Genomic DNA, 63285 nt, shown 5'->3' with positions numbered 1-63285 from the left:
TGACTTGAGCTGAAGTCAGAGGCTTCACTGACTGAGCCACCCAGGTGCCCCTCAGTGCCCCCTTTATGTTATCAAGATTTCCCTCCGTTACCTGAGAGACTTTGAGTAGGTTTCTGTGTTTGCGAATAAGTCATCTTTGACAAAAAGATTAGTTTCCTCTTCTGTGTAAAAAGAAGTGGTTTTCAAACTGTGGGCCTGCAGCCCGAGTTGTCACAGGGGCTTGGGAACAGGATGGAAGAAGTAACAAGGCACTTCTGGTTCTACAAGCCCACTCCAACACTGACCTCTCTTACACGCTGGGCTTTTGTTAGGGATTTTGCTTAAAAAGGTTGTATTAACAAAATGAAATAGAACCTACTCTTCCAACTCTTACACTATATAATTCCACGGTGTAAGTCCGTTTATATTTATCTTTTGTGGTAATAGCTTCAAGTTACAAGACAGGGGAGGTCTGAAATCATTTCCCAGGTCATGGGCCAAGGCATCAGTAATCCCTGAGCTTAGCTTCCTGTTTCTCTGACTCTCAGATCTTGTCCAACCAGCCACTCCCTGATCTGGCTGATGTGCAGGGGAGTATGGGTTCTGGAAGATCAGCAGCTTCCTCACATTACAATACCAGCACTTGTGTTTTCTTTTCCTTTTTCTCTCTCTTTAGTATTGTCCAGAAATACAAACATTTTGCTGAGGGAGCCTCATTTCAGTGAGGTCATGCCTCCGGGCAAGGGATTAGCAGCTCAGGTGATCTCATTGGTCTCTTCCAGGTCAATAACTTTACAGCTGCATGAACTGGCAACTTGTTCTTGGCACAGTTAAAGTGGGCATCCATTAATAGTTCTGGGAATGTCACATACTCACTAACAATAAACGTGAGGACCCCCTGACCAGCTGAAGAAGTAGAATTAGCTGAGAAGGGACTGAACTTTAGCCTCAGGTCATGTGTAATGGTCACAAATCAGTGATTCATTAATTTACTCAAGCACAGGATTATTTTCCACAAATGGATCAAATAATTTATTACCTCTTCAAAGGGCATCTTGAAAACACCTGGAAAAATTGGCATGAAGAAAGAGGACTTCTAATTAACCGAGTAAAATTTAACATTAAGTCCAAACTGGAAAATTTCTAACACTTGTGCTTTGAAGACCAGTTTTAGAAAAAGGAGCTACTAAAACGTGTTCATTTTCTTGGAAGACAATTCCAGAGTTAATGTTACCAATGAAAACCACATATTTTTGTTACTAATTTATATGTTTAATTTTACAGATCCTGTGCTTAATAGGCCATAATTCTTTACAGGCTTCCTCAGACATGTGGTCTATGGTCTGAAAATCAGATCGGAATCATAAATTGCTTTTGTATTATCTTAAAACAGCATTAAATGAATTTATTATTAAAATAATAAAAATACATCATTTTAACAGTTTTTTTTTTTTTTTTAATGAAAGACTGTAAAATTCCTAAAGAAAAAATGCTCACAGAAAATAAACCCTAGGTAGACTTCATTTTAAGTAGAAAGGAGAGCTGTGAGGAGAAAGACTTTGGGCTCCTGGCCTGCAGCTTTTCTAGGTACTGTTCTTTGTGCTTTGGCGAGACCCTGTATAACTATGCTCCACAACCATATTAATTGTATCAGAAGTTGCAAAAAAGAAAATCAGCTTATCAAAGGAACAGGGAAATACCTTCGTTTCCCCCCTCCCCCATTGTCCAAAACGGTATGCCTTTCATAGTTACATGTGTATATGCTGAAACTGAAACACCACACCGCATGCCTTGGCAACTGAGATGATTGTAAACAGCATACAACATACGGAACACACTCACAGTTTTTGTTTTGTTTAAAAAATCTTCTCTTGTAGAATTCCCTGTTCTGTTTCATGGCATCATCCATCCATCCATTCATTCATTTATATTTATTTTTAAAATTCTAGTATAACATACAGTGTTATGTTAGTTTCAGGTGTACAATATAGTGATTCAACAATTCTATACATTACTCAGGGCTCATCACGCTAAGTGTACACTTAATTCCCTTCACCTATTTCACCCAACTCCCCTTTGGCAACCACGTTTGTTCTCCATATTTAAGAGTCTGTTTTTATGTATGACTCTTTTTCTTTGTTCATTTGCTTTCTTAATTTCCACACGTGAGTGAAATTATATGGTATTTCTCTTTGACTTATTTCACTTAGCAGTATACCCTCCAGATTGCATCCACTGCAAATTGTTTTAAGTGGCAAGATTTCATTCTTTTTTATGGCTGAGTAATATGTCCTTGTATATATGTATGCCACATCTTTATTTATCATCTGTGGATGGACACTTGGGTTGCTTCTACACCTTGGCTATTGTAAATAATACCATGGCATCATTCTTTTTTTTTTTTTTTTTTTTAATGTTTTATTTATTTTTGAGACAGAGAGAGACAGAGCATGAACGGGGGAGGGTCAGAGAGAGGGAGACACAGAATCTGAAACAGGCTCCAGGCTCTGAGCTGTCAGCACAGAGCCTGACGCGGGGCTCGAACTCACGGACCACGAGATCATGACCCGAGCTGAAGTCGGCCGCTTAACCGACTGAGCCACCCAGGCGCCCCGCATGGCATCATTCTTTAAGTCATCCATGCTAACCAAATCCTAGAATTCCCATTCTAAATACCTTCTCCTCCCTCGCTCCTCATATTCTATTGGTAATGAATTCCTGCAAATTCTGTCTTCCTATCATATGTCATTAACTCTCCTATCTATCCTCTCATAACAATCTTCATTTAAAAAAATTACTATCTTTGTAATATTGTGGATTGTTTCCTAAGCTGCAGCCGCCATGATGTCTTGTTGCCAGAAGGCTGGAGCTCAAGTTCTTCCTCTCAGTCCTGGAGATGCTGCCACTATGCCATCACGAAATGCAGATGAGAGGGCAAGCACTTGATTGCTGCATCCCAGGGCTGCTTGGTAAGGGTATGACATGTATCACATGCTTAGTTAAGTGGACCATTGTTATATCCCCCTGAAGGATCTGCTTTGCAATTCTAGAGCCCTAAATTCCTTCTTCTCTAATGGTGAATTATTTCTCAAGGGCACTACTTTCTGCTGTTTCCAATTGTGCCACTCTGAAGTCTTCTTCACTATCTGCAGACATAGATCTGTTTCTGTAAGTCTGAATCTCAATAGTGCATAGAACTCAAATTTATATTCCAGAAGCCTCCTTGGTCCCCATGTAATAATACAGAATAGTCCTTTGTAACAGAATAAAATTTTTTTTAAAATGAACACTCAGTGAATGTACTATTTTTCCTAATTTGTATCTTTAGCATTAGTTCTATTGTTTTTAATCATAACAAATCGTTTGCCTACATAAAAGATATGGTTGGTGGTTAGTTTTGCTAATTTTAAAAAACCTGTGAAGTACAGTCAATTGGGTTGCAGAGTCCTGACAGCAGATGTCTACGTTGCTCTCTGAGGAACAGGTTCAAGGTTTTACCAGTGTATTATGTTCAACTGAGTTATACATAACTCATATAGAGAAGAGTGAATTTACTTTTTCTCCTGGAAAGCCTGAGCTTTATTTTGCCTGGACATATATCTGATATTATTCTGTTTCTTTACTTGTATAGACAGAATCTGTGTTTTTTTGTGTTTGTTGTTTCATGAATAACACCCAGTTACAGGAAAAGAAACTTCTTTTTGAATTTTTTTTTACTTTTGAGAGAAAGAGGAGAGAGAAAGCATGCACATGAGTGGGGTGGGAAAGGGGGGAGAGAGAGAGAGAGAGAGAGAGAGAGAGAGAGAGAGAGAGAGAGAGAGAGAGAATCTCAAGCAGGTTCCATGTTCAGTGCAGAGCCCCACATGGGACTTGATTCCATGACCCTGGGATCATGACCTGAGCTGCATTCAAGAGTCACATACTTAACTGATGAGCCACTCAGACACTACAGGAAAATGAAACTTCTTTAACAACAGTCATAAATACTAGATATACTTGCATGGTAGATTCAGATAATACATTTTTTAATGGCTCATGATATCTTTTAGTGAGTAGTAAGGACTTGTACTTCATGGCCTTTTGTTATTTATAAATATGCTATACATTCTGACAAATCAGATGCGATTGTTTTATTATGGTTAGTTCTACTGAACATAGAGAATGTGCTGAAGATTATTTTATTTATTGCTTTGAATCAAACTACAAAGAACTACACATATTTCAAACTCATGACTCATAACCAAAGAGATACATGAAGACCCTCAAGTGGTCATTTTATTAAACAAATACAAATTTGAAATGTTTATGGTAAAATACATCAGTATCGAACAAAAATGTTTGTAAACAGTAGTTCTACAACTGGGAAGACATCTTGGTTTTATTAATTTTGGTGACATCTTCCCAACCATGTCTAATCTTTAGTATCTTCTTCCTCAAGCATGGCAGGAATAGTATGGCTTTACAAATCAGGACAACGATTGGAAGGAAAACAGCGATCATAAAAGTTGGAGGTGTATACCATATAAATTGTTTTATATCTACCCATTTATTCCAGGCGAAAATCAATGCATGTATAGTGCCCAGCAGAAGGCAAACAATTCCTAGCTTGCTCTGCAAAAGAAAAAAAAAGATTATGTTGGTGGGATTGGTTCAGTAAGAGTTTATTTTTTCTGACCTTTTCTGGATATATTCTGCTGCTTGGCAATTCTTTCATTCACCTGTGTTTATTTCCCTATCATATTTCTCAATAATGTCCACTCACATCTTTCCATTCTTTTCACATATCCCCGCCTTACTTTGGGTAATGTCTTTGTCCCCAGGTTATTTAAGAGAATCCACAATCACTCTCCTCTCAGTCTCAGCCTATCAATAACACTGTCTTCCTTTTCTCCACATTTTGTTCATTTGTCTTATGACATTTATTTGATGGCGCTTTGTCTCTTGAGCATTTGCCTTCATTCTATCAAGAGACATCTACGATCAGGGACTCTTACTCATCACAGGGTCCCTGCAGAATCAACACAATGATTTGTGCGTTTTGGGTGCTCAGTAAATACTAATGGGTTGACTGAAGATTAGTGCAAAAATCAATTTGGTATTAGTGATCTTTACCAATTATGAAAGCAACTAAAGTAAGTGACTCTGATTTTGGTACATGGATACTAAAGTGAATAAACTTGGCCCATGTTAAAAATCAAACATCCTGATAAAGTAGAAAAACACCAACAATTATTTCCACTGTTTGAACAACACATAGAGACATGAAGATGTGAAGAAAATTTTCAACTTGCACTGGGATACCCGGCACTATCCAGAAAAAGTTGCTTAAAAACAGTTGTTCACCTACGTAATTTTATGGCATTCTGACAATAGCTTTTCCAGATAAGTTTTGACTTTGATTCATTTTACTGGAAATGGTCATTAGCCTGCCAGAATGAATCCAACTCACAATTATTCAGCAGTAAGCACTCTTAAGCCCCAACGAATACAATCAAATAGCTAAGTTTATATTTTCAAATATAAATCTCCAAGGTAAATCATGCAGTAACTAGTTCTTGAATTGTAAGTGAAAAGTTTCTAGGTTATTAATTGAAAAATACATGTGATTGGCTGAAGATCAAGTTAACCAAGTGTGTACTGTATTCTTATTATGGGTTAGGTATTGTGTACATAGTGGGAATGGGCTGGAATGTCAAGATGCAGTGTGTGAATTCCTAATTAAATCTGAGACGCGATGCTCAGCATATGTGTGACAGGCAGAGCAAATGTAAGAAGAAAGTTATTTAATGAGGAATGGAGAACTCTAATGCCTATCATGCTGAGCCTACAAAATCAGCAAATACTGTGCTTGGAAAATGTGGTGCCATTTCTAAGCTCCACTGGAAAAATTCAGATGGAGACATATTTTCCAACCTCATCAGATGTCCTGATAAAGTGTCTGTAGAAGTATATGTATAGACCTGTAGAAGAGATAGTGGGGAATGTCTGACTTTGTGGGAATTTCCAAAAATGCCCACCCATAAAAGCTAAAGCAATATACTTTAAAAAATCTTGGCAATGCCTGTGACTAAATTAAATGTAGTCCCTTGACTCTGGTCAGACATGAATCCCCCATGTGAATTCTGGCACATTGCTCTTCTTAGGGTGTAATCTACCACTAGCAGATTAACCTCAGTAAATCTGAGACAGTTTTGAATTCCAAGAATACAGCAACTTCCAGTGAGAGAGCTACATGAAATGGAAGTTGGAAAAAGCAGCCTTTAAAATTAGATATTAGAATATCTGCGGTAGATAAAACTCCGTATTTCAAGGAGAGATGCTTTTTTATGGATAGTACCAAGCTGTGTAACTTTAAAGGCATAAATAAAATCAGGGGACAGGCAAAAGAATATTTTCATTTTGGGGGAACTTAAAAACTGTGGATATTAAATTCCTAAAATATCACCTTTGTAGTTAGTAGGTGAGTAGAAAATTGTCTAACAAGTTTCAAGTGTTAGAATATTTTTCTTCGAGTAATGCCTTTTTATTTATGTCTAGAAAACACTTCTATTTAGAAGCAACAGGGAAAAATGATTGGAGAGCACGTTATTGATTGGAACAAGTGTGGGATTTTTGCTATTGGAAAACCATCTGTCATTTTTTTATGGTGTAAAGTCAATATACTTGATGATATTATAAGTACAAAAAGATTTGCCTCTCTGAGGGGCCAGAGTTCTTTTGTATATAATTTACCTGGATATAGTGAAATTCTCTCCATGTCAGAGAGTCGCTCACAGATGGAATAGATGTCACAGCTAACAGAGCCAGTATTGCGAGTGCCACAATTCCCAGAGACACATAAATTTCCATTCTCCAAACATCATGCTCAATCCAGGCATCTTCTTTATTTTGTTGGACCTACCAGAGGGTAAAAAGAGGAAAGGCATGCAAACAACATTGGTTTCTGGCAGATGAGCCTCCTTCTTTCTACATTCCGTCTATGACGGGAGGGCCTACTAACTTGGAGCTTCCACAAATCTGTGACTTTTTTTTGCATTCCTCTAAGCCAAGTGACATAGGAGACATCAGTCTCTTTCCTTGAATGCAACATTTACATATCTGTTTTATTAATTTATGTAATAGTTATTTGATGCTTAGAATTGTAATGTGCATGCTTATGTGGTGAAGAACAATTAGAGTTACAAAGTAATCTCATGAGGGTGGCAGAAGGTTGCTGTGTGGCTCTGTCCATGAACAAAACACGTATTTATGTTGTTCAAATTGTAGTTTACTATTTTCAACTGAAAAAAAAAATCCTCAGCGTAAAACTATTTATAACAAGCCCCAATGAAGAGTTACACTAAAACATTTAAAAATGCAGATTACATTCCCAGCACAGCATTTCAAGACAGGTTTGGGGTATTGATATTAAAATAAGATAGAGTTAATCTGTAGATGACTTAGACTTTTTAGTTTAGTGATATTATCAATATTGTCACCTACCTGTTGATATGCCCAGTTTAGCAACTTGTATCTGTAGGATCGCCTCATTGGATAGGATAAACTATAGATTGCATGCAGTACAGCAAAAAAGAAACTGAGAAGCCCAAATTGTTTTCTTGTTAACATCCATCTATCCAACCAATGTGGAAATTTCTTATATTTGGTTCCATTATGAAGCTGTACAATTGCCGCTATCACACCTGGCAAATAAACCAGTGCCAAGAGGGTGATGGAAACCATTGGCAAGACTTTGTTGATGACCAGGATTGGAATTTTATAAAAATAATGTTGATGGGAAGTTACAAAAGGGTGAATTATTTCCCTCAGAAGAGTGTAAAGAAAAGTCAGAGATGATACGATAGCAGCAATTTTAATTGGCAAGCGCCACTTTGGAAAGAGTTCCTGTTTGTGTTGAAGCTCCGCGGGGCAATCAAATTCATCAAAATGGGTTGTTTGGTGCGTGTGCAAAGGCACAGGTCTTTTTAGCATGCTGGTCTCGCCTGAGTCCTTATTCTACAATGGAAAGAAAATAAACATTTAAAAATTAAACAAAATAATGGGATTTCTCTTCAACTAATTACCTATTTTGCTCATTGTGCTTATTAGTAAAAAAGGACATTCAGAACCTTGCTTTTGGATACTGGTTAGCTGAAGATGTCATAGTCCTATGTAGCACTGATCAAAGGTAGACTTAGCTATGTTAGGATTCTCCGTTATAAATTTTTAAAAAATTTTTATTTATTTATTTTTTGAAAGAAAGAGAGAGAGAGAGAGAGAGAGATAGTGAGCATAAGTGGGGAAGGGCAGAGAGGGGGAGAGAGAATCCCAAGCAGGCTCTGCACTGCCAGCATAGAACCCAACAAGGGGCTCGATCTCACTAACTGTGAGGTCATGACCCAAGGCGAAACCAAGAGTTGGATTCTTAACCTACTGAGCCACCCACATGCCTCTAGGATTCTCCATTAGTTTCTGTTACTCATTTTTCTGTAAGACAGAAGGATACATGCTTTGTTAAGACCGAAGATATCTCCATTAAAGCTCACACCATTGTGTTTCTATGTTGAAGGCACCAAAGAATAGAATAATGTAAGTGGGAAACTAAAATTGAAAAACTTAAAAAAAAATTCAGGAATCCTCGGTAAAAATAATACTTGTAGGTTACATAGATAGTTGTATTTGTTTTATAATATTTTTATTGGTTACTGGGCAACTCTCCACAAAGAATTAAAGAGTGAATTCTTCATTAAGTCAAGTACAAAGGATCAAGAAGAATATAGTCATTACAATTATGAAAATATCTAATTTCCATCATGATATACTTTGATTTTATATTTCTAAAATATCTCATTTGTGTAATTAGTGATTGACAACTACTCTATCAGAAGGTGCAAAGTTTATATAAGTAGTTAAATCCCATAGGGATGATCTATTTCCTAAGAAAGTTATACTTCTTTACCCAGTTGCATTTCTAAGCAGTCAACAACTCAAAAGAAGAATGCTTTGAATATTTGGTCATTTCCCCAACTGACTGATATACCAGCAAGGTAAAACAAAACAAAACAAAACAAAACAAAACAAAACAAAACAAAACAAAACAAAACAACACTTCTAAATAAGAACTTAGAATGTTTCATATTGTATTGCTTTAATTAATAAATTTGCTTTTTCACCCAGTATGTTATTTCTCATTTCTTAGAGCTCTATATGTAGAACCATAAAATTTTAGTGCTCAAAATATTAGTCATGATCTTGTTCATTTCCTCATTTTATGCAGAATAACCTTAATTCACATAGTTCTCTATCATTTTTAGTGTTTAAAAGTAGCCTCTTGCCATTTGACTTTTACTTTCAGTGATAAATCACTGTTACATCCAATGCTTTTTCCAGGTGCTTCATTTAGAAGGGAGTTGAGCATGATACAGCTTCTGTCATCTCTGCATGTTAAAACAATCTAAGTACAATCGACTGAGATCAATTTTCTGGTTAATGATGAAGATTTATAGAACAGCAGGTAAGATGGTTAACTTGAAAAATGAAGATGATTTTATTTTATGCACACTTATTTTATAGAATGTGTGCTAGTACTATCTTATTATTCCCATTAAAATAATTAACAAAAATAATATAAATAAGTAACACTAATATAATTATTATATATACTATTTTTCCTATTAAAATAATTAAGGTAAAATAATTTCTGTAACAACTGCAGGCAATACCATTTAGAAAGGTGAAAAGGGTTTGGAACAAAAAATTTCCAACACTTTTTCAGTCGAGTAATGTAAGGTGGCACAAAAGTGGGACAAATGATTCTTATTCCAAAATGGAATTTATTTGTTTAAATGGTGAATCATCAATTAACTTGATGATCTCTTGGTAAGCTGCCTTAATACCTATGGAAAAAAAAATGCATGCTCACAAAATTACTGTTATATGGGCACTGGTGACTCTTTCTACAAATTTAGACCCACAGTATGTTAGAAGGAATTGGAAGGGCCTTGGAGATGAACTAGTCCAACTCTCTCATTTTATTGAAAAACCAAGACCCAGGATTTTCAGTGACTTATTTGAGGTTATTCAATTAAGTCCATGACAAGTCAATCAAGGTAGACTTTCTCTTACATACCACACTATACCTTCACCCATCACAATATCAGTGACAGGAATCAGAGTCAAGATATCAGGCAGCTAGGGTGAAAATCACTTTTACAACCCTAGGAGATGGAGGACAGCATTAAAATCATGTTTCTAGATTTTAATTAATTATTATTATTATATTACCAAATAATCATCTTCTTCTAGATTTCTCCTAGGTTTCATTGTCCAAGGTTCTTGGTTTGTAATGTCTTGTCTGTTCTCCATTAATTCTGTAAAATAGAATTGCTTCAGCCACCTATGAAAACACAATTATCTTCTTTGAGTCTAATGTTGGATAGATAGGGCAATATGAAAAATTTACTCACATTAGGACGTGAGTGGCCTAGAAAGTATAATTAAAATACAGATAGTGACTGATTTACTATTTAACCTCACATAATCTGTAAGAATCTCAAACTAGTGCCCTTGTGTCAACAGTAACTGCTTTTCTTTGTTGACTATTGGTGCAATGAGTGACAAACATGTCTATAGGGAATTCAAAGAGTCAGATGTCACCTTTTATTTTAGAAGAAGTTGACTCCTGGTGCTCATTTAGAGGAAAGCCAACTCTGCTCAAAGGTAAATAGAATTAGGAATGGTTTTTTTTTTTTTTTTTTTTGAGGCACAATGCTATCAGTAGAGGTTGGAATTGGCTGATGTAAGATTATCCTTTAGGAAGTTGTGTTGAATAGACTTTTGGGGTTGATACTGGAATCTGAAATAATTAAATGACTTTATGGGGACAATGTATTTTGAGGTTCAGACAGTAAACAGAACAGACACTTTTGGAAAGGTGGACCCTGATAGTGGCATAAAGGACCAAAAGCTGTATGTTCAGAGTGTCATTTTCTCATTGGAGTAACAGGTTGGTTTTTGTAGGTAAGACATGAACTGTTAGTATATTTCCACAGGGGTTGTTGAATCGTGTTCAATCACTGACATGCCAATTCTCCAAACTTCCTGCCTGACAAAAGAATCTCTTTCTTAACACCCTTCACAGGTCCTCCTCAGGCTTGGGGTGGCATTATTATTATTATTTTTTTTTAAGGAAGAGAAACATTACAATATTATTCACTGTTTTTTATTAGTTCTAAATTTATTTCTGAGGATTACCTCACCAATTTGCACTTCAATGAGAAAAACAGATTAGATATACAACAACTTGACTGACAGAAACATTCCAAGTGTTCCTGAATTTTAGACCACCTATAATACTTTATTAAGTGCAAAGTTGTTTCCAGGAGTACCTTAAAATACTTTAAACATTCTCCAACTTTTATTTATTAAAAAAAATTTCTTTTAATGTTTTTATTTATTTTTGAAGGAGAGAGAGACAGAGCATGAGCGGGGGAGGAGCAGGAAGAGAGGGAGACATAGAATTTGAAGCAGGCTCCAGGCTCTAAGCTGTCAGCACAGAGCCTGAAGTGGGGCTCAAACTCACGAACTGTGAGATCATGACCTGAGCTGAAGTCAGATGCTTAACCGACTGAGCCACCCAGGCGCCCACATTCTCCAACTTTTAAAGGTTTGCTTTTCTCAAAAAATAAAGAGGAGCCATCTTTATATAATGCCAACCATTTGCCTTTGTTGAAGTGCTCTGAGAACATTTTCCATATATTATCTATCTTGAAAATTTGCAGTGTTCATGCTGAGGATATTTGTTTTGTTCTGCCCACATTTTCTCCATTTGGAGAAATGGCCCTCCTTTGGCATATGACTCAGTCTTGGCTAATCACAGTTCTCTGTTTTCTTGATGGCACTGATTGGCTTACAGATGGCATACAACCGTAGTTGAATTATTAGAGTCCCTCTCTGATATTTATAAATGGAAGTGGAAGATAAAGAGATGTCTTTAACATGTTTTTAAGTTGGGATGATTGGAGCCTTCTATGCTTTCTTCTACATGCCATAAGGAGGAAGATATCTTCAACAGAACAGGAGAAAGCCAACACACGAAAGTACAAGCAAGAAATGGGGAAAGACACAGAAGAGTCCTGGTGATATATTTTAAGTATTTAGAGTTCCGGAGACCAGATAATGAATTTTTCAGTCACACAAGCCAATACATTTCCTTTTTTGCTTTAGTTTCAATAGGGTATCTATCACTGGCATTTTAAAGACTCCTGAGTAAAGCATATGCCAATCATCAGATATTTATGGAACTCAACTTTATAATAGACACTGAGGAAAAAGAAATGAGACTTTATGTCTGTTCTGGAGGAGCTCACAGTTTATTTCCTTAATAAATATTATTCCAAATCATTTAGTGATTTAACCAACATTATAGAGTACTCTGGGAGGTGGGTGTGTGTCTACGAATAAGAATAGAAGTTTTATCTACTGTAATCGAACAAAATATAATGCACTACGTTTAGATGTTTTAACTCTGAGTTGTAGGATGGCAAAGATGTTAACACACAAATCTACACTCATTCAATATAAACTCATTAATTCTATTGTGAACAATAATATTAGGCAGTGGGAATGTGAAGTTAAATGAGATGGAGCCTCTGCTCTCAAAACCTCAAAGTCTAGGGGAGAGGGCAGAAATTTCAACAACTAACCGCATGGTAATACAATGAATTCTAAAGGAAGGCAGTTTTATAGACAGATTGTGGCACGGAAAGGGTGAGGGCTCTCTTGCAGACCTGGTCCTGGGGCGTCAAGCAAGTTGGCAGCATTTGCTGAGTGAGGGCCACTTCATACAGAATCTGGGTGAAAAGGCAAAGTGGCCTTGGAGAAGTATCCACCCATTCATCTGCACTGTAGGAAGACCATACTGAAGAGCAAGGCCAAGGAAAAGTCCAGGGCAGTGAGGGAGCCTGTTGGCTCTGTGGTCCACAGTTAGATTTGTGCCAGAAACCAAGAAAATAAAATACCAGTCAAATCAAATATGTTGGTTTCCATCAGACATTAACCAAATGTATAATTTAAATTCTACAGTAAAATCTTTTCATGAAAGAAAAAAAAAACCAGGAAACTACATAGTGTTCAGATGTTTGGAACTCCAGATTTGACCCAAAGTTCTCTAACTTTCATCCCATTTAAAAAGCAAAACATATTTTTGATGCGACTGTTCTGTTTTGCTGTACCAGGATGGCTGCTGACCTGACGTTCCTGCTAAATATTGACACAGCCCAACTGACTCATGTTTTTGTCAAAGAGTTTAGAATATGAAGAAACTGGATGGCTAGAATACAATATGAATTGCTTTGCATTTCCAAACCTTCTAAACTTTCAAGCATATACTTGTTTCACCACATTTAACTATGTAAAGAGATGTTTTTTTCACTGGGCTGTTTTTTTTTCTTTTTTTTTTTAAAGCATTGCTTAATATCTGTGTTAAATAAATCTTAGTCAATGTCAGGATATTGTGGGATTTTTTTTTTTTTTTTTAATACAGGGAAAGAAATTTAGAAGTGTTTGTAAATGTTTATGTCTATAAATCCCTTCTGGTGGGTTTGACCCATGACATATATGAAGCCTTGATCCACTATTTGGAGAGAACTTGAATCTCAAACCAGATCCTGAAAGAGTAGGACTAATGTTCCCAGAACTTAAAATGAAAACTTCCTGTTACTAGGAAACCTGAAGTCAAGTCACACGATTTTAAGCACCATGTACCATTCATCAATGCTATGCAAACCCGCCGCGATTTTGCCAAGCTGGAAAACTTGCCATCAGAACCCAACCGAAGGACAAACTTAATAACCCATCATACTCCCCAAGCCCCTAGCGAAAAGACTTCCTTGTGAGTCCCTGGCTCCCAGCCCCTGGACCGGCCACAACGGAGCAGTGTGCTCCGGGGAGAGCTAGGCAGGAGGGCAGCGCGTCCTGGAGCCGCGCATAAGGGGAGAATTGAGCTACACTCGCCCCGGAGCGCCTCCGCCCCAGGGCTGGGAGGATTGCAACCCGCTACACCCTTCCCGAGACTTGGGAGCCCGCGCCCGCCCTCCCAGGGGCACCCGGAGACGGGGAGCAAGCGGCGAGCTGGGACGATTCTAGGGACTCACCCGCTTCTAGGCGCAACCGTCCGGACGGTAAGTTGCGGCGCAACCGCTGCGGGGAAGTGCCAGCCCCACGCGGCGTCCGAGCCCTGGGAGTCCAAAGCCTGCACTCTGGCTGCAGACCCCGCCTCCGTGTCAGTGGCCGGTCCAGCGCCACCTGCAGGTGCCTGGAGTCCGCGCGGCTCCTTGGAGTGGCATTCCTCGGAGGTCCCAGAGACCCAATCAAGGGTATCCCCACATTGCAACCTGGCTGCTCCCAATTTTCTTTCAAATGGCCCTGTCTCCTGCCTCAGGTCTGCTCCTCGGCCTCCCACTTTGGTTAATCTAAGTAACGAACACTGGTGTAATTCTTTGGAGCAGTGGTGTTCAAACTTTAATGCGTATCACCTGCAGGCCTTGCTAACACACTGATTGGGGCCTCCCTCAGGGTTTCCTGATCCTCAAGCCTGGGATGGGACCCGAGTTTCCTCATTTCTAACAAGTTCCCAGGTGATGCTGGAGCACTCTCAGATCACACTATGACATGGACTGCTTTAGAGCTTAGCTAGTCCATTTAAAACTTCGCAGCAAGTGACTGCTATTTACAGTTGAGGAATCCGAATCTGAATCTCTGAGAGTGACTTGCCCCCTAAATTGTGCAAATCTTGCACGCTAAACTGCACAAACTCTGTCATAAGCCCTTCAACTCCATGCTAGCTCCTCTTCCTCGCCTCTGATATATTAAAGCCAACTTCCCATACCTAACCCAATCAGGTACTCCAAACTGAAATTAAAGCTACTATCACTATTTAAAAGTGTTGGGGTGTTTTTAAAAAAATGAGGGTTATGGAGAAAGAGAATGTGTGCGGGGGATTTAACTCTGAGTTGGAACCAGCCTCAGGGTTAGCGTGTCTGAAACCTGAATTGCAACATTTGGGGAGTTAGTGCACAACATCCCCAGAGCTAACCTGATTAGAAAAACAAAGGAAGATAAACTCTCAACTGCAATTTCATGATTGTAATCAACTAAGGGCTGTGCCTGTTTTAATATGTATTTTTTTTGTACTCATTGACTTTCCACAGGGTAATATTAAAGCCCTTTGAAGATTAAATTACCATGGACTGACGCCTTGTGGTAGAAATAGAATCTTACACTTTATTTCTAGTGAAACTAGAAAATAATCACTTAAAAAAGTTTTGGAAAAAAAAAATCTCTCTGTATTTATTGCACAAACCACAAAGAATTAAGAATGAGTCTAAGCATTGTTGAATTTTTCAAATGATCTTGGGTTTTAAATGATTGCACAAAGCAATATTGCTTTCATTTTTTAAGCTTTGGTAGAACAAAGGTCATTCTCTTTTTAATAATATGTTTTGCACATGAAGAGAATAAGGAAGTTATTATTATATTAATATAAGTTGGCTAATTATAGAAAATTCCAACTAAAACTGTTTTTCTTCTTCTAATTAAAACCTGTAAAATCAAGCCCAAATGTTTTGTTTTATACTTAAACTAAAATTTTTAAAATTAAATTAAGCTTAATTTAATTTAGTTTAAATTCAAGTTAGCTAACATATAGTGTAGTATTGGTTTCAGGAGTAGAATTTAGTGATTCATCACTTACATATAACACCCATGTATACATGGTGTACATATAACACCCATATAAGTGCCCCTCTTAATGCCCATCACCCATCTAGCCCATCTGCCCCACCCACCTCCTCTCCAGCAACCCTATATTTCAAAGTGAAAAGATTGAAAATATGAGGTTGTTTACAAATTAGTTTGTAGATATTATAAAGGCAACACAATGTTGGATTAAAAAACCATGGTATTAAAGAACTTCTACTGAGTCATCAGGGGTTAATATTACAAATGAAATTTCTGCAATTTTTGCATACAAATGACCTGTGATTTGGGTATGAGATAAAGAAAAAGTGTTTTGTTTTTGTTTTGTTTTTTTTGAGAAACACAAAGCCAAAGCATGTAAAATGTTCTGAGTCAACCTCTATATAGCACAAACTTTTTAAAACCAGTATGATTTGTGGAAAACAGTGTTACCGGTTTGAATTTTGAAAATTTTGAAAATCAGACTACCGGTTTTGGCATGACACATAAGCACTAGAGAATTTTAAAATAGGAATTCAACTGTGAGCTACAATCGAATATGGATGATTCAGAATATTTTGTGATGAACTTAAACTATAGCAAGAGAGTATACTAACAAAACAGTTCTTCAGTGTTATTTGAACTAAACTAGTGATTTCACACGAACATGTCATGGGGAAAGTAACAATAATTTAGTATCTATGAATACTTCTCTCTGACCAATAAGCAACTTAATTTTAGAACTTGATGGGATGACTGCCATTTAAGAAGAATGGAGTATGATGGTGTAAAAGATAAAATAAAAATGATCGCACCATTAAAAATAATCACAAGAGCAATACACAGTAAATTGTAAGTTGATGATAAGAACTTTATTTAGTTTATCTCCTTGGGAAATCAAACTAACTCCTAAGGGCACAGTAATTCAAATTATGATCAACATACTTCCAAGTCTACTTACTAAGAATGGTCAGATATATCTTAAGACAAGGCAAAAATTACCTGAAATTCATGAAGAAATATTTTGTCAAAATGATCATTTTAATGCACACATGGTAAAGGTCTACTGGCCTAATTTTCTAATTCTGCTACCCTTCTGTGATAAATTCTCTTCACTCTTTCAAGATTTCCTGTTAATGATCAAAGTACTGTGTGTGATTAGTTTGTCCCCAAGTCTGTTTGTGAAGGTGGTTGGGAGTAGACAGAAGTTCTACTGTTGGGTTTGGGATTAAAAAATTCTTCCACGTAATTTACCCCAACCCAATTTATTGTTCTTTTACCAACACTGTTAACATTCAACATCTATTCTGGATAGATTTTAAGAATAGCTGGTTTATTTTGGTGCTCACAGATCTATCTCTGCCCAAATACTGTTTAATGATGCTCAGAATTCCATGACGAAATATATTCTATTCTCTTTGGATCTTTTTTAAAAAATTTATTTTGAGAGAGGGAGAGAGAGAGAGAGAGAGAGAGAGAGAGAGAATCCCAAGCAGGCTCCACACCATCGTGTAGAGCCTGAGAATCTGATGCAGGGCTCAATCCCACCAACCAAGAGATTATGACCTGAGCTGACATCAAGAGTCAGATGCTTAGCCGACTGAGCCACCCAGGCACCCCTATTGTCTTTGTATCTGTTGTAATTCATCAAAGGGCTAAAGTCCCTGGAAATGGTACCATATTAAGCCTCACCAGTTATTTACATCCTACTATAAATAAATATTTCAGTGCTTTTTTTGAAAATATGTTCTAGTATAGGGAGTGAAATGTCAGTAACTTGAAGATTTACACTGGGGAGCTGTAAAAGGGTTGTATCTTAGAAGAAAAAGAAGCACTAGGACCAAGGGGATAGATTTCACAATTTCCATAATATTAAACTAGGCAATTTCTCCTTTCACCACATGTGTATATCAGACGTTATGTGATAGTGAAATACACTCTTGTTTAAACCATGCCATCTGGGTCCTCTTTGTTATAGTAGCTAAGCCCATACCCTAGCTTGTTTGATATAGCACTTTTTAGAGTCTGTCTGTATTAAAGATTTTTATATGTGTTTCTGTTATCCTCATTAAAATGTGAACTTTAAGCGAGTAGAGACCTTGCCAACTTTAATCCTTGTATCTCTTGTAACATAGGGATTGATGGAATAGACTCATTGTAAATGTTTGTGGAAGGTGATTTTAGCCCTTGGTCTCAGAAAAGTTGTATTGGGCACATATATATGGAGCCTATGAATGTCTAGACATCATTTAGAGAAAAACTATGGCAAATATCCATTGTTACTTATTTCTTTCACACAGGACACACTCTTACCCACCTTCCTTAGTCTGTATCCTTCTTGTTTTCTACTATAGGAACATGTAGGTCCAGAGTTGTCATTGTCACAGAAATCACAGCCTTACCTGTTTTGGGTTGCAGGAAATGGGGAGCTGGAGAGTGTTGGATAGGGGGAGCTGGTTCAATAGATAGTTCAAGAACGCTGATTGGTAGAGTTAGACCTAAAGTCTCTTGTAATGGACTCTGGCTTATAAAAAGTCCTTGGCATAAAGAACCATGCCTACTGATTCCTGGATTTGAGCTTCCAGAAGAAAGGACGCTATCAGTTCTGAAATTCCTACTCTTTCCCAGGACTGTGTTTGGTCCTCTCAGTATCCCCACTGTATTGCTATAATCCTCTGCTTACAGGTGAACTGAAGCTTGGAAAGTTCAAGTAACTCAATCAAAGTTGTATAGTTTTTAGAGGTCAAGCTGGGACTTCAGCCAAAGTCTGCTTGATGCCAGTTCTCTTGTTTAACACTACCTCTATAACCACAATTATAACGCAGCCAAAGTTTCCTCAGGCTGTACTTGGTTAGGGTGGGGGGAGGGTGGATTCAAGAGAGTAACAGTTAACAGAAACCATCCAGTAATCCATTCAGTTTCCCCTCGGTATCCGTTAGAGTGTTGGCTAAGCTACTTGGACAAAGAAGACCAAATAGGGCGTTTAAACAAGTGGTTTCACTGTCCTGTAATAGTCCTGCAGCGGGTATTCCATGTTGGTGAGGTTGTTCTGCTCCACGACGTCATTTAGGCACACCATACTGACCCCTTCCATCTGGCAGCTCTGCTGTCTCCTAGGGCACTGTTCTTGGCATCATGGTTGAAGCATGGCATAGGCAGATCCATGGTCTAGCTGGCAGGAAAAGGAGAGAGTACAAGTCCAAAGCAATTATCGAGGCAGAAATTGCACTTTCTCTCACATTCTATTGCTGATAATTTAGTCATGTGTCAAGGTAGGCAGAGAAATGTAGTCTCTGGCCCAGTGGCCAGCTTTTAAGGTCTGTTAGCGTGGAAATGGGTAGCAAATTTTGGCAAACAGCTAGAAGTCTCCGCCACATTCTCCATTCACCTCCAACTCTGATCCTTGTGTTCATACCAAGCTTGGGAACTTTGATTTCTTCCTTCATTGGGCTTAATGTCTTCCTCATTCTGAAGCCTGTTTGAAGGTTCAGGGTAAACTTGTGACTCACAGCTTAGTCTTACACTGGAGGGTGTTAGTACCAAAGCAAGCCCTTATATGTCTTGACCATGAGCATCCTTGTGTGGAGGATCTCTCACACGGTCTTCCTGCTGGCTTGCCAGGTACGGCTGGACGTGGTGAATACTCAGTGGGAACACTGCTTGGTTCCACTATGAAGCTCCTTGCTACCATAGGATTAATTTTTCCTTTTAATTAGAAAAAATAGCCAGATGCCATAACTGAAAAGCAATACTAGGGGTACCAAGAAGGCAAATCTATATGACATGTTATTTATATTCCCGAGAGAGGAGTATTTATGCAAAGTGACCCAGAGCCCCTTCTTAGCAGCTTTTCCAGTTTCAGCACCTTGGGTTTCTAAGGTCTTCCTAAGGACCCGAAACATATTTTTTTCTTAGCACAGAAAATACCAAAGCCCTAATGCATATTACTTTGTTAATAAATACTCATTAAGTGCAGTGTGTGTGTGTGTGTGTGTGTGTGTGTGTGTGTATCTATCATTATGCTGAATTCTGTAAGTCAACTTAAACAGTCATTTAAAAGACTCTTGCAAAGAAATTGCAGTTTGAAGATAAATATCTATAATGAAAGCATAAGCCAACAAAAAGAAGGTGAAAGAACTGGCATGTTTTGTTGCTGCTGTCTTTTGTTTTTATTTTTTGTCAGCTTCATTGAGATATAATTGACATGTAACATGTGGTTAGTTAACAAATTCATGACCTTACATTGTTAACAATTTTCTTTTTGTGGTGAGGACTTTTAAGCACTACTCCCTTAGCAATTTTCAAATATACAATGCAGTATTAAGTATAGTCACCATGCTATACATTCCATCACCAGGACTTACTCACCTTATAACTGGAAGTTTGTATTTTCACCACTTTCGCCCATTCCACACCTCCCCACCCCTGCCCTGGCTTCTGGAATCCACCAGTCTGTTCTGTTTCTATGAGTTCATTTTTTAGGTTCCACATGTAAGTGATATCTTTCTCTGTGTTTGTCTTTCTCTTCCTTATTTCACTTAGCATAATGTGCTCAAGTTTCATATATGTTGTCACAAATGGCAGAATTTTCTTCTTTTTTATGTCTGAACAATATTCCAATGTGTGTGTATGTGTTTGCATTTGAGTATATATAATATATCAAATGCATAATATATATCTCCTCAAGAGATCTCTTCAATATGGTGATTTTATTTCCTTCATATATATATATATATATACACAAACACACACACACATATATATGTATATATATGTGTATATGTATATATATGTGTATATATATGTATATATCCAGAAGTGGGCTTGCTGGATGATATGGTAGTTCTATTTTTAATTTGTTTAGGAACTTGCCATACTGTTTTTTTTCTTTTTCTTTTTTATAGCGGCTGTACCGGTTAAAATTCCCACCAACAGTGTATAAATATCCTTGAGCTGGCATTTTTTCTTACTTCAAGTTAAACCTCTTTGTCAGTTTCATTACAAAGTAATTTTTGGGAAAGCCATCCAGAAGACCATTTGAAATGTGGATTTATATCTAGCATAGATAGTGACAAATCTTACCTTATTATGTTCAGATTTTAGCCTATGATTGTATATATGTGCTTATATTTATAAGTATATTAGGGATGTATACATAGATAGGGTATATGATAAAAAAATTGAAGAGACCTTTGTTGTAGGGAAAGGGGAACATGGAAAAGTTCAGTAGGAGAACCAGAAGACTCAGAGACTTCTGCACTTTCCTTTCTTTGTACTCAGTGTTCTCTGCTAAACTGTCAACTGTTCAGAGGCAGGGGCCATTTCTTTTCATTTGATTTCTCAGGCTTAGTAAAGAACATAGTATATCGCAAAGAGCTGATAAATTGCTTCTTCTTGGGGAGAATTTAAGGAGCAAGTGGTCGACAGTGTGAAGTGTTATGAAAAGTCAAATAAGGTAAGAAGTAAAAAAGACTGTTGGATTGAACCTTTGAGATGACTCAGTTAACTGTATGCAAACATTGAGGGAGGAAGCCATACTGAGTGCAGCAATGGAGAAGTGGGGAACAGACCCCAATAGGTTGGATACAAAAGGAAGGAGAGCTGGAGCAGCAGCTAGAGAACATTCTTTCAAGGTTGAGAAAGATTAGATTCTTCTTATAGGCTGAGAAGAAGAGAGCTGCATGTAGAGAGAGATTGAAGATCTATGAAAAAAAGAGATTAGTTGATGGAATTAGGTACTGGAGAAAAGTGAACAGAGAGGAGAAGCAGAACATGGCAGAAAAATTATCTTTGGGCAGAAGCAGGGGCCCCCTTTTTCTCAGAGATTAGGAGAAAGAAGAGAAATGTGAGATGCCCACAGTCTTGTGGGGAGGGGTGAAGGACAGTGAGTGAGCCTTGGTCTGATGGGAGTCAAGACCAGCTGAACGGGATGGAGGGTACGACTCTGAAACTGCAAAAATTGATGAGGCGCCTGGGTGGCTTAGCCAGTTAAGCGTCCAACTCTTGACTTCGGCTCAGGTCGTGATCTCACAGTTCATGGGATCAAGCCCCGTGTGGGGCTCTGCACTGACAGTGCTGAGCCTGCTTGGAATTCTCTGTCTCCTCTCTCTCTCTGCCCCTCCCCTGCTCACATGCTCTCTCTCTCTCTAAATAAATAAAAAAAAAAAAAACTGCAAAAATTGATGAGTTGTTCTTTGTCTTCAGAATGTATGCCCTTTGAGTAAAATGTGTTGATAAGATATATGAATAACTGAGTTCACTAGTGAAAAAATTGCAGAAGCACTTAGAACCAAGAACTGGGTAATAAAATACAGACAGAGGTGCCTAAAATTATGGAAGTGATGGAGCAATGATTTGGCATTTAGTTTGTTATGGAAAATATAGTGGAGGGGGGGTTCCGGAAGATGGCGGCGTAGGAGGACGCGGGGCTCACCGCGCGTCCTGCCGATCACTTAGATTCCACCTACACCTGCCTAAAGAACCCAGAAAACCGCCAGAGGATTAGCAGAACGGAGTCTCCGGAGCCAAGCGCAGACGAGAGGCCCACGGAAGAGGGTAGGAAGGGCGGCGAGGCGGTGGGCGCTCCACGGACTGGCGGGAGGGAGCCGGGGCGGAGGGGCGGCTCGCCAGCCAAGCAGAGCCCCCGAGTCTGGCTGGCAAAAGCGGAGGGGCCGGACAGACTGTGTTCCTACAGCAAGCGCGACTTAGCGTCTGGGAGGTCATAAGTTAACAGCTCTGCTCGGAAAGCGGGAAGGCTGGAGGACAAAGGGAGAGAGAGCTGCTGAGCCCCCGGACGGCAGAGCTCAGCTTGGCGGGGAACAAAGGCGCCAGCGCCATCTCCCCCGCCCATCCCCCAGCCAAAATCCCAAAGGGAACCAGTTCCTGCCAGGGAACTTGCTCGCTCCGCGCAAACACCCAACTCTGTGCTTCTGCGGAGCCAAACCTCCGGCAGCGGATCTGACTCCCTCCCGCTGCCACAGGGCCCCTCCTGAAGTGGATCACCTAAGGAGAAGCGAGCTAAGCCTGCCCCTCCAGCCCCCGTGCACCTTGCCTACCCACCCCAGCTTATACGCCAGATCCCCAGCAACACAAGCCTGGCAGTGTGCAAGTAGCCCAGACGGGCCACGCCACCCCACAGTGAATCCCGCCCCTAGGAGAGGGGAAGAGAAGGCACACACCAGTCTGACTGTGGCCCCAGCAGTGGGCTGGGGGCAGACATCGGGTCGGACTGCGGCCCCACCCACTAACTCCAGTTATACACCACAGCACAGGGGAAGTGCCCTGCAGGTCCTCACCACTCCAGGGACTCTCCAAAATGACCAAACGGAAGAATTCCCCTCAGAAGAATCTCCAGGAAATAACAACAGCTAATGAACTGATCAAAAAGGATTTAAATAATATAACAGAAAGTGAATTTAGAATAATAGTCATAAAATTAATCGCTGGGCTTGAAAACAGTATACAGGACAGCAGAGAATCTCTTGCCACAAAGATCGAGGGACTAAGGAACAGTCACGAGGAGCTGAAAAACGCTTTAAACGAAATGCAAAACAAAATGGAAACCATGACAGCTCGGCTTGAAGAGGCAGAGGAGAGAATAGGTGAACTAGAAGATAAAGTTATGGAGAAAGAGGAAGCTGAAAGAAAGAGAGATAAAAAAATCCAGGAGTATGAGGGGAAAATTAGAGAACTAAGTGATACACTAAAAAGAAATAACATACGCATAATTGGTATCCCAGAGGAGGAAGAGAGAGGGAAAGGTGCTGAAGGGGTACTTGTACAAATTATAGCTGAGAACTTCCCTGAACTGGGGAAGGAAAAAGGCATTGAAATCCAAGAGGCACAGAGAACTCCCTTCAGACGTAACTTGAATCGATCTTCTGCACGACATATCATAGTGAAACTGGCAAAATACAAGGATAAAGAGAAAATTCTGAAAGCAGCAAGGGATAAACGTGCCCTCACATATAAAGGGAGACCTATAAGACTCGTGACTGATCTCTCCTTTGAAACTTGGCAGGCCAGAAAGGCTTGGCACGATATCTACAGTGTGCTAAACAGAAAAAATATGCAGCCGAGAATCCTTTATCCAGCAAGTCTGTCATTTAGAATAGAAGGAGAGATAAAGGTCTTCCCAAACAAACAAAAACTGAAGGAATTTGTCACCACGAAACCAGCCCTACAAGAGATCCTAAGGGGGATCCTGTGAGACAAAGTACCAGAGACATCACTACAAGCATAAAACATACAGACATCACAATGACTCTAAACCCATATCTTTCTATAATAACACTGAATGTAAATGGATTAAATGCGCCAACTAAAAGACATAGGGTATCAGAATGGATAAAAAAACAAGACCCATCTATTTGCTGTCTACAAGAGACTCATTTTAGATCTGAGGACACCTTTAGATTGAGAGTGAGGGGATGGAGAACTATCTATCATGCTCCTGGAAGCCAAAAGAAAGCTGGAGTAGCCATACTTATATCAGACAAACTAGACTTTAAATTAAAGGCTGTAACAAGAGATGAAGAAGGGCATTATATAATAATCACAGGGTCTATCCACCAGGAAGAGCTAACTATTATAAATGTCTATGCGCCAAATACCCGAGCCCCCAGATATATAAAACAATTACTCATAAACATAAGCAACCTTATTGATAAGAATGTGGTCATTGCAGGGGACTTTAACACCCCACTTACAGAAATGGATAGATCATCTAGACACACAGTCAATAAAGAAACAAGGGCCCTGAATGATACATTGGATCAGATGGACTTGACAGATATATTTAGAACTCTGCATCCCAAAGCAACAGAATATACTTTCTTCTCGAGTGCACATGGAACATTCTCCAAGATAGATCATATACTGGGTCACAAAACAGCCCTTCATAAGTTTACAAGAATTGAAATTATACCATGCATACTTTCAGACCACAATGCTATGAAGCTTGAAATCAACCACAGGAAAAAGTCTGGAAAACCTCCAAAAGCATGGAGGTTAAAGAACACCCTACTAACGAATGAGTGGGTCAACCAGGCAATTAGAGAAGAAATTAAAACATATATGGAAACAAACGAAAATGAAAATACAACAATCCAAACGCTTTGGGATGCAGCGAAGGCAGTCCTGAGAGGAAAATACATTGCAATCCAGGCCTATCTCAAGAAACAAGAAAAATCCCAAATACAAAATCTAACAGCACACCTAAAGGAAATAGAAGCAGAACAGCAAAGGCAGCCTAAACCCAGCAGAAGAAGAGAAATAATAAAGATCAGAGCAGAAATAAACAATATAGAATCTAAAAAAACTGTAGAGCTGATCAACGAAACCAAGAGTTGGTTTTTTGAAAAAATAAACAAAATTGACAAACCTCTAGCCAGGCTTCTCAAAAAGAAAAGGGAGATGACCCAAATAGATAAAGTCATGAATGAAAATGGGATGATTACAACCAATCCCTCAGAGATACAAACAATTATCAGGGAATACTATGAAAAATTATATGCCAACAAATTGGACAACCTGGAAGAAATGGACAAATTCCTAAACACCCACACTCTTCCAAAACTCAATCAGGAGGAAATAGAAAGCTTGAACAGACCCATAACCAGCGAAGAAATTGAATCGGTTATCAAAAATCTCCCAACAAATAAGAGTCCAGGACCAGATGGCTTCCCAGGGGAGTTCTACCAGACATTTAAAGCAGAGATAATACCTATCCTTCTCAAGCTATTCCAAGAAATAGAAAGGGAAGGAAAACTTCCAGACTCATTCTATGAAGCCAGTATTACTTTGATTCCTAAACCAGACAGAGACCCAGTAAAAAAAGAGAACTACAGGCCAATATCCCTGATGAATATGGATGCAAAAATTCTTAATAAGATACTAGCAAATCGAATTCAACAGCATATAAAAAGAATTATTCACCATGATCAAGTGGGATTCATTCCTGGGATGCAGGGCTGGTTCAACATTCGCAAATCGATCAACGTGATACATCACATTAACAAAAAAAAAGAGAAGAACCATATGATCCTGTCAATCGATGCAGAAAAGGCCTTTGACAAAATCCAGCACCCTTTCTTAATAAAAACCCTTGAGAAAGTCGGGATAGAAGGAACATACTTAAAGATCATAAAGGCCATTTATGAAAAGCCCACAGCTAACATCATCCTCAACGGGGAAAAACTGAGAGCTTTTTCCCTGAGATCAGGAACATGACAGGGATGCCCACTGTCACCGCTGCTGTTCAATATAGTGCTGGAAGTTCTAGCATCAGCAATCAGACAACAAAAGGAAATCAAAGGCATCAAAATTGGCAAAGATGAAGTCAAGCTTTCGCTTTTTGCAGATGACATGATATTATACATGGAAAATCCGATAGACTCCACCAAAAGTCTGCTAGAACTGATACATGAATTCAGCAAAGTTGCAGGATACAAAATCAATGTGCAGAAATCAGTTGCATTCTTATACACTAACAATGAAGCAACAGAAAGACAAATGAAGAAACTGATCCCATTCACAATTGCACCAAGAAGCATAAAATACCTAGGAATAAATCTAACCAAAGATGTAAAAGATCTGTATGCTGAAAACTATAGAAAGCTTATGCAGGTAATTGAAGAAGATATAAAGAAATGGAAAGACATTCCCTGCTCATGGATTGGAAGAATAAATATTGTCAAAATGTCAATACTACCCAAAGCTATCTACACATTCAATGCAATCCCAATCAAAATTGCACCAGCATTCTTCTCGAAACTAGAACAAGCAATCCTAAAATTCATATGGAACCACAAAAGGCCCCGAATAGCCAAAGTAATTTTGAAGAAGAAGACCAAAGCAGGAGGCATCACAATCCCAGACTTTAGCCTCTACTACAAAGCTGTCATCATCAAGACAGCATGGTATTGGCATAAAAACAGACACATAGACCAATGGAATAGAATAGAAACCCCAGAACTAGACCCACAAACGTATGGCCAACTCATCTTTGACAAAGCAGGAAAGAACATCCAATGGAAAAAAGACAGTCTCTTTAACAAATGGTGCTGGGAGAACTGGACAGCAACATGCAGAAGGTTGAAACTAGACCACTTTCTCACACCATTCACAAAAATACACTCAAAATGGATAAAGGACCTGAATGTGAGACAGGAAACCATCAAAACCTTAGAGGAGAAAGCAGGAAAAGACCTCTCTGACCTCAGCCGTAGCAATCTCTTACTCGGCACATCCCCAAAGGCAAGGGAATTAAAAGCAAAAGTGAATTACTGGGACCTTATGAAGATAAAAAGCTTCTGCACAGCAAAGGAAACAACCAACAAAACTAAAAGGCAACCAACGGAATGGGAAAAGATATTTGCAAATGACACATCGGACAAAGGGCTAGTATCCAAAATCTATAAAGAGCTCATCAAACTCCACACCCGAAAAACAAATAATCCAGTGAAGAAATGGGCAGAAAACATGAATAGACACTTCTCTAAAGAAGACATCCGGATGGCCAACAGGCACATGAAAAGATGTTCAACGTCGCTCCTTATCAGGGAAATACAAATCAAAACCACACTCAGATACCACCTCACGCCAGTCAGAGTGGCCAAAATGAAGAAATCAGGAGACTATAGATGCTGGAGAGGCTGTGGAGAAACAGGAACCCTCTTGCACTGTTGGTGGGAATGCAAATTGGTGCAGCCGCTCTGGAAAGCAGTGTGGAGGTTCCTCAGAAAATTAAAAATAGACCTACCCTATGACTCATCAATAGCACTGCTAGGAATTTATCCAAGGGATACAGGAGTACTGATGCATAGGGGCACCTGTACCCCAATGTTTATAGCGGCACTCTCAACAATAGCCAAATTATGGAAAGAGCCTAAATGTCCATCAACTGATGAATGGATAAAGAAATTGTGGTTTATATACACAATGGAATACTACGTGGCAATGAGAAAAAATGAAATATGGCCTTTTGTAGCAACATGGATGGAACTGGAGAGGGTGATGCTAAGTGAAATAAGCCATACAGAGAAAGAGAGATACCATATGGTTTCACTCTTATGTGGATCCTGAGAAACATAACAGAAACCCATGGGGGAGGGGAAGGAAAAAAAAAAAAAAAAAAAAAGAGGTTAGAGTGGGAGAGAGCCAAAGCATAAGAGACTGTTAAAAACTGAGAACAAACTGAGGGTTGATGGGGGGTGGGAGGGAGGGCAGGGTGGGTGATGGGTATTGAGGAGGGCACCTTTTGGGATGAGCACTGGGTGTTGTATGGAAACCAATTTGACAGTAAATTTCATATATTAAAAAAGAAAAAAAAAAAAAAAAAAAAGAAAATATAGTGGAGAAGTGGATGTTTCTTGAACTTGGCCTCTGAAGAGTGAAAGTTTTTTCATGGGGAAAAAGAAAGATTTTGTTTTCTCTCCAAAACCAGAAGTGGCATATATCGATTGAAGTTTACTCTTGTCTAGCAACATGTTTATGTCTAGAAATTAGCTTTATAAACTTGGTAGGGTTCTTCCCCCAAAGCACTGCTTCCTTGGGTTAACCAGAGGTTTTCTAAGTGTATTGGTTTTGATTCCTTAGGACTTCCTGAAGATTTCTCGTTCCTCAGTGAGCTTGTTAAAGTGTTAGCTTTTTTCATATCTCTAGCCCTGAGCAGAGAGCATGACTCATAGTAACTGCAGCTCAAAAAAAAAAAAAAAAAAAAAAAATTGAGTTGAATTCTCCCACTCAGCCTTTGCTGTCGGCCTGTCTTTAGTTCTGCTTTTGTATTCAAGTTAGCCTCCCCCAACGCCCTCATTTTTGTCTACACACCTCTATTATAGCTCTTTCCTGATCATGTTCTAGTCCATCATGCAACATGCTTATCTCTCCTGATAAGGGCAGCTACAGAATCCTTAAGAACATCATGAACTTCACAGGGAGAGTGGTCAGTTGGGATAATTCAACACAAAACACAGAAATAAGTTGGTGGACAATTAAAGCGAACTTTATACACTGTTACCGTCTGAGGCGGGATAGGGTTCTTACCAAGGAAACCATATTCATTTTCTCAGTGTGGAAAGGGGGCCTTTGCAAAGTCCAGACTTCACAGCTTCTGCAGAGTTGATTCAGTGGTGGGCTGCTGTGCTATGTGGCCACACGGTGGCGCCAGAGCCCTTTGTGGTGAACATGAAGAGCCCAGGGCATCTGCCTCTGCTGCTTTCTGCATACATTGTTTCACCAGATTTTTTCAAACTCACTGTAAGAGAGAAGGATGGCATTTTTTGTGATTGTGTTGGTATTATGATAGCTGCGCATATTCCAAGGTCTAAAGAATTTCCATGAGGCTTAGCCCCTGGATGGCTCAGTTAAGCGACCGACTTAGGGTCAGGTCATGATCTCATGGTGTCTGAGTTCCAGCCCCGTGCCCCGCTCTGGGCGGACAGCTCAGAGCCTGGAGCCTGCTTCAGATTCTGTGTCTCCCTCTCTTTCTGTCCCTCCCTGGCTCTCTCTCTCTCTCTCTCTCAAGAATACATAGAGATTAAAAAAATTTTTAAGAATTTCCATGAGGCTTATAGTAGGCATCAGATTCAGTATGTTCACTCCTGTGTGTGTCTGAACATCATCTATGTTTGCTTATGTGTATATACATATACATATACATATACATATACATATACATATACATATATATGCGTATCGTTACATACTATCCTTTACTATCTACATGTAATATTCACTGATTTTATTGGTACCAAATTCTTACCATTTCAAGCATTTCCATAAGTTATTATTTTTTATTGAGGTATAATTGGCCTATAAAATTATGCTATGTTCAGGTGTACAACATAATGTTTCGATATTCGGATATATTGAAAAATGATCAGCATAGTCAGTGTAGTTAACATCTGTCACCATACATAGTTACAAAAAATGTTTTTTCTTGTGATGAGAACTTTTAAAATCTATTAACAACTTTCGAGTATGCAATGCAGTATTATTAACTATAGTAACCACACTACACACTATATCCTGTGGCTTATGTATTTTATAACTGGAAATTTGTACCTTTTGTCCCTCTTCACCTGTTCTCCATCCCTTCCTCCCACCTGTGGCAACCACCAATCTGTTCCCTATATCTATGAGCTCAGTTTTTAAATTTTTTTTCAGATTCCACATATAAGTGAGCTTATACAGTATTTGTCTTTTTCTGTCTAACTTACTTCACTTAGCATAATGCCGTCAAGATCCATTCATGATGTTGTAAATGGCACGATTTCATTCCTTTTCTTTTTCTTTCTTTTCTCTTTTTTTTTTTTTTTACATTTTATTTATTTTTGATAGAGAGAGACAGAGTGTGAGTAGGGGAGGGGCAGAGAGAGAGGGAGACACAGAATCCGAAGCAGGCTCCAGGCTCTGAGCTGTCAGCACAGAGCCCAATGCGGGCCCAAACTCACAAACCGTGAGATCATGACTTGAGCCGAAGTCGGACGCTCAACCCATTGAACCACCCAGGTGCCCCACTTTTTTTTTTTTTTAAACAAGCTCTGGCTAGTTTTATTAAAGAAAAATTTTGCATGATTTACTTTTCACCAGTCAGTTATGACATGCTTCTAATGAGATGTCAGAATCATATGGATCAGTGATAGCTGGAGTGCACACTCTGTAGTATTTCCCACGTGCTGTTCCCGATTCAGTGTTATTGCCCCTGTAGTGATGGATACTAGTTTTGGCCAACATGGCATAGTATTCTGTTTCAAATTTCCTCAAGGATGCGCAGTAGTTGGCAAGGGTGACCAGTTTCACTTTGCCATGTCTGATCATTTTCAGAGTCTGCTTGAATCCCAGCATGTGCTTTCCACTTTTTGTAATGAGTGGCTGCCTAGAGTTGATCAACTCCAGTGACTTTTTTGTCTTCCTAGCGGCGGCCACCATCTTCCTGCCTTAGGTGCTGGATGGACCCAACCAAGAGCAGCTGCCAAGATGGCTGGAGCAAGAAAGGAACAATTCCCACCAAGATTTCATTCCTTTTTATGGCTGAATAATTTTCCATTGTGCGTGAGTGTGCACACACACATGCATGTGCACACATACATTCCACACTCTAGTTATTGAGTCATCCTTCAGCAGACACTTAGGTTGTTTCCATGTCTTGACTGTTGTAAATAATGCTGCAATAAGCAGGGGGGGTGTATATCTTTTTGAATGAGTATTTTTGTTTTCTTCAAACGCACACCCAGAAGTGGAATTACTGCATCCTATGGTACTTCTTTTTTTAAAGTTTTGAGGATCCTCCATATTGTTTTCCACAGTGGCTGCACCAATTTACATTCCCACCAACAGTGCACAAGGGTTCCTTTTTCCTCCACATCTTTACCAGCACTTGCTATTTCTTGACTTTTTGGTGATAGCCATTCTAACAGCTAAGAGGTGATAGAAGTTATTTTATTTAATGTGCATAAAACTCTTTGAAAATAGGTACTTTTTTCATTTTATAAATCAGGAAATTGATGCTTAGAGAGGATAATGTGCTCAAGCGCACAAAGCTTTTCTTTGCAACAACAATGTGATGCATCTGATAGTTCCCCTTAACTTTCATAACATCTTAGTGAGTCTAAAATATATGCATAGAAAAATTGGAGCAGTTTATAGTCAATTGATTAAAAAGGGAACAAAGTCTTCGTGACCAAAGTGTTTTTCTCTGGTTCCTAACCTGTTGAATATTAGCTTCTGTGAGTATGGGGATCTTGTCCTTGGTCAAAGTAGACACATCACACCCAAGCTTCTGCTACAGCTGAAGCACAACCGTGATCTATGCAGGTTACTGTAGGAGGGAAGAAATCACCCCATTCCCCAAGCAGCTTTCACAGCCCCACTTTAACCTCAGGCATTACTTAAAAGATTTGTTTAAGAATCATGAACAGCAGCTGTGAGCTGAGACATTGCTAAACTGATATATGTACAAACTCATAATATGGCTATTTTAATTTTAATTTGTTTTTCTCTAATTACCTGCAAGTTCTGCAAGTTCAAGTATATCTTCATAGATCACAGGTTATTTCTTCACTGATTTTGTTAGAGCATCTTTTGCCCACATAACAATTTGTTTCTATAAAGTCAAGTAAATCTACCTTCTTAAAAAAATCTTACTTATAGTTATTTTCCTAAATTTTCAATCCCTTATTATATATTTAAGTCTTTAATGTGTCTTAGGGTTATTTTTATATGTTGTGGTAAGTAAGGGTATGATTTTATTTTCTTTCAGATGAGTGGTGGTTTGTGCCAAGCTATGCTTTCCCTACAGAATATCACCTTTTTCATAATTAAGTTACTATGTATAGCAGGACCTATTTGGGTTTAGCTTTTTTGTGTGTTTTACTAACTATTCACCCTTCACCATGTGATCCTTTTATTCTGGTCACTGTGGCCAAGGACTTCATACCAGGTGTTTAATAATTGCTTCATTACTTTATTGTATATACTGGAATGTGGCGATCAGAGGTAGAGTGAAGGAAAAACCATCTTTCTAAGACTCAGATTCATGGTCTATATGAGAAAATAATTTACCCTATTTCATGAGGTAGTTTTCAGGATTAAATGAGAAAATGAATGTGAACTGTGTGGTGCATAGAAAGTATTCAATGAATGTTACCATTATTACTGGAGAATAATGGAGGGCAGTGTTGAATGAAGGCAGGGAATTGGCAGTAGGAGGAAGGAAAGGGCAGTGTAAAGCAAGAAAGATCAGATACATGAGGGAATGAAGGGCAGAGGAAGGGCGGCCCTCAGTTGCATTTGGAGGCTGAAGAAGCTGTTAAGTTCCTCAGTCCTGATTACAACCTGCCCCAAAGTTGTAGACTTTCTGGCAGGAGACTTAGAGATCATCTAATTTAACCACGTTGCATGAAAGAAAAATGAATTCTGGGACTTACTCAAGGTCAGTCTGTGAGAGCTCCCAGCCTGGAATCCAGGACTCCTGACTCTGCTTCTTGTGTTGTTTTACCACTGCTCACATCGCTTGATGTTAATTGGGATATTTGCAAGCATGAGATTGAGGTAGATTTTGCCTGTATTATATGAGCTCACTTCAGAGCCTTGAGTTGCTGAAATATAATGCCATATGGAATTGAGGGAGGGCAAGGTATTATAACTTTAAATCAAAAGGACAACTTACATGGAGGCTTTGTTCTCCTTGGCATAGTATCCTCAAGTTCATGGTGCATTCAATACATCTCTTCCTACAAAGGCTACCTGTAATGTGATTGTTCCCTATTATGAGAGAATTATGGCTTCTTTTGTGTGTGACCTCTTCAAGATGCTTTCTATTATCTTTACTTATGATATAACCTTATAGAGACTTATTTCTCAGTAAGATCCCAAATATGAATAGCAGTAACTTGATTTTATGGGCTAATATATTTTTGATAGAGTTATGCTTTCTGAGTATTCCTTAGAGAAAAATCTTACTTATGTAGGTATATTAGCATCTATCTTTTATATACATGGCTACTGGACAAAGGCAAGTGGGGAGTTGTTCTTTGAATGGTTTCTGAAGTTTTAGAGACTGTTAAAATGGAAGGACCATTTCCTTTAAAATTTCATTGCAAAATTTTATTTGTGGGCCCAGACAGAGTCACTGTACCCTTTTATAGGTCATTTTTATATGTTGCTAATGAGATTTTTCATTTCACTATTCCAGTAAGTATCTTTTAGAAACAATTATGCCTTTCTTCCCACTCTCAGATATATACATCAATATGGGTGAAGACAAAAGTTGGAACTGTGATAACATTATGTTTATTGTGGTTGCCGCTGACAAAAGTACGTATTTATTGAATGAAATGTGGAAGTGGTAGAACAGAAAGAAGGAAGTAAGAATGAGTGGTACTTTCATGAAGCAAGTGGAGTTATTCTTCTGTTGAGAATTTGGTGGTGCCTTTCTAGAGAAAGACAATATTTTCACATGTGAGTAGGACTACACCAGATACGGCTGCTTTTTAGCCATATAATCATTACTCAGTTTCCTGGACTCTCAAAGCAATATATTATTAAAGGAGGCATGGTCTAAAGGGAAACAGTGGTTAGTGCAGAAAACAGAAATGGAGTGGTTGCTTTCTGATGAAAAGCTTTGGGCATGTGACCGTTTTTGTGGGTTCCAGGGATTTCGCTGACATGGGGTCCAGAGATTTGAAAGTGTGTGAATGATTGAAACCAAGAGACAGGGTGTAAAAAAGGAAATACTAGCTTTCTTGATAAGTCAGAGATGGTGTTTAAATGGAACTGAGTCTGTTGATTCAGTTTTTGTGGTTTAACCTATTGAAACAGCTGTTTTCATCAGTGGTGCCATTAAAAAACCCTGTAAGAGGTTGACAGTTTTTGCCTCTTCAAACAATGCTACAATAAACATCTTTGTACTGATATTCTTACCCACTGGCACTTTATTTCTATGTGGTAGCTACCCATGCAGGAGATTTATGAGTCTGAGGCTACATGAATTTTAAGTGTATCTGGTAATGGCAGATTGTTTCTTAAAAACACTCTTATAATGACTCACATTTCTGCTAGCAGTGCCTTCTCCTGGCAATGCCATCAAAGTAGGCTTCACTAAAGAAAATGGCTAATCTGGTATATGTACAAACTCATAATATGGCTACTTTAATGTGTTTTTCTTGGGGCGCCTGGGTGGCTCAGTCGGTTAAGCATCCAACTTCATCTCAGGTCATGATCCCATGGTTCGTGGGTTCGACCCCCACATTAGGCTCTGTGCTGACAGCTCAGAGCCTGGAGCCAGCTTCTGATTCTGTGTCTCCCTCTCTGTCTGCCCCTCTCCTGCTCATGCTCTGTCTCTCTGTCTCTTTCCATCTCTCAAAAATAAATAAATGTTAAAAAAAATTAATTTGCTTTTCTCTAATTGCCTGCAAGTTCAAGCATATATTCATAGATCACATGTTATTTCTTCACTGATTTTGTTATAGTGTCTTTTGCCCACATAACAATTTGTTTTTGTAAAGTCAAATAAATCTTACCTTCTTTAAAAAACCTTACTTACAGTTATTTTTCCTAAAAATTTAAATCCCTTATTGTATATTTAAGTCTTTAAGGTGTCTTAAGGCTGTTTTTATATGTTGTGGTAGGTAGGGGTATGATTTTATTTTCTTTCAGACGAGTGGTGGTTTGTGCCAAGCTATGTTTTCCCTATAGAATTCAAATATCACCTTTTTCATAATTAAGTTACCATATATAGTGGAATCTAGTTGGGTTTAGCTTTTTTGTGTTTTATTAACTATTCATCCTTTACCATGCCAGCAACAAATTGATTTGACTACAATGGCTTAATAGCATGCTTTACTCTCTGGTGAGGAAAATACTCTCTTACTCTTTTATTCTGTTTTATTTATTCTATTTTTGTTTTGGATTTATCAAACTATACATGCTTACAGTTTAAAAGTATAATAATTTCGGGGCGCCTGGGTGTCTCAGTCGGTTAAGCGGCTGACTTCGGCTCAGGTCATGATCTCGTGGTCCGTGAGTTCGAGCCCTGCGTCAGGCTCTGTGCTGACAGCTCGGAGCCTGGAGCCTGTTTCAGATTCTGTGTCTCCCTCTCTCTGACCCTCCCCTGTTCATGCTCTGTGTCTCCCTGTCTCAAAAATAAATACAACGTTAAAAAAAAATTTAAAAATAAAAGTATAATAATTTCATAAGACTTCTGTCTCTTCGAAAACCAGCTGTCCATGTTGGCTCTGTTGTCCCCTTTCCCTCTGTTAGAGGCAATAATTAAATAACTTACAGATTCCTACTTTACATTGAATTTCATGTTGATATCCCATTATGTTAGATGAGGACTTAGCTCTCTTATGTTCCCCATCCCTGCAGCACATGGACCCTGCCTATCTCCTCACCCACTCAATGTACATGTATATTGTACTTTTGGTTAGAGAAATATTCACTGATTATATTATTATAACTCTATAACTGTATTCACAATGGAAATATTTAGTGTACTATGATAACTTTTCTTTTCTTATACAACTTTTTAGTCTTCCAAGGGTTAACAGTGATTTTTGTGACTTGCTCAGTTTTTAATATATTCACTATCAATTCATTTCCAAATTGGCACCAATTGCCTAAATCTCCTCCAAGAGGTTCTTTTTTTTTTAATGTTTATTTATTTTTGAGAAAGAGCGTCAGTGGGGGCGGGGGGGGGGGGCTGCAGAGAGAGGGAGACGCAGAATCTGAAACAGGCTCCAGGCTCTGAGCTGTCAGCACAGAGCCCGATGCGGGGCTTCAATACGTTGAATGTGAGATCATGACCTGAGCAGAAGTCTGATGCTCGGCTGACTCAGCCACCCAGGTGCCCCTCCTCCCAAGATGTTCTGATGCATCAGATATTCTATTCAGTGTTTTCTGATTGCTTCACTCTGGAATGGTGGCCCCCTCAGCCTGAGGCATGCTTCTTTTCTGGAGATCTCCTTTCACTAGCACCTAGAGATTCTTTTTTTCTTTCTCTCTTTTCTATGCAATCTCCTCTTTTCTCCTCTTTTCCTTCTTTCTTGGTTAACTATTTCACTGACATTGAACTATAGATTCCTCAGGAAGAAGGCATGAGAAACAAATCGACACTTTGTATGAAAGTCTTAATTCTACCCTTACACTTGCTTGATGGCTTGGCTCTGTATGGAAGTCTAGGTTGGATGTTATTTCCCCTCAGAAATTTGGAAGCATTGCTCCATTGTTTTCTAGCTTCTAGCATTACTTTGAGAAATTCAGTCATCTGTGTTTCTGTTTTGTATGTGACCTGCTTTTTCTCTGTAGGAACTTCTTGATCTTTGATTACTCTCACTATTCTGAAATTTCACAATCACATGCCTTCTTGTGGGTCTCTTTTCATCCACTGTCCTAAGACTTTGTTGGACATTTGCAATAAGGACTTCATGCTCCTCTCAGCTTGACTAAACTTTAGTTAGACAGACTTCTTCCTCCAGGCCTCTTCCCTCCTTTTCTTAGGTAATTTAGTTTAGAAAACTTGGAATTGTAAATTCTTTTGATGTCCTTTGAGTCTCAGTGTAAAATTTTAAAAAGGCCTCTTGCCAGTTTTACATCCCTGATTGTCTTTCTCAAGGACCTGGGAACCCTCCCTTTGAAATGTAATCATTGAGGAAGATCAGGCCCCCCATTTCTCCTTCTCTGTGGGAGAGTAGAAGTCTAACTTTGGTAAACAACTTTGCTTCAAGTTATAAAACTAACTCCTATCATAAAGATACAAGCAAATTTACTTACTTTGGGTAAGGCAATTAGCAAACACAGGTGGTCTATGAACCCCCACCTTAGGTCTTAAAGCCTCTCCTAAAGGTTATTTTGGTGGAGGAGTTGAACTAGACTTGGTTCTGGCCTCTCTTCTCTGTTGCAGTAGCCTTGAATAAAGTCTTCTTTACTTATTCACCTTTATCTGGTACAATTTTTGCTTTGATAGAGCTTATACTCTTTTGTTCTGGAAACAATTTTCTCAACTCTCTGATGATGGTCCCCTCTTCACTGGCCTTGTTCTTTCCTGGTTCTACAGTGACCCAAGTTTTTTGTTGTCTGTTTGTGTTTGTTTGACCTTGTGGCTGTGCCATCCCCGAGGTCCTTGGGATCCTCATCCAGATCTCTGAATGTAGCCAGCAGATAGGAAAGGAGAGGGAGGATCACCTCGGGAGGTTTTAATGGGCCAGACCTAGAACTGGTATACATCATCACACTTATATCCTACTGGTCAAACTCTGTTAGTCACACCTAAATGTAAGCAAGTTGGGAACATGTAGTCTAGCATGTGCCCAGGAGGAGAAAACGAGGGTTTTGTGAACATAAAGAGACTTCTGCGATCATTTGCTCTGCTGGCCACTTAGGATCTGTCTTATTTTCCTCTCACACATAGAACATATCACCCTCCAGCCCTCCCCAAGGCAGACAACCCATCTGGTCATGGCATCCAGTTCCTACTTTGGGATTTCTGAGTGATATGCAGTCCCCCTACAAGGGCCGGACGTGGTTACTTGTGAAGCACTGACAGGTGAACAAGGGAACTACTCTTCTTCTACCCCAGTAATGGTAGAGCAGGGACAGGATAAACACAAAGAAAATTCTATTCAGGAAAGAAAAGGTAGGAGATACACAACAATCTCTGGTGTATAGATTCTGAAATTTTGTTAAGCAAGCATTATAGAAGTGTCCTAGCCTGAAGATACAGACATTTCTTGTGTGGCTCTGATTCTGCTTTTGGAGAGGAATTTCCCTGACTCTGTTCCTCATGGCCCCTGGCTCTCCTTCTAGGAGGTTCTTTCTCCTCCATTACCTTTTATATTCACATCAGACATAGACTTTGATGAGTATGTCTTCTCTGGCATACTGGCAGAGAGTGTGTAACTCTCTGGCAGTATGTGTAAATCTCATTGTCCTTTCCTTCTGGAGGGCTGTAGTAAGACTTTTCCAAATCAGGTTTCTTTAAACCAGAGTCATGATTTCTTTGGCAATTCTATCAAAATTTTGATAGTTTTTAAACTATTACTTTCAATAAGTTCCAAATACTGGTTACCACTCACATAGAAATTCCCTGGACATACTTCTTAAGCTTTCCCTGTTTATTTCTTTACTCTCACATTGCTCAACTTAAGAATGACTACTGTGAGTTGTGTCTTGGTTGGAAGGTGGCACCCTTATTGGCATCTGCTGCAAGGCTGAATTTCCTTGCTTAGCCGAAAAGACTCTTGTTTCTTAAGGTGTTTTAAAATCTTATCTTTTAGTATTTGGTGAACCAAGAGACGGATTTTCCAACCCTGAAAAGCATTCTGACTTTGGACTCTCTGTTCTTTTCTGTCATTACTTGAAAACCAGACGAATTCTTAGCTGAGCTCATCTTTTACATGCAATACTTTGCCGACGGCAGGCAATAGTAGCCATTATGTATGATCTCTCTAACACTTTCCAACCACTTCCCCTGGAGCTCCAGACTCATAGGCAGTCGCCTGTCTTTCAAGTTATTGCAGACAGCAGTTTTATCAAATGTTTTGCCTGGTATTACAAGGGTCTCTGGCCATTCATACCCTCATGTTTGTTTATTTGAACCCCATGTCAACCTCACATAATTTAGGTTTTGTTGTTTTGTTATGAAAGCTCCTCACTTTGGGGTGATAGGTTCTAAGTTGGTATAAAGAATATTAGCTGTTAAAACAAATTCCCAAATCATAATGGTTTAATACAGTAAAAGTTCACACTTTGCTTACCCAAAATCTAATGTAATGTTCAGTATGTTTTCTATATGCTTTCTATATGGTTATTCAGGCAGCCAGAGGATTCACTTTTTTAAGGCCAAAATTTATCCACCTGACACACTACATGGATACGTCTTTGATCTTTCAGAAAATAGTCGCTTGAGAAAAACCTGGACTCTCCCCACATTGCTCTTTCCCTCATCATGTGTCCTCATTGCTGAAAAGCAAAGGGACATCCTTCTCCCTGTTATCTTCTTCTCTTTACCCTTGAGGAATTGAGTGAGGAAAACTGGCCTATCAACAGAGAAATTGCAATACCATGTGATGAGGACAATGGGAATGGAGCACTGGGGAGCAGAGATTTTGAGCACTAATTCACCCAAATGGCACTGTCCTTGAGAACTCTGTCATTTATTTTAAATGCAGAAAAGTCTAAATCAACTTATTGCCATTTAAAACAGAGATAGTTGGGGGCGCCTGGGTGGCGCAGTCGGTTAAGCGTCCGACTTCAGCCAGGTCACGATCTCGTGGTCCGTGAGTTCGAGCCCCGCGTCAGGCTCTGGGCTGATGGCTCGGAGCCTGGAGCCTGTTTCCGATTCTGTGTCTCCCTCTCTCTCTGCCCCTCCCCCGTTCATGCTCTGTCTCTCTCTGTCCCAAAAACAAATAAAAAACGTTGAAAAAAAAAATTAAAAAAAAAAAAAAAAACAAAAAAAAAAAAAACAGAGATAGTTGAACAGGAATTCAGGCCGCCATATTGCATAAATCCAGGGGACATCATTCACAATTATCCATGTGAATAGTGTCCCCTAGAGTTGTGTGACAGAACGATGCTGTCAGGAGAATATAGCGCAGTCAACAATAAGTTCCTTTTGTAACTTCAAGCCCAGTTCTACCTACTCTATTAGAAAGTTATACCCATTTGGGGGAGTTAGTGAACATCCTTTTCAACTTAAGAAACTTTTATAGATTTCTTTTTCCCCCCCAGGTTTACTGAGATATAATTGACACCTAACATTGTGTAAATTTAAGGGGTACAGCATGTTGATTTGATTCACTTACCTCCTGGGCAATGATTACCACTGTGGTTCTAGCTGACACCTTCAATCATGCTATGTAATTACTATTTCTTTTTTTGTGGTGAGAACATTTCACTTCTACTCTTTTAGCAACTTTCAAGTATACAATACAGTGTTATTAATTATAATTACCATGCTACACATTAGGCCCCAGAACTTATTAATCTTTTAATTAGAGGTTTGTGCTCTTGACCAGCGTCTCCCCATTTCCTGACTCTCCAGCCATGGCAACCACTCTCTAGTCTCTGTATATATGAGTTTGGCTTTTTTAGATTCCACATGTAAGTTATATCATACCATATTTGTCTTTTTCTGGTCTGACTTATTTCACATTAGGGAACCAGTTTATTTCAATTTTATGGCCTTGTAATTTATGCTAGATCCATTGCATCTGGTTGGCCAAAAGGGGAAAAATGTGTGGGAAGTTTTGATGAGAGGCACACATCACTCCCACTCATATATTCTAGTGGCTGGAATTCAGTCCATGGTTGCCTCTCATTGCAGGCGAGACCAGCAAATGTTGTCTCGCTGTGTTCCTGGAAGGAAAAGGAAACTGATTTTGGTGAACACATAGCAGTAACTGCCACATCTTCTATTTTACCTTCTTTAAAAACTAAACCTCTAGTTTTCTGCCAGGGTGGGAGAAAGGCAATCTTCTGCCTGTTCTGATTGGAGGTGAGATCTGTTTCTTTCCCTCTCCACCCAGTTCTATTGTGATGTAATGGACATATAACATTGTGTAAGTTTAAGGTATAGAAGGTGATGATTTGATATACATATATATTGCAAAATGATAAGCACAATAAGGTTAGATAACATACCTAACACTTCACATAGTTACCTGTGTGTGTGTGTGTGTGTGTGTGTGTGTGTGTGATGAGAACTTTTAGGATGTACTTTCTTATCCACTTCAAAATAAACACTATGGTATTGTTAAATGTAGTCACCATGCTATATATTAATCTCCAAAACATACTGTTGGGGAAGATCACTGAAAAGACCTGACCAGCAGTTGCCCCATGAGCTGGACCCTAGCAATTGGAGGCTCTTCACCTTTCTCCTATCCTTGGAATGTGAGTTGCACTTGCTTTCTCTGCTCCTGAAGGCTGCTCCAAGGACACAGCCTTAAGATAGTGATATGGTACTGAAGCCATCTGGCCTGTATGTGTGACTGAACCCAGTTAAGGCCTCTATATAAACTTTTAAGATTTGGTAGACAGGTGCAGAGATCTACTTGTCTTGCCACCCAAATTAAGCCTTGTATGTAAGTTCCCTTTGCTTAGTGAAACTGCCATCTACCAACCTGGAGGGGCCTGCCTATTTCTTTAGTGTCTCTTTACCCTCTCTGTAGGGGGGCTAGTTTTAGATTACACCTGGGAAGCTTCTGAGGAACTTGTGATCCAAAAAATTTTCATCCTATAACTGAAAGTTTGTACTCTTTGAATATCTTCATCCATTTCCCCTACCTCTCCCTGCCCGTGAGAACTACCAATCTACTCTTTCTGTGAATTCAGTTTTCTTAGATTCCACAAAAGTGGGATCATACAGTATTTGTTTTTCTCTTTTTTCACTTAGCATAATGTCCTCAAAGTCCATCTATGTTGTTGTGAGTGGCAGGATTTCTGTCTTTTTTATGGCTGAATAATAGTTCTGTCTGTGTGTGTGTGTGTGTGTGTGTGTGTGTGTGTATTATCACATTTTCTTTACCATTCATCCATTGATGGACATTTAGGTTGTTTCCATATCTTGGCTACTGTAAATAATGATGCAATAAATATGGGAGTGCAGACATCTCCTTGAGATAGTGATTTCATTTCATTCAGCTACATACCCAGAAGTGGAATTATTGGATCACATGGTAGGCTGGGCTTTGTGATCAGGTAGGATTGGAGGCTATGCTCTGCCATTGGATAGAACTGAGAATTTGCTTCCCTGACTGGATGGGGCCATAGAACAGTCTCCATGGCAGGTAGAGCCCATTGGCTGGGGATCCAAATTGGACAGAATTGCCCACCAAGCTCCCTGGCCAGACCAGGCCACTGGTTTGGCTCTGCAGGTGGGCAGAGCTGCTGGATGAAATCTCTGTTCAGGCATAGCTGTGAGAAAGAATGTGATCCTTCAAGCTCTAAGCCCTAGTTGCTATAAACTCTGCCCCCTTTCCCTATCTGATCCGTGGTGGTCTAGCCTGGAGATTCTCTCAGTGATCCTCCTGATGAAAGATCTGAGCGGGTCTCCTGAAAAGTGTCCTGCAATGCTGGGGCAACTGATGTCCACTTTGGACTCTGTTTTCCCACTGGTGAGGCCACAAGGCCACATCCTTGTGATGCTGTGCTGGCCTGGGAGATGGGCAATGAAGTCAAAGTGAAACTGCTCCTTTTACCCTTCTAATATGGTCCTCCTTGATCCTGTCACCCAGGGATGTGCCTCAGGCTCACTACAGGTTCTGGGATTTTCACAATGGTGTCTTATCTGTGGATAGTTGGTAACTGTTCTTCTTGAGAGGAGAACGGAAGCCAGAAATGGCCCATGTTGTGATCTTGATGATGTCATATCTCCTGTTTCTTAAATAGGCTTACAATCAATACACCTTAGTTTCCCATTCAACCCTTCCTCCAGAGATATTCCAATCACCAATTGTGATATTTGGTGATTTTACAGTATAAATTGGTTGGTTCTTGGCTTTGCTTACTACTGACAGGAATTCATTTTCTCGGGTCTGAAACATGATTGACCAAACATCATCAGCTTTCTAGCTTCTAAGATTTTGTTGCTGTTATACACTCTCCCTGTCATTGTAGGTTTGAGATTACAGTAAGTTCTCTGTGAATGCATTTCAGTAAACCTTTAGGAAGGGGTAGGAGTAGACACCTTTGTTTAATCCACCATCTTTTTCTGCATCAGCACTTTATTTCCATAATTTTCATGAATATCACTTTCTATCTTTAAAGGGAATGGTTGAATGCATTTTGCTATATTAATAACATAGATATATATCCAATAAAAATAATGTTAACTCTTTTCCATGTACATTGGAGAGAGGTATTATGTTAAAGAAAAACCAGAACTGTAAAGCAGTAAAACCAGATTTTATTCAGGAACTGTTGTAATAGGGGAAAAAAGACCTCCATGTGAACAGAGCTCAATTCCTAATACAGCATGAACAAGTGGGAATTTATAGCCAAAGAGCAGCATGGGGGCCAAGGGGTGAAATATGACTAAGAGGAAACATTAAGAGTAAGGGAGGATTCTGGCTACGCCAACTTGACAGGACTCTTGCCGAAGGCAGGCCAAGGTGATCAGATATCTGATGTAGGGGATGAGGACTTTTATTGTATACTGTGGGATCAGATATCAGGTATGGATTTGCTGTACACTGACTTAGGATTCTTGCTACAACTGGGCTATGAAACAGACACACACTGAAGCTCAATGTTGAAGCCTAGCTGAAAAGAGGGCTTTAGAGGAGCTTAACTAAAGTTTGATCAAGCAGAGTCTTCATCAACTGTTTTATTTTTTATTTTAATTTTTTAAAAACATTTTTTTCATTTTTTGAGAGAGAGAGAGAGACAGAGACAGAGACAGAGACAGAGTGTGCATGGAGGAGGGGCAGAGAGAGAGGGAGACACAGAATCTGAAGCAGGCTCCAGGCTCTGAGTTGTCAGCACAGAGTCCTATGTGGGGCTTCACCTCGTGAACCATGAGATCATGACCTGAGCCAAAGTTGGATGCTCAACTGACTGAGCCACTCAGGCGCCCCTGTCAGCTGTTTAATGACTACATAAAGACGTGTGTGTGTGTGTGTGTGTGTGTGTGTGTGTGTGTGTGTGTAAAACATATGATTATATGACTGCAGAAAAGGATTTTAACATTGGTTACCAGGCTGGGGAAAGTAGGCATGTATTCGGGAGGAGAAAAGTCAACTACTTAAAGAGAGGAGTCCACAAAAATAGCATTTGTCTCATAATTCCATTTATTTCAAATTTACAGTATATGTGGCTATGTGTCTGAAGACGCACTTGAAAGCCGGATTAAAATATATTAATTGTGTTGTGCCAGACAAAAGATGGCCAAGAATTTCTTGATGTTCCTCCTATCAAGGTGTGGCCATCCATGAACTCTGCTCAGATTTGGACAGACTCTGTGACTGCTCTGACTGGCAGAACATAGCAGAAGTGAAGCCCCACCACTTTCCAGGATTAGGCCCAAAGAGAGTGGCAGCTTCTACTTTCTTCTCTTGGAGCCCTGAGCCACAATGAAAGAAGTGTGACAACCCTGAGTCCTTAAAAGATGAGTTTCCATGTGGAGAGAGAAATCAAGGTGCCAGGCATATGAGTGAAGAAGCCATCTTGGGAGTGAAAATGTATCTAAAGACCTGAAAGAATACTTAAAATATTAATTTTAGTATCTCTCAATATGGGGACTTCAAATGATTGACTTTTTTGCTCACGATTTCAAAAGAGGTACTATAGTGTAGTAATTGAAAGCATTTATTCTAGAGCTAGATTACTTGAGTTCAAATACCATGGCTGTCACTAACTGTTTAATCTGGGTCACATTAACTAACCTTATGTGCCTCAATTTTCTCATCTATAGAATGAGGATAATAATTGTACCTGCCTGATGAGATGGTTGTGAAGATTGAATGAACTAATCCATGCAAAGAACTTAGAATAGTGCCTAATAAATGTGAACTACCATTAGCAATAAATGTGTTGTTCAAATTATTTTCCCCAAGCCTGTGTAAAAAAAGATATCAAGGATGGTAATATGGATATACACTTCCCTTCATTCTTAATAAATTATTTATTAATGAACTTAATATATAGGCTTAAGGAAGTAGGGATAAAATCTCACACTTAAGGAATTTTGAGATTTACATGTTCTCTAAGTTTAAAGTACAGAATTGGCACTACAGGAGAGTAGAATACAGCTCAATTTTAGTGTATTCGGTAAGAACTTAGACTGAAGCAAGACGGAGCCACGATTTTAGGAGCTGCAAGAGGGAAATTAGGTCATCCTCATGGACTGGAGAACTTGTTGAGACTAGGAGTATGACAAACAATAAAAGGGAATTTAAAAAAGTCTTCGAGAAGTTAGGAGAACTCTCCAGTTCCCAGAATTTATGTCTGTTGGAGGACTATAGAATTTAAGAAGCTCTTTGGCTAGATCCCGTCTCATCCAAGTTTTAACTCTAGTTTATTGGGGAATATTCTTCTTATGAAATGGAAGTTAAGACAATGCAGGAAATAAATGAGAAATATAGGATTTCCTCCATGGCTTGATTTAAAGTAAAGCATTATCTGTAGATTCATTTCCCTAAAGCTGTGCCAATGCAAGTAAACTAAGTGGAGAGGAAATTCTCCTGATGATACAGGCCAATAAAACCCCTCTTAATGTATTTTGGATTTGAATAATGCGCACTGACTTTTTACATTTATTTGAATGCATTTGTTAGCTGTACTATAATCTTCACTCTGACTGTATGGAAATGCCCAAATTATGTGGTAATAAGATGCATATGACCTAGTTCTCAGAAATCATTAAACTACAGATGGATCTTTCTCTATGACATTTTAATGTCAGAGGGTAAAATATGTTGTTTTATCTTCTTGTCTTAAGAAGTGTAGTCTAGTAAATGTGGGTCTAGATGGAACATGGATGGAATGTTGGAAACAAACTCAATTTCCTCCTTCCTCAAGTAGCTTCAAATAATGTTGCAATTCTGGGTCATCAAATGGGACATATATTTGGATGTCTATGTAAAGCATTCTGGAGAATTTCATGGAAGAGTTAAGGATTTGAGAGGACTTTAAACCTAGTTTTGGTAGTATTATGTGCAATTGTGATACAAAGCAGTGTGGGTAAGAGCTAGGTTATTTTATTTAATACATATATGTATGATCTAATTCTGAAAAGACAATTTCAGAGGTCAAATAAAGTCCATAATTGAGTTAAAACTTCACAACACTGAAGATGGATAATGGGGCCCCAAGTGGGATAGATTTCTGGGAACTCAGGTATTTATAGAGAATTGGCCCTAGGTTTTCAGATGTATGCAATGATTAGTTCAGATCAGAAGTCTTCAAATGCTCTTATTTTGGAAGCTAGTTCAACATAGTGTTTAGAGGTATTCCAAGGGAAAAAGGGGTCCATAACTACAGAAGCTTGGGAAATCCTAAGCTAAAACATTGTGGAAAATTTTCTTTATTGTAGGACTTTTTGGAAGCTTTGCTATGGTAGTATAAAGAATAAATCTTCTAGTGTGAGAAGAATTTTCCAATTGTGTGTACTTTTTAAGAAACTGATTCTAAAAATATTGATGAAAATAAGTATTATCTACTGTCAAAATTCTATCATCTCAGTTCTTACACTGTCATCCTTCTGACAGTGGGTTACGTGTCCTTATACTCTTGATACATAAAAGTAGTTCTTTCTAAATGGGGAAGAATACCTTTATGTTTTTCTTTTTAGTTTTAACCTAGAATGCAGCTTCTGAGTGGTGAGGAAAAAATGGGATAATTGTTTGCCAGCCAGATCGGCTGAATCACTCTGGGTGATTGCACGGACAGGTCTCAGCCAAATGGGTGACAGGTCTCAGCCAAATACCCCAAAACTACTTTTTAATTGCTATCAGGCTTGCTATAGGCCATTCACCGGAAATGTAGCATTGTTCTCATTGTCATTCAATTTGTCTAAGAGGTAGAACTAGAATTAGAAATTAGGTAGCTCTGATTTCAAATTCATTACATTTTATTGTCTGCGGCTATGTAAATTAGAATTTCTCAGTAAAATCACCAAAGGGGGCGCCTGGGTGACTCAGTCAGTTGAGCTTCTGACTCTTGATTTTGGCTCATGTTATGATCCCAGGGTTGTGGGATTGAGCCCCAGGTTGGGCACTGTGCTGAGCATGGAGCCTGCTTAAGATTCTGTCTCTCTCTCTCTCTCTCTCTCTCTTTCTCTCTCTCTCTCCCTCTGCCCCCTCCCCCATTTGTGCTCCCTGTCTTTCAAAAAAAAAAAAAAAAGAAAAAGAAAAAAAAAGAATAAAATCACCAAAGGAAGCCTACCATTCTTCTTTTAATTAAAAATTTTTAAAAAATTTTTGTTAGTTGACAAACAATATTATATTAGTTTTAGGTGTATAACATAGTGAATCAGCATTTATATGTATTATGAAGTGATCACCACAATAAATTTAGCTACTATCACCATATAAAATTGTTACAATATTATTAAGTATATTCCATATGCTATATTTACATACTGTCTTATTTTATTTTATTTACTATTATTTTTTATTTAAAAATAGAGAGATAGAGAGAAAGAGAGAGATAGAGCTCGAGCTGGGGAGAGGCAGAGAGAGTGGGAGACACAGAATCCAAAGCAGGCTCCAGGCTTGAAGCTGTCAGCACAGAGCCCAATGCAGGGCTCGAATTCACAGACTGCGAGATCATGACCTGAGCTGAAGTTGGACGCTTAACCCGCTGAGCCACCCAGGCACCCCTGTTTTGTTTATTTTATGAGTTGAAGTTTGTATCTTTTAATACTTTTCACCTATTTCATCTTTTCCCTCCTTGCCTCCCCACCAAATTGTTCTCTTTATCTTTAAGTCTGTTTCTGTTTTGTTTGTTCATTTGTTTTGTGTTTTAGATTCCATATATAAATGAAATCATATAGTATTTGTTTTTCTGTCTGACTTGTTTCATTTAGCATAAAAACCTCTAGGTCTATCCATGTTGTTGCAAATGGCAGGATCTCAATTTCCTTTATGGCTGAGTAGTATTCCACTATTTATATATACCACATTTTCTTTATCCATTCATTTATTGATGGATACTCAAGTTCCTTCCATATCTTGGCTGGTAAATGATGCTACAATGAACATGAGGTGTATATATGTTTCTGAATTAATGTATTTTTTTTCTTTAGATAAATACCCAGAAGTGAATTGCTAGATCACATGGTAGTTCTATTTTTTGAAGAACTTCCATAGTGGTTTCCACAGTGACTGTACCATTTTGCATTCCCACTAATAGTGCATGAAGTTTCCCTTTCCTCCACATCATTTCCAACACTTAGTTTTTTTCTTTTTGAGAGTAGCCATTCTGATAGGTGTGAGGTGATACCTCATTGTAGTTTTGATTTGTATTTCCCTGATGATGAGTGATGTTGAGCATCTTTTCATGTGTTTGTTGGCCATCTGTATGTCTTCTTTGGAGAAATATCTATTCAAGTCCTCTACCCATTTTTTAATTGGATGGGAAGCTACCATTCTTTATGTTTATACAGGAAACATTGGATTATGGACAGAAAGACACCCATCCTGCATTTTAAATTCATTTGTTTGGTAAAGGTGGAAATTAACATACAAACAAACAAGCAAACAGAAAACACAGAAACAAAACAAAGTAATGGAAAAACATAGCTTTTAAATATTGTAAATAAGTAGATTATATCTTTTGAGATCCAATAATAATGACATTATTTTGCATATGAATGACAGAGATATAAACACTGTAAAATTTCAATTTCATATTTGGATTAAATAAAGCCCTTTTTAGATTAATACATCCAGCAAAACATGTGGGAGAGTAAATTGTTTATTGACTGTGGCTAATTTAAAGACTATTTGGTAGAGAACATTATGAAATTTAGAGGACATTTTTTAGAAATGAATATTGTAGAATCTAAGTATAAAATAGCAAAATTAAAACTAGAAATGAATAACATTCATTTGTGAGAGGAGGAGAACACACAAAATATAATGTAGTGTAACAACAAAGATAAATCTTTAACCAGAATGCTGGGAGACATTAAATCCTCTTTGATGAAAGTTCAGTGGAGACCAGTGACCGCTAAGTGCACACTCCTCAGGCTGGACCAGAACTGGAAGTATGAATAAGCAAGCAGCTGACGTGTGGAATTGGTTTTTTAAAAAATGTAAAAAAGCTTGAGGTTGACATTTGTTAAGGTCTATTCCACTAAACCGGTACACTTTTTAATAAGTACACAAGAAACCAAAATGTCAAAAGATGAATCAATCTTTTAAGATTTTTTGGAGCTGTACTTAGTCTCATCCCTACTGTGACTCCTTCACTTGGATATTATTCACAGCAAAAGAACAAGTCTCTCATTTTGTGGTCAGAGGGGATAAGAGAGATGCTATGTGAATGGTAAAAGTCCTTTTTTAAAATGCTTACTTTATAATAAAGATGGCACTTTCATCTGGAGAACAATTCTTTTTCACATTTGTGACCTAATACACTGCACACTTTCAATTGATCATCATGATGACTTTAATTATTAAATATGAAATAAATTCCCTTTTTCTCCATTAGGCTATTTAACTTTAATTTTCATCATGTAATGGAGTAGGAAAGGTCAAGGGCTCTCCTCTCGTAGGAAATTTCATTCATCTTCTAGGGAAGAATGGCTTTGACAAAAGATCAAGGTACACAGGTGCTCAAGGAAGTAGGTTCTAAGGGGCAGCACAGGACCTGAGACCCTTTGGAAAAGACTTTTTTTTTTTTTTTTTCCAACGTTTTTTATTTATTTTTGGGACAGAGAGAGACAGAGCATGAACGGGGGGAGGGGCAGAGAGAGAGGGAGACACAGAATCGGAAACAGGCTCCAGGCTCCAGGCTCCAGGCTCCAGGCTCCAGGCTCCGAGCCATCAGCCCAGAGCCCGACGCGGGGCTCGAACTCACGGACCGCGAGATCGTGACCTGGCCGAAGTCAGACGCTCAACCGACTGCGCCACCCAGGCGCCCCTGGAAAAGACTTTTAAGAATCAAGTATTTTCTAGGGGCACCTGGGGTAGCTCAGTCGGTTGTGTCTGACTTTGGCTCAGGTCATGATCTCACAGTCTGTGCGTTTGATCCCTGTGTCGTGCTCTGTGCTGACAGCTCAGAGTCTGGAGCCTGCTTCGGATTCTGTGTCTCCCTCTCTCTCTGCCCTTCCTCTCCTCACGCTCTGCCTCCCTTTCTTTCAAAAAAGTGAAGAAACATTAAAAAAAATTTTTTTTAAAGAATCAAGTATTTTCCAATTGCATTGTATTTTATTTCCCTCTCTGCAAATACTAAACCTCCATATCTTGAAGGGACACTTTGCTGCTGGGCTGTAGAAGGGACAGAGCTCTGTCACTGGTCTTGAAAATGCCATGCTTTATGTGGAGAAAGATACTCTGAGAGTGGGCCCTTAATCAGAGTCCACTCAGGGTCCCATGTATCACTAAAAAGGCCAGATTTTTTAAAAAATGAGAACATTCAATAAAATGGAAAGTGTTGTTATTTAAGAACTTCAGAGAGCTGTATAGGGCATACACAGTTCTCAAGCTTCAGTGTGCATCAGAATCTCTTGCAGGGTTTATTAAAACAAATTGTGGAACAGTAATCCCAGAGTTTTTGATTCTGTACAAGTTGGATGGTGAAGAGACTGCATTTCTAACAGGTTTCTGTTGGTCTAGGAACCACACTTGGAGAACCATTTTAGAGTTCTAATACGTGATCCATGCCTCACTTGTGTGCCTCAAATGGGTCATGGAAGAGCCTGTTACCTCTGGCTGTAATCAGTCTTGATGTTTAATCCCAGTGTACCATACAAATAGTATTTCTTTCTAAATGTGTGAAGACATGGAAAAGTTGGGGGGTGCAATCAATTCTATAGAACTATAAGGTTTCAAGTGATTTGATGCTTTTGGGAAAAACTCAGTAGGCATAACTTGTCTTGGGAATAGAATATTTTAAATGAGGCAAGGGATCCCCCAAACATTCCCCAAACAGATACACTTTGTAGGAAGGAGAGAAAGGAATGAGAACATTTGTTGAGTGACTTTCTGTGGTAGGCACATGCCAGGTACTCAGTATGTTATTGTGTTTGATTCTCACTACAATCTAATGAAGGAGGTATTATTTTGCTCTTTTGCTTCATCTAACCAGGATTTAGAAGACATAAAAAATTTGCTCACAGTCACAGAGCTGCAGATGAACCAGACTTAAACCTAGTTATCTATGACTTGAAGTTCCAAGCTCCACCACATGACCTCAGGAGTGAAGCAAATTAGGGCAGCCCTTTTTTACGTCACCTGGAATTGGATCTGCCTCATGAAAAGTTAAGATTGAGGATATATCTTAAGTTCCCAATGAAAAGGCTACCCAATTTATATACTTTAGGCTTGCATGGGATTATCACTCTCCTTGTGTGTATGTATGTTTCCCTTCTGATGTTTATTTGAAGCTGGCACCTGTCATCATAACTTCTGGCTGCATTATGTAGGCACAATGAGGTGATGAATTAATTGGGCAGTTATATGATAGAGGGTTGGAGGACCCAAGTTTTTTTTAGGTAGTTTTCCTGTGTCCTCCATATCATTTTGTGAAGATTCAGTCTAGAGACCTTTGTCTAGAAGCCATCTCTCACTGCCCCTGCAGACAGCTTTCTCTGGGTTTCAGACTCTTCCACTTTTTCATTCTTGCCTACCTTGTTGTTGTACCTCCTAATTTCAAACTTACAACACTCTTCACACCTAATTTGCATTACTATTTTACTTGAATTTCAGTTTATCACTTGTTATGTTAAAAGGGGTTATTAATTTCTTTTATTGGGGCTCCCCTCACATTTATTTCTTGTTTCAAATGTGCCCGTTCACAATGGGGTGCCTAAGTGTTTTAACTGGATGCTTTATTAATTACTTTAGCTGATTTTCTTAAATTACTTTAATTAGTGCTCTGTTGTATTATTTTTATCTTTTGACTTCTCAAATTAAAAGTTTACCTTATGATATATTGAACACACTTGAAATCACTTGAATGGATGAGGGCTTGTATCTGGGAAAGGTACAGAAATTAAAAACTTGTGGGAGGGGCGCCTGGGTGGATCAGTCGGTTAAGCGGCCGACTTCGGCTCAGGTCATGATCTCACAGTCTGTGAGTTCGAGCCCCACGTCAGGCTCTGTGCTGGCAGCTCGGAGCCTGGAGCCTGTTTCAGATTCTGTGTCTCCCTCTCTCTGACCCTCCCCTGTTCATGCTCTGTCTCTCTCTGTCTCAAAAATAAAATAAACGTTAAAAAAAAAATTAAAAACTTGTGGGAAAGGTTGCCATTAGGTAACAGGGGAAAGACTAACATCCAGAGAGATTACGAGGTTGTCTGGCAGCACCGCTAGTGGAAATAGGTTTGAAATCAGCCAGATCCGCACTTGATTCCTGGATTTCAATTTACTAATTCTGTTATCCTGAGCAACATAATGGTTTTGAACATGTTTCTTCACCTAAAAAATGGGTATCGTAATAATGCAGGGTCATTGGAAAAATGACTAAAATATTGGTGTCAGCATAGTATTGGTACTATTTATTAAAAGCCTAATAAAGAGTAGTTACTATTATGATTGCTATCACATAATCAAATTCAATTAAAATATATTTCTGATTCATTGTCTTTTATTTACATAAGTACTAGGTTCATGGTAATAAAGTGTAATTTTTAAAAAGGCGAAGTCATGGTTCTCATACAAATATAAAATGAATATCTGCCAAAGATTTAAATTAACTCTTTAATTAATGAGGGAACCAGTAAAGTGTTAAAACTGATTCAAAGATAATTTGATTTGTAGAGATATATATTCTCTATCAGATGAAATTTATTTGCATCTCTATGAGAAGGAATAATTTAAATTCCTATGGGCTAGAAACATTGTATTACTGTTCAGTTTTCTACAAGTTAACTTCTATCCCTGAAGAGTTTGTTAAATAGATTAGGCAATCAAAGACTATCAAAGGTGCACCACCCCATGGAATCAGATATTACTGGAGAATTTATTAGACAAATGACCAAAATTCCACTGGAAGGGCGTTATGTTCTTTTATAGACTTGCTTTTTTATAAATGACAGGTAAATAGTTTTATAGTTTTCTTACCTTCTAGAATGCATATATGGTGGTTTTTTTTGTCCAGTATATTTGTTTCTGTATATGACTCTGTGTTTTTGAACACATATCTCTCCTCTGTAGTATTTTTTAAATAAAGTTTTATAACATTTACAGAACATTAGAACTCTTGGGTGGGGTGAATAAGGACACCCAGTAATCTCTTCTGCTATATTTCTAAGTCTTTGGCAACTTTGGGGATTGAAAGGCTAAAAAAAAGAAAAGGAGTTGATGTAAAACAGACACAGAAGGAAAAGAAATAAAATGTACACTTGTATTATCTGTAACTCTGATACATTAGAGAAAAGACATAGCTTATTTAAAAAAATATTAAACCCATATAACTAAACCTTAATTATGTGATCTTGGGTTCTTAAAAGATTTCTGAGCTAACAGTTTCCATAACAGGATTTTTTCCCTTAAATGTCCAGTACATTTAGAAGTTTAATTTCCTTAGAAGTTCAATTTTCTTATTGTTTTGTGAATTATGGGAATGCTACAGATGATGGTTGCTTAGACAATCTTGATATCAATCTCTATAAACTAATTAGAATGGAACTCCTTCAGTTTCAGAGATATTATAATCTAATATCTTAATACTATTTGGAGATAGGAAAACATTTTGCAATCACATAACAAGAGGTCAAGACATTTGTCAATTATAGACATATAGATACTCAGACACATGGATAGCTCAGCCTAAGTTGTATAACTTTAGCTACTGGTCAAAAATAAACAGAGAAAAACAAGTCTCTGGTTCATATCTCAGAGAACTTTCTTCTTCTCAATGGGTATGAAATCCTAACTGATTTGTGTTCACAAATAGACAAGCAAACAAAAAGGACTAACAAATCAGATTTCTCTTATCTTTCGCTTCACAGAAAATGCACCTTCATCATCCACCAAGAAGTTCACCAAATGGTTAGACTGTAAAACAAATTCCCAGTCACTGCTGCCACCCTAATAGGGAATAACTTTACTATGTACAAACTAGAAGCAAAAACAAAACACATTCAGTAGAGAGGAAACAAAAGTCTTAGAGAAACCATTAGCAAAGTTAATGTTGCCCCTTGGCTTCATGTGGAAACCAAGAAAAGATGTGCTGGGTGTAAATAGCTAATGAAGTATGCAACCCAGGCATCCCAGTTTACCTGGCTCCATCAAGTCAGTGCAGCTGGGCATCTCAGTGGGTGATTTGCAAAAGTACTAAAGGATAATTTTCAAAAAGGTGAAAATATGACATTGATAGAAACAAAATATGAACACATTCAAATATTCTTCTTAACTCATTAATGATGAAACCAATAAGAAATAGGGAACAAAATGCATTTGCATTGCTGTGAACAGAAATCATTTGCATTACTATGGAAGAAGGTAGTTGTATTATTATTAGTTTTTCAATAAGTTAACTTCTACCCATACAGAATCTATCAAAGACAGATCAAAGGTATACACGTTTCGTGGAATCTGAAAATCCTCAGAAGGTTTACTAGAAATGTCCAGTATTCCACTGAAAAGACACTCTTGCTCTTTTCCAATACTTCTGACATTTTTTCCTGGCATTGGGAAACATTAGTGATCAAAACTGACATAGATTTATGCCTTCATGGAACTTACATTTTAGTTGGTGAAACAGACAATGCCCAATGGAACTAACAAATAAATAAAGGTTTAGGAGGCTTTAAAGGCTATAGAAAAAGGAAAAAGGAAAGCAGGGTAAGTGGGATTAGAATTCTGGGTGGGGAGAACAGGTTAGAGTAATAAGTAGAGTGGTCCAGATGGATGGCCTTGATTTGAACAAAAACTTGCAGGAAATGAACAAATGTTGGGCAAGAGTGTTCTGGGTGAAGAGTAGTTAAAACAGAGTCCCTAATGTGTGGCTTGTTCAATGGACAATGAGAAGCTAATGTGGCTGGAATAGAATAAGTGAGTGGGAGAAGAAGTGCCATAGACTTAATGTTTTTGTCTTCCCCAAGTTCGTATGTTAAATCCTAATGCCCATTGTGATGGTATTAAGAGGTGGGGCCTTTGGGAGAGGGCTCTGCCCTCTTGAAAGCAATTAATGCCCTTATGAAAGAGATTCATCTGCCTCATGAGGACACAGTAAGAAGACAGCTATCTAAGAACCAGGGAAAGGGCTCCTACCAGACACTGAATCTGCCAGTTCCTTGATTTTGAAACTGTAGATCTATTCTCAGTCTCCAGAACTAAAATAAGTTCTTATTGTTTATAAACCACCCAGTCTATAATACTTTTGTTATGGCAGCCTGAACAGACTTGGACAGGGAATTGGTACCTAGAGGAGGGTGCTGCTATACATATAACTAAACATCTGAAAGTGGCTTTGGGACTGGGTAATGGGTGGACACCGGAAGAGTTTTGAAGTGCATGGAATGAAAACCCTGCATTGCTATGAATGGACCAATAAAAGGGATTCTGGTGAACACTCAAAAAGAAAAGAGGAGAGCTGAACTGAAATCCTCAGTCTTTTTAGAGAATACCCAAGTAATCCTTAACAGAATATTGTTAGAAATATGGATGGTAAGGGCCATTGTGATGTGGTCTCAGATGCAAATGAAGAATATGTTATTGGATGATAGAAGAGACGCCATCTTTGTTATAAAGTAGCAAAGAATTTGCCCAAATTGGGTTTGTGTTCTAGTGTTTTGTGGAATATAGAACTTGGGAGTGATAAAATGGGATATTTAGCTGAAGTTATTTCTAATAGATTCAGAATTGACAGCATTGAGGGAGCAGCTTGGCTTTTGTTGATTGCTTATAGTAAAATATGAGAAGAGAGAAATGATTTAAAGACCAGAATTTTTGATCAAAAGGGAAGTAGAACTTAAAGACAAAGGAAATTCTCAGCCTATTCATATTGTAAGAAATGAAAAAGTGTGGTTGGAAGAGAATGTGAAGTATGGCCAAATGACTCTTGGATAAGATTAATATGGATCAGCCATCTCAACAGAAGCTAGGAACTGTGATCTAAGAAAATGGAAGATATGGCAATTTGGAGATCATCAGAGCTGTCATTCCCATCACTTCCATTCAGGGTGGGTTTGTGGGGCAAGGCTTGAAATGGCTTAGGGAGGCAGAGAGGTTTCAAAGGAGGGTCTGGCATCTTTGGAAACTTGGTGCATGTGGCCTCACTTCTTGGGACTTCACCCTCCACACTTTAGTGCTGCAGTTCCCTGGCTGCCCAGTTACTGCTTTGCTGAGCCCCAGAGCCTTGGGTTGTGCCCAGCAAAGCCATGGGGTCATGGCTGCCTCTACCTAGATTTCAAAGGACAGGGCCTCCTGGCAGATTCACCAAATTGTGGTCCTCAGCAGAGAAACACCATGGGGACAGGGCCACCCAAAGATATAGGATCAAGACCAACATCCCAGTCAGTCTGGAAGGCAGGCCCCTCTGCTCCAAATATGTCTGGAAGGCAGGACCTCCACCTCAGTGGACCTAGGAGTCAGATCATTGAGCCAAAGAGGATTATTCTGGAGCCTTAAAGACTAATGCAATTTGTTCTGTTGGGTTTTGGACTTGATTGGAACCTGTTACTCCTTTCTTCTCTCTGATTCTTCCCTTTCGTAATGAGAATGTCCGTTCTATGCCTGTCCCACCATTGTATTTTAGAAGTACATAACTTGTTTGTTTTCACAGGTTCACAACTGGAGAGAAGTTTACATCAGGATGAATGATAGCTTTAGTTTCATCCATATCTAATTTAGATGATATCTAGAGACTTTGGACAGAGACTCTTGAGTTGATACTGGAATAAGCTAGGACTTTTGGAGCTGTTGTGATGGAATGAATGTATTTTGCATGTGAAAGGATCTGAATTTTGGGGGATCGGGGGTGGAATGCTATAGACAATATTTGTTTTCTCAAAATTTATGTTATCTTAACACCCAATGTGATGGTATTAGGAAGTGGGGTTTTGGGGAGTGATTAGGCCATGAGTCCTCACAAAGAGGACTAGAGCCTTTATAAAGAGACAGCAGAGAGATCCCTCCTGAGCTTTTACCAGGTGAGGTTATGGCAAAAAGATGGCTGCCTATGAGCCAGGAATTGGGCCCTCTTCTTCCATCTTAAACAAACAAACAAACAAACAAACAAACAACAAAAAAACACACAAAAAACCAAACACCTCTTTTGACCCCACTCCTGCTGTTAACTACTGCCCCATTTTTCTGCTCTTTGTTGTAGAAAAATTCTCTAAAAAAGTTATCTGTATTCTTCCCAATAGTCTTATGAGCCTGCCCCAATCATGCTTTTGCTCCCTTCACACACACACGCCATTCTACTGAAACTGTTTTCTCAAGGTCATTGGTAACCTCCATATCACCAGTCATTGACTCTCAGATCTCATTCTAATTGACTTTTCAGCAGGTGTTTGACATGGTAGATTTCCCCCTTACCCTTGAAAAACTTTCTTCACTTGACTTCCAGGGTACCATACTCTCCATGACTTCCATATTTTCTCCTTCTCATGCTTCTTCACTAGTTGTCTTAGTTCTGGCTGCCATAGCAAAATACCATAAACTGAGTGGCTTAAACAACATTTATTTCTTATAGTTCTAGTTGTCCAAAATCAAGTGGCCTACAGATTCAGTGTCTAGTGAGAGACACTGGTTTGGTTTGTAGATAGCAGCCTTCTTGCTGTGTATCCTTACATGGCAGAGGGAATGAGGGAGGGAGGGTAAGGAGGGAAGGAGAGAGAGAGAGAGAGAGAGAGAGAGAGCGCTCAAGGGCAATCATTGGTGGGGGTGTGTGAGCTCTGGTCTCTTCCTCTTCTTACAAGGGCACTAACCCCATGAGGGTTCCACCCTCATAACCTCTTGTAAACATAATTACCTCTCAAAGCCTCTCCCATGTCTAATACCATCACACTGGGGATTGGGGCTTCAGCATATGAATTTTGGGGGAACACAAACATTCATTCCATAGTACTAATGTTATAGAGGTCAAGAACTCTCTTTGGTCAGTGCTTTATAAAATACTTCCTGAGTTTAAAGCCATTACCTGGCTGTATCAGAAAACATAGCCTGCATATAATATTTGACTCCCCTATATCTGACTCTTTTTTCAATGTTCCTTGCCCAAGTACTTGGTGCTAGGATCATGATCTTTTTGTGTCTGTACTATGCAGTGGGGAAGATGGTAGTATTTAATTTAAAACTTCTTTTCAGGATTCAATGTTACATACATTTAAATGCTTAGGATTGTGCTTGTGATAGTACACACTCAATAAATGTTAGCAATTATTTTTTATTATCTGCAGGCAGGTGGGCTTACTAATACTGAACCCAAGAATTAGGCAAATATATCATTCCTGGTCATGAGCAGTCTGGAGAGTCACATGACTCTTCTGTGGAAGAGCCTTTTATTGAAGCCAACAACTGAGGGTAGGGAGCGGTAGAGTGGAGTGGTGGTGTTCTTCTCTATAGTTGATTTTTTAATATAAAGTTTTGGTTGTCCCAATAAGTAGAAAGTACTGGCATTTAGTGTGTGTGTGTGTGGGGAGGGGGTAGGGGGGGACAGGGAGAGCAGGGTTTAAAGTTCTGTAATGCATGAAGAATTATCCCTCCCTAAATGTCAGAATTGCCCACATTAAGGAAGGCTGCACTAGATCCAATATATGGTTAAGAAGAGCTGGGATGTTATATTCTCCACTTGATCTTAGCCAAAAGGCCCAGAAGCGATGTTATATTCTCTATACTCAGGCAACTCTCAAGCATAATGGTAGAGAGAAATGGGCTGGGGCTTGATGGTGAGTTCCTAATTCCATCACATGAATAATAAGCTAAGGCACTTCTCAGGAGAGAATGAGGCAGAAAGATTGAGGAGGAATGTTCTGCTAGTGGAGCTCCCTCCACATAGAAGGTAGCTAGAAATAGAAAAACTGGTTGAATGTTGCCTTTATAGTCAAATAAACATTTAGCTATGTTTATGTCTTGGGCTGCAGTTTTTATAATTGCTCCACTGCTTATTAAGTGTTGAATCTTACTATGGAGATATTTGAAACAATGTCAAGAATATTTGAGACTGACTTGATGTTGAACCAATGAATGAACTTGATCTTATTTTCCCACTGTATTCCCAATTTATTCCTTCATTATTTTTGAATTTTTACAGCTTTACAAAACTATTCATTGATGATTGTCCTTGGTCTATTGTTTCCCCCTGGAGAATGACCTGCCACTTGATGTATGGATTCATAACTATTACATTTTCTTCTTGCATTATATCTTTTAATAATGGCAATGTTTCATTTTTCTGGTCTGCTTTAATGCCACCATTTTCAACGTTGATACGTCCATTTTCAATGTGAATGACCCTTTATGTTCTCTCTCTCTTTCTTTCTTTCTCCCTCCCTCCCTCTCTCCCTCCCTCCCTCTCTTTCTCTTTCTTTCTTTCTTTCTTTCTTTCTTTCTTTCTTTCTTTCTTTCTTTCTTTCTTTCTTTCTTTCTTTCTTTCAGAGAGAGCCAGAGAGAGTATGAGAGTGCATGAGAGCAGGGGAGGGGCAGAGACAGAGGGAGAGAATCCTAAACAGGCTCCATGCCTAGCGTGGAGTCCAGTGTGGGGCTTGATCTCATGATTGTGAGATTGTGACCTGAGCCAAAATCAAGAGTCCATCATTTACCTGAATGAGCCACCCAGGCATCCCAAGGGGATGGTGTGCTGTGTAGGCTGAGAATCAAACCCAGGCTTCTTGTGTGGCAGGCAAGAATTCTACCACTGAACCACCCATGTACCTCAAATTCAAAATACACAAAAAAGATATACAAATATTCCATTTTTGAGTCAATTTTGTTATTTTGGATTTGACTGTGAAGTATTGCTTACTCAAGGAATTAGAACAAGGCTAAACATTTTGATTTTAACTTTTCAATCTCTGTCTAGGAGATAGAAATATTTTTACACAAATTAAAATATACAATAGCCATGAAATGACTAAAAAGCAAAAACTGTAAATAAATGTCAGTTGATATGTTCATGGGTTTCTTGAGAGTTGGATCTGTGTTGGAGTGGTCTTCCATACCAATGGTTCTTAAACTTGACTACACATCAGAACATCTTGAAAAAGCCAGAGAGAAACCCAGGTTGGAGGTAGGAATAGCAACATGAGCAACTGCTTTTTTTTTTTTTTTTTTGGCGGGGGCGGGGGGGAGAGTACTTAACAACTTGAAATGTATCTTTTTCCCCCAAAGTCATGAAATGTAGTTCTTCAAAACATATGAAGTAGAATGAATGGTTTTTTTTTCTAGGGTGTCATATTTCTATATAATTTTATAATTGGATTTATCAAATTAGCTTTTTTGTTTACATAATCTTCCATTATAATAAATCAGGTAAAATGTTTTAATGTGAATGTTTTCTTTTTATCTTTAGGAAACCATGAAAAGGGTTCACTTTATTGCAAAATGCACCTAAAAGATAATTATATCACTTTGTACTTTGGATAAATTGTTCATAAAAGGATTTAAAACTGTTCTTAGTGATAAATGCTTGTATCTGATAATGTAATTAAATGGGACATTGTAAATGGAAAATAAATGGTTTTATATGAAGTCTTAAGTATTTTTTATTACATCTGTCCTTTTATTTTATTTTATTTAAAAAAAAATTTTTTTAACGTTTTATTTATTTTTGAGACAGAGAGAGACAGAGCATGAACAGGGGAGGGGCAGAGAGAGAGGGAGACACAGAATCGGAAGCAGGCTCCAGGCTCTGAGCCATCAGCCCAGAGCCCGACGCGGGGCTCGAACTCACGGACCGTGAGATCGTGACCTGAGCTGAAGTCGGCCGCTTAACCGACTGAGCCACCCAGGCGCCCCCATCTGTCCTTTTATAAAGTGGTTTACTTCTTTAAATGTTACTTATAAATCATGTAAATTATGATTTTACTATAATGTTTTTAAAAAAGCAATTATATTTTTTATAAACTTACTTTACCTCTGATAGAAGATCTTAGAAAATCTAATTATGCCTCATATGTTAAGCATTTCCTTTATTTACTTGAGCAGTAAGTAAATATAACTTAAAAATGCCTGTGACACTAGAACTTTATGATACATATATTTTGGAAGAAAACTCTCTGGAAACAGGTGGATTATTTGACACTCCCTTGGCAATTGTTTTGTATCCATATTCTGTGAATCTCTGAACGTGGATTGTCACTGGACATTTATTTGTACTACTTTTGAGCATCAACTGAATTGAAGAATAACTGTGCTTTTTCTGTTTAAAAACAATAACTAAAATCATAAAAATTATAACTGTATGGGTGATGTTTTAAATTTTTGTTTATCTCAGGATAAAGAAAGAAAAAACAGTGCCAGCATACTTTTTCTGGTAGGAGTAACCCACAAACTATTATTGTAATTATGTTCTCTTTGGGAGAGTTAAAATCATATTATCTATGGATTAAGTATTTGACACTAATGTATTTTAGTTTGGAATATGTTCTGGGTCAGAGATAACTTCATCCTGGTCAATAAGACCTAATGAGAAAAATGCTTTGATTTTCTGAACATGTATGCTTATGTAGGAAGGACTGTGCATTTTTCTTCTGGTGCCTGTGCCTGCCAACTCCAATGTGTATGTCAACTGCACTTATTTTCAGTCTAAACACCAGAGAAATCTCAAAATTTACTTCCGACAGCTTCCCTTTTTTTCTTCCTTTAACGTATGCTCCCTACCAGATTCTGTCTACTTTTGTTCACTGTCTCGTGCTCAGGTAGTTGTTTTTTTATATTATGCATAATTTATAGTAGTTTAATCATCCAGTAAGGTCTTTATCTGTCCATCACCATTTTTTTTTAAATCTCCTCATCTTTTCTCTCTTGACTTCATCATTCTGATCGAAGTTCCATATAGTTGGAATATTTAGTGATTTTCCTCAGAAAGGGTATCCAGGTGGTATGTTTTCTTTCTATGTTGGTTTGGCTCAACTCAGGACAGTATACTTCAATTTAGTCTTGGATAAATTGCATCTGTTCTAATAATTCTTATTTCTTTTTCAGGAAAATCAAGAAGTTTGAGTTTTAATCTTCATTTTTCTTTTCTTTACTCTCATCCTTTTCATTTATTTCTTAATCTTCTCCTCTGCATTCTGTGAGATCATTTCAAGTTTATACTTCTCATCACTTACTCTATTTTCCTCCGTATCATCTCTGTAACTTTTATCACCAGTAAAACAATCTATATATTTTTCTTATATTCCTTTAAAATACCCACGTTTAAAATGTATCCTTTAGATCCCCTTTGGCCATCTTTATTTATTTATTTATTTTTTAAAGTTTATTTATTTTGAGAGAGAGAGAGAGAGGGGTAGGGACAGAGAGAGGGAGAGAGAGAATCCCAAACAGGCTCCACACTGTCACACTATAGAGCCCAACACAGGGCTCCAACCCATGAACCATGAGGTCATGACCTGATCCGAAATCGAGAGTTGGATGAACTGAGCCATCCAGGCACCCCTGGCCATCTTTACTTTTAACTTTACTTTGTTGTCCCCTTGGATTTCTGTTTCTTTTTGATAGAGGCTGTGTCTTTTTAATTTTTTGAGAAAGTGTAATTGTATTTAAACATTTTCCTCCTGGGACACTTGGCTGGTTCAGTTGGTAGAGCATGTGACTCTTGATTTTGAGGTTCTAAGTTTGAGCACCATGTTGGGTGTATAGATTACTTAAAAATAAAATGTTAAAAAAGTAAACATTTTCCTCCAATTCCTATATTAATCATTTTTAAAGGCATGCTTTCCCTTTTACTATGTTGTAGTCTCTTACTTGATCTTCAATATTTTTGCTTAAACTCATTGTAACTTTCCTCCCTTTGTTTTTTTCTTATAATAATAGGCATCACTTACTGAGTGCTGACTCCAGCTTTGACCCTGTGCTGGATATTTCCAGGCATTAATGGTTATTACTTCCATTTAATAGATAATGAATCTAAGGCTTAGAATGCAGAAGCCAGGATTAAAATTCATGTTCATATACATTGAAAGACCAGGATTTCTCTATGATCTCTGGAATGGAGACAGCTCTTTCTACATGAGATGTTTATAAATAGTCAAAATTTTTGGACTAGAATTAGCCAACTTGATGCAGTTGAATTCCACATAAATTCTCCACGGAAACCAGGTAGCTGTGTAGTTATGAGTCTAATTCCTAATATCTAGCAGTCATCTGTCTTTGCCAGACTGAATGAAGTGTGCATTATTCTCTTACCAGTTCTGCTTTAAAAATCCGGTAGTAGGAAGCAAGGCAGGACCTGTACAGCTACCCGAGATCTTTCTATTCATTTCTGTTTGTTCTTACAAGTGGGGTCTACACTACCCCAGAGGCATATGACAAC

General features: G+C 38.6%; 1 protein-coding gene and 1 pseudogene across 4 annotated transcripts; both read right to left on the bottom strand.

Moving 5' to 3' along the window:
* Positions 1–4228: 4228 nt before the first annotated feature.
* On the bottom strand, positions 4229–14215 carry STEAP1 (STEAP family member 1). 4 transcript variants are annotated; one of them, XM_042927577.1, is made up of 5 exons: positions 14112–14215; positions 10243–10354; positions 7462–7974; positions 6712–6876; positions 4229–4590 (listed from the first exon to the last, which is right to left on the bottom strand). In XM_042927577.1, the coding sequence occupies exons 2-5, from the start codon at positions 10321–10323 to the stop codon at positions 4333–4335; spliced, it is 1017 nt and encodes a 338-aa protein (XP_042783511.1). In that variant the 5' UTR covers positions 10324–10354; positions 14112–14215; the 3' UTR covers positions 4229–4332. The 4 variants fall into 4 exon arrangements, with proteins under 4 accessions (XP_042783511.1, XP_042783508.1, XP_042783509.1 ...); XM_042927574.1 differs by having other exon boundaries at positions 10243–10328; positions 14112–14193; XM_042927575.1 differs by lacking the exon at positions 14112–14215 and adding an exon at positions 12747–12929.
* A 16056-nt stretch (positions 14216–30271) lies between these two features.
* LOC122213168 lies at positions 30272–30624 on the bottom strand (annotated as a pseudogene).
* Positions 30625–63285: the final 32661 nt, after the last annotated feature.

The sequence above is a fragment of the Panthera leo genome, chromosome A2 (genome assembly GCF_018350215.1).
Source record: "Panthera leo isolate Ple1 chromosome A2, P.leo_Ple1_pat1.1, whole genome shotgun sequence".
Classification (NCBI taxonomy): domain Eukaryota; kingdom Metazoa; phylum Chordata; class Mammalia; order Carnivora; family Felidae; genus Panthera; species Panthera leo.
The sequence above is the reverse complement of the archived record's forward strand: the minus strand, read 5'-3'. Positions and strand labels throughout refer to the sequence as shown.

Excerpts from the sequence above, each read along its gene's own strand:
- STEAP1 (XM_042927577.1), bottom strand. The coding sequence starts at position 10,323 with ATGGAGAACAGACAAGACATTACAAACCAAGAACCTTGGACAATGAAA. Across the intron at positions 7,975-10,242 it reads TAGAAGAAGATGATTATTTG|AATAAGGACTCAGGCGAGAC; the intron begins GTAATATAATAA and ends TTTCCATTGTAG. Across the intron at positions 6,877-7,461 it reads TAAACTGGGCATATCAACAG|GTCCAACAAAATAAAGAAGA; the intron begins GTAGGTGACAAT and ends ACCCTCTGGTAG.